At 47.0% G+C, this 60,948-nt stretch overlaps 2 non-coding genes and 1 pseudogene across 2 annotated transcripts; 2 read left to right on the forward strand and 1 right to left on the reverse strand.

Annotated features, from left to right (window-relative positions):
- The first annotated feature begins 33,109 nt into the window (after nt 1-33,109).
- Nucleotides 33,110-34,129, forward strand: LOC135887517 (olfactory receptor 6N1-like; annotated as a pseudogene).
- A 15,195-nt stretch (nt 34,130-49,324) lies between these two features.
- Nucleotides 49,325-49,396, reverse strand: TRNAE-CUC (transfer RNA glutamic acid (anticodon CUC)). Its single transcript has one exon. It is a non-coding gene; the product is annotated as a tRNA-Glu (tRNA).
- A 1,760-nt stretch (nt 49,397-51,156) lies between these two features.
- TRNAK-CUU (transfer RNA lysine (anticodon CUU)) lies at nt 51,157-51,229 on the forward strand. Its single transcript has one exon. It is a non-coding gene; the product is annotated as a tRNA-Lys (tRNA).
- Nucleotides 51,230-60,948: the final 9,719 nt, after the last annotated feature.

Raw genomic sequence — 60,948 nt, forward strand, 5'->3', positions numbered from 1 at the left:
CCGTGCCAGCTACCCTGAGGAGGACTGGCCAAGCTTGCCCTGGACCAGCTGCCCCGAGGAGGAGTCAAGCCTGCCCCTGCCAGCTACCCTGGGGGAGAGCTGCCGGACCGGCCCCCAAGCCCCGCACCCGAGGAACCGATGCTCCTGGACTGGCCCGAACCCGGCATCACCAAGGAGGTAGGCCCCGAGGGGGAACATGGAAGTAGCCCGGGCGTAGCCGACCCCGGTCAGGCTGCAGAGGCCTGTGAGCCGATGTCAGTGTATTTCGGTCAGGATACCCCACTGACCGGCAGCGACAGTAACCGCTGCTAGGGCCCCGGGCTGGAACGCAGTGGAGTGGGTGGGCCTGCGTTCCCCCCTGCCACCACGCACGGGTGGCAGGCTTCCCCCTCACCCGACGCTCAGGTGTGGGAGCCTGGGCTTACCTTAACTGCTGGATTGCTCAACCCCTGCCCCAAAGGGCTTGAGCTGTGACTGTTTGTGCCCCGCCCTGACCCAGGGCCTGGGCCCCTTAACCGCTTGTCTGCCCAGTCCCTGCACCAGAGGGCCTGAGCCCCTTAACTGCTTGTCTGCTCAGCCCCTGCATCCAAGGGCTTGAGCTGTGACTGTTTGTGCCCCGCCCTGACCCAGGGCCTGGGCCCCTGAACCGCTTGTCTGCTCAGTCCCTGCACCAGAGGGCCTGAGCCCCTTGACTGCTTGTCTGCTCAGCCCCTGCATCCAAGGGCTTGAGCTGTGACTGTTTGTGCTCCGCCCTGACCCAGGGCCTGGGCCCCTTAACCACTTGTCTGCTCAGCCCCTGCACCAGAGGGCCTGAGCCCCTTAACTGTTTGTTTGCTCAGCCCCTGCGCCAGAGGGCCTGAGCTCCTTGACTGCTTGTCTGCTCAGCCCCTGCATCCAAGGGCCTGAGCTGGGACTGTTTGTGCCCCGCCCTGACCCAGGGCCTCGGCGCCTTGACTGCTTGTCTGCTCAGCCCCTGCACCGGAGGGCCTGGGCTCCTTAACTGTTTGTTTGCTCAACCCCTGCCCCAAAAGGGCTTGAGCTGTGACTGTTTCTGCCCCGCCCTGATCCAGGGCCTGGGCCTGCTTAGACGGTTAGTTAGCGCTCAGCCCCTACCTAAGGGCCTGAGCTCCTGAACTGTGAGCCGCTCAGCCCTTGCGTAAAGGGACCTGAGGTTGGACTGTCTGCACTTTAGTGAGCCGGTGTGGCACCCCTCCATCTCGGAGGGTAGAGCTCAACCCTACTACAGAGCCTTATTGATTCCTTATAAAATGAAGGGAAAATCCCATGGGGGAAAATACTTCACATAGGAAATAACTAGTTTAAATTTTTCAGAGATACCTGTCCAAGGTGGTGGCCTGTTATAATGTACTGTCCCAATAATAATTAATAATAAGCCTATATCTGCTGCCATCTAGTGGTCATTTCAGAAAATAGCTGCCCATTTTTCCTGCTTAGAATATGCTGCCCTCTAGTGGACAACTTTGAAGCGTCACTGACCTTTCCACATTACTTTATCCTGTTCTGAAATCTATTGGTCAATATTCCTGACCCTTCCTCATTTCTTCCAATCTGCTGCTCTTAGTGTTGATTACGCAGCATGACAGTCTATTGCTCTGTTCTTACCTTCTCCTCTCTTCTAGAGTTAGCTCCAGTGGATGCTGCTAGCTGCCTCTCTCCATCCTTGACGCTCTTGTGTCCCCATTGGTCATCATTCAGTATAACAGTCCATTTCTCGTCCCTTAACATCTGCTACCATTTCACATTCCTTGTTCCACTGTGGTACACTTTTCCTGACTTTAGGTAATGTTGGTATCCTAGGAATGGCTTGGCTGTCTGCCTCTGATTCCCTTATTAACATGACTACAGAGTTCCTCAATATCTTCATTTATACATTGCTCACTCACATATTCCTCTCTTTGGTTTCTAAAGATTTTTTTCCAGTTCATTACGTAGCATAGAGGTCCATTGCTCCACAAAGTTCTTTCCTCACCATTTACACTGATGCCTTCTAGTCTGTATTATACAGCTTTACCTCTTTACACTGCCCTCTGCTGGTCATTTGGCAGTGTGACTGCCCCTTTCTTGCCCTTCCATTTCTGGTGCTATCCATTGGCCACTGAACAGCATCACCACACCTTTCCCATTCCTTACGTCCTCTGCCCTCTAGACGCCTAAGAACACAACCTCTCATTTCTTACTTTTGGCCATGTATGGTCTATTCCATATTATAGCTGCTAGGAAATGTTCTCAATTTTAATGGAATCAATGAGCCCACAGAGTCAAAGCTGTTAACATGACCTTGTCAGTGTACAACATTAAATAGTTAAATCTGGTTTGGGGTTTGGAATACAGAAACCTCAGCCTGCTTAGACTCATGACAAGCACACTAGAAAATTCATACAAAATATTGGAATTGTATTGATTAGTGTACAAGTTATAAAGCATTTTGAATCAGGAATTTGTTTTGTATAACCACTCATCTCGATTAAAACTTATCTAAGTGCCTCTTTCAGAGACCGGCTATTGGTTTGAAGCTCTTCTTTTGTCAGAGTCCTTAGTGGGGAAGACAGAGTTAGTTGTGTTCTTGGATTTTTTACTCAGCTGTGAGTTTTATGGTCACTTTTCCTGCTTGTCAGAAAACAGACAAAATGGGGGAGAAGAGAGAGAACAGCAAAGATGGGGGCAGGGATGTGAATTTTTATTGAATTTCTAAGGATTTGAGGCAGCTGGTCCATGGACAGATGCTCTGGGTTGGCAGGTTGGCCACGACTCTTGCTGCTCTGTGTGTGGGTTTAATTCCCCAGTCTGGGCCATGATCTTATTGGTCTGGGCAGGGTCTTCTCTTTCATTGGTTGTTCTGCGGCTGGGCAGGGCTGGATGGGCTGTCTCATTGCACTAATGCTTCGGGATGCAGTTGGACTCAGAATCCGGTCAAAAGAGATGGACAGGGCACAGGGTCATGCAGTAAGGTGCGTGGGGGGGAGGAAGAGGAGCAAGTGATGAAGGAAGCATACTGTGATTGTGGGGAATGAAATGAGTGAGAGGATGATGGAGAAAAAAGACAGGGTGCAAAGAACGTTTTTGTAAGTGCAAGAGGGAGTGAAAGAGACAGACACACACATTCTTATCAGAGACTCTCCATGGGAAATTTCAGCTGAATTAGTTAAAATTTGCAAAAGTTATAAGCAGCTGAAAATCTCATCTGGGAAGTGTCAAGCAACCTGAACTGTAGATGTTGCTATGTGCTATATACACTGCATGTTGTTAAAACCTTCTACACTTCTAATTAGAACACCCAGCTTTCCATTGCTTATGATTAAAATTATGATTTTGTCACAGCTATTTTTAGAAAAAGTCACAGGCAGGACGTAGGCAATAAACAATAAATCACAGAAGCCCGGGGCTGAAATTGCGGAGGTCATGTAAAAATACCAGAATCAGTGACCTCCAGGACCACTTTAACCATTTCAGCTGAAATTTTATATGCCTGTTCTCAGGTCTGATAATGTTGTGATCATGAAGGCTGTGCTACAGATTCCTTTTGATAGTGGAAAGCATTGTGATGGACTATCTACTACTGGTGTGTACATTAAAGAGAAACTAACCGTGTAAAAATAACAGGAGTACTTGTGGCACCTTAGAGACTAACAAATTTATTAGAGCATAAGCTTTCGTGGGCTACAACCCACTTCTTCGGATGCATATAGAGTGAACCATATATTGAGGAGATATATATACACACACATACAGAGAGCATGAACAGGTGGGAGTTGTCTTACCAACTCTGAGAGGCCAATTAAGTAAGAGAAAAAAAACTTTTGAAGTGATAATCAAGATGGTTCAGTACAGACAGTTTGATAAGAAGCAAGTGTGAAAATACTTACAAGGGGAGATAGATTCAATGTTTGTAATGGCTCAGCTATTCCCAATCCCTATTTAGCCCTGAGTTGATTGTGTAAAATCAGGTTTGGGAAAAGAAGGAATTTTGGTGGTTTTTTTTTATCATTTGAAGTGTGGGAATGTTTGCTAATAAAAGATCTAAAAATTGTTGCTTTCAAAACTTTTTTCTAGGGAGTATCTCACTTTTTTTCCAGACCCCCTCACCCCAGCAGAGAAGAAATGACCCAGAACGCTGATGTTACCAGCTGTGCTTAAATCTATGGCATTTTCAACCCAGTAGATTCCTTTCTGTTAACCAGGCATTTGACACTTTGACTGTAGGATTAGATTTAATTTCTCTCTCCTACTACTGGGACATCCTGCCCAAATAAATCCATTCCCCTCACTACCTTTAGCCCTTCCCAAACCCCTCATGATTCCACAAACCCTGCTGCACCAGCTTCCTGACCCCTTCCTTTCCTTTCCCACTCTGCCCCCAGCCCTCCTGGCTTCCCCGTACCCCGCAGCACCAGTTTACTAAAGTACAATGGTGACCTCAGGCACCCTTGTATCAACAGATCAGCACATCAGTCACATGATCCATGCAGTTGGAAATCGTTCTGCCATAATGCTGCCGAGGTCACCATTGGGGTGTTGGGTTGGAGGGCGAGTGTGATGAAGGTGGGGTATGTATTGCACTTCAGTGTGAGTTGGAGATGGAAGCAAAAGCCTCCCAGTGTGATGATGTATTTTACCCACAGCATTGCAGGCAATGTGTATGTAGCAAGGGACATCAGGGGGCTTTTCCTTGACCTTCTAATTTCCACACTTATAGAGTATGGGGTAGCAGGGGTGTTTTCTGACGCAACCTATACAAGATTTGTTTGTTCTAATCCGTTCTAGTCTAGTCATCTGTTTATACCACACCCATCACCATGGTATCTGAGTAGGCTTGGCAGAATTAAATTTTGATTTTTTTTCAATAATTACAATGGAGAATATCACTTTGTTTTTAAGCATTTTATTGTTTTTATTTTCATTGATTTAATGTTCACTGTTCCCCAAAATTATGGGGTGTGTGTCAGACTAGGGGTGTCAAACAATTATTTAATGACAGACACTGATATTCATGAAGTTAAAGCTTTATAATACTTAAAATACAAATTGTCAACATTACATGTCAAAATACACAAAGTAAATATCTGTAAATCAAACTCTAATATGTCCTCAAGAAGCATTTTTCTTACTTTGTCCATCTGTAAATTTTGATTGGTGTTGATAGAAATATTTTTTCAGCGGTTTGTGTGTACCGTGAAATCGATGTTTACCAATGCTTACCGAAAAAATCTAAATCCATCCAAGCCTATAAATGAGCAGCTTCTAGCAATACATTGAGCAATGTGATTAGTAAGGATGTGGTTCTTTCTCTCCATCTCCTCAGGGAAACCATTTCATGTGGATAATTTTTTACATATTTGTGTATCTAGTTCATGTTAACCTAAAAAAAACACAATTTTTGAACTCTGGAAAGTTATATATTTCTTAAGAGCTTTCCTCATGGCCTCCTTCACCTCTTTGTTTCTCAGGCTGTATATGAGAGGATTGACCATGGGAGTCAGGACTGTGAAGAAGTCAGAGAACACTTTGCTTAGGTCTTTCAGCCTATGGGTTGCTGGAAACATATAGACAACAGTTATGGTCCCATAGAAAAGTGTAACCACGATGAGGTGAGAGGAGCAGGTGGAAAATGCTTTTTTCCTCCCGGTGATGGAAGGGATGCTCAGGATGGTGAGGATGATATAAATGTAGGATGTCACAGTTAAAAGAAATGGGATCAGAGAGAAAATCAAGAATAGTGTAGAAGCCAAAACTTTCATCAGATGAATGTCACTGCATGTGAGCTTCATCATTGGGACAAAATCACAAAAGAAATGGTCAATTTCATTGGGACCGCAGAAAATTAACTGACACATTGATAATGTTGATATGATGCCAGATAGGAATCCGCTTATCCAAGACCCAGCTGTTAGCCAGAGACAGGATCTGCTGTTGATAAGGGCTGCATAGTCCAGAGCAGGGCCGGCTCCAGGCACCAGCCCACCAAGCTGGTGCTTGGGGCGGCACCTGGAAGGGGGCGGCGCGGCGCTCCGGCCCGAGAGCGGGGCCGCGACCGGGCTCGCCACCCTCCCCCCGGTGCTGCCTCTGGCCGCCGGGGAGAGCGGAGCCCCGGCCGGGCTCGCCGCCCTCCCTCCGGCGCTCTGGCCGCCGGGGAGAGCGGAGCCCCGGCGGGGCTCACCGCCCTCCCCTGCGGGGGGGGGGGGGGCGGCGGGAGGCTTTTTTGCCTGGGGCGGCAAAAAAGCCAGAACCAGCCCTGGTGCAGAGGTTTACATATCGCTAAACACCGATCATAAGACATTGCTGCTAGGAGATAGCATTCTGTAGATGCCAGAAAAACAAAAAAGTAATATTGTGTGATGCAGCCACTAAATGGGATGGCTCTGTCCCCAGTCAGGAAACTGCCCAGCATTCTGGGCAGGATGGTGGATGTGTAGCAGGTCTCCAAGCAGGACAAGTTTGCCAGGAAGAAGTACATGGGGGTATGAAAGTGCTGATCAGCTACAACTAGGACAACAATGAGGATGTTCCTGGACATGGTCATGATGTAGATCACCAGGAAGACCAGGAAGAGAAGGATCTGCAGTTCAAGGACATTCCCAAATCCCAGGAGGATGAAATTGGTGATGGATGTTTGATTTCTCCAGTCTGTGTTTGCCATTCGGTGTATCTAGGGGAAACTAAGCAAATTCTTCAATATAAAAATAATACTAAAGTGAAATTTGGGGACATAGTAATCAATATAACTTGATAATATTTAAAGCCAAGATTCTATGAGCCTCACAGTTGCATCTCCACAGACTAGGGAGATTTTTTGTCTGGGAAGTTCTTAGCTGTGCTATACTGGAGATCAGACTGGATGGTCATAATGGCCCCTTCTGGCCTTAGAATGTGTATCTGTGAATCTTAACAGCTGAAATAGATTATTGATATTCTATGATCCCACCACAATTTGGAGAAGATAAACTTAACAATTATTGTAGACTTGTCAATTAAATGCCATAACCTAATTCTGTTTACCTAATGGCCCCATAACCAGATCTTTGATGTTTCAATAGCATTTAAGTGCTGTGACAGACCCAGACCAGTTGGGTACAGGAGTCTGGTAGAAGGCAAATATACTGGCCACTGGATGAATAGTTTTCTGTTCCTGAGTGACCAGAGCAGGGGCTGCCCTAGAGCAATCAGGAACCTGCTAGAAACAATTAAGACAGACAAGTTAATTGAGACACCTGGAGCCAATTAAGAACTTACTAGGATCAATTATGGCAGGCAGGCTAATCAGGGCACCTGGTTTAAAAAGGACCTTCCATCAGTTAGTGGGGGGGCGTGCAAGGAGCAGGGAGTGAGAAGGTGTGCTGCTGGAGGACTGAAGAGTACAAGTGTGATCAGGCTTCAGGAGGAAGATCCTGCAGTGAGGATAAAGAAGGTGCTGGGGGAAGGCCTTGGGGAAGTAGCCGAGGGAGTTGTAGCTGTCACGCAGCTGATACAGGGGATATTGTAAACAGCTGCTATCCACAGGGCCCTGGGCTGGAACCCGGTGTAGAGGGTGGGCCCGGGTTCCCCCCATCCCCCAACTCCTGATCAGACACAGGAGGAGTTGACCTGGTCTGTGAGAAACACCAGAGGGCAGGTTTAATTTGCAAAGGGATCTGGCCTGTCCCCAACCCACTAGGTGGGACACAGCGACTGCGGGGATTGTTCTCCATTCCCCCCATGCTGGCCAGTGATGAGGTTAGCTGAGTGAACGGCAGGTTTGAGCCTCTAGCAGAAGCTGCCAAACTGAGGGCTGCTGTGAACCTCTGAGGTGAGCAAATCCGCCAAAAAGCGCAGGACCCACCAAGGCAGAGGAGGAACTTTGTCACAGTGCCTAAAACCCTTAGGTCCCTTTCAGATCTCAGCCTGATATTTCACTATCTCAATATCCAAAGAAAGTATCCATTAATGCAGAAACCAACCACCTGTGTGTTTTTTAAAAAAAAATATCTGGTCATTGTTTCATCTATTGAGGTATCCCACCTCTTAGGGCAGAAGTACAACCAGGGTCACCCAGAGGATTCAGGGGGCCTGGGGCAAAGCAGGGGAGCTGCGGTGACTGTACTCACCCGGCGGCGGTTCGGGTCTTCGGCTGCGGGGGGGCCCTTCAGTCGCTCCGCATCTTTGGCAGCACTAAAGGGCCCCTCGCTGCCGAAGACCCGGACCGCCCCAGGACCAGGGCTCGCGGCCCCCCCCCGCCGCTGAAGACCCGGACCACTGCCGGGCCAGGGCTCGCGGGGTCTCCGCCGCCAAAGACCCAGACTGCCGCTGGGCCAGGGCTCATGGGACCCCTGCAGGGCCCGTGCCTGGGGCAAATTGCCCCACTTGCCCCCCCCCCGGGCGGCCCTGAGTAGAACCCACCTACTCTGGGGTTATGCTGTGAGTAGTTGGTATCAGAGGGGATGATGAAGATTGATATTTATAGACCATTTTGCACATTCAAAACACTTTACTACAGATACCAAATCTGATTAAAAAATGCCTATTACTTTCATGGAAAATTTTAATTTTGTTTCCTTCCAAAATTTTCCATGAATTTTTTTCACATGTTTTTGCAAAAAGATGGAAAAAAAGGTTTTCCAAAAGAGAAAAATTTTAACTGAAAAAAAATTCCATTTCTACTCATTTGAAAATATCACAGGATGCTCAAAACCCACATTTTTATTTTATTTTGATGATAAATTGAAATGAGATTACCTACCTACCTAACATAACTTGTTCCCAAACCATTATTTTACAGAATATTAAAAAAAAAAATTGAAATGAAAGTCTGAAATGAAAACCAACCACCACACAACCAAACAAAATATAATTATCAAATACAATTGTAAAAAATAAATAAATAAATAAATATTCCAGCCAACTCTCCTCAATAATGCCATGATGGAAATTCAGCCAAGCAGTAGAAAAATCCTGAGTTGGGCTGGAGAAATGGAGAAGTTAATCTCCTAGTGGATTGAAACTAGGAGAGGAGCGATGGTGAAACGATGTCATTCTATGATGATGGACACCATGGAAGTAGATAATGATTCAAATTTTAATCTAAAGGACTGGGAAAGGTTTGTTTACCTGACGTAAAACAAAGTTGAGTCTCTGATGTGATCTCTGGAGTCAGGAGTTTGGAGACCAGGCTATGGGATTCTTAGTCTGTCATCTAACCATACCTCTTTCATATACTTCACTTCATTCAATAAGATAGCTGCAGATACTTGAAGGAACTCTCTAGTTCTGGTGAGATCCTTGGTATGTTTAGTTTTGTATCTCTTACCAGACAATGAATGTGTCTTCTGATTTTTTGTTCACCCTTCATATGAGAAGATGAAGTTTCCCTTGATATGTCTAATAATGAGCATCATAGTCGGAAAAAATATATGGTCATTACATTTTTCTTCAACAGTGGAAACCTCGTTAATGGAGTGATATCTCCAATCTCAAAGGGAAAGCAAACTCAAAGGATGTTTTCAGACCACTCTAGTACTGTGGAAAAAAACACCCCATCGGTTGAAGCAGGAGAATTTTAAAGGCCCAGTGCATCATTCCTTGTGCACCTCATCCACTAGAGGAACGATGAGGATTATTAATGGCCAGAAGTTAGAACATTCACATCCAGCCTGAGAGTTTTCAAAGCTGCCTAAGAGATCTGAAGCCCAAATCCCATTACATTTTAATGAGAATTGGACGTCCTATTCCTTGAGATAGCTTTGAACATCCAACTCCATCCTGTCTCCCACTTCCTCCTCACGGGACAGAGGGATGCACCAGCTGCCACCTGAAATGAGCTCAAGTCTCCATCCACATGGCCACCTTACAACCCTGTGAAGTACCCTAAAGGGACTCAGGTGGTATGCCCAAATGAAGATTTATTAGGAAACCAGAGACATGAGAGTTGAAAGAGGTCTACGGCTGCCGTGAGCTGTATCACATCACTCCCAGGGGCAGGGTATGGACTGAGGACAGAGTTTTATCTGTGTCTCTTGCCTTCCTTGCAATCTTGAAGACTGATAGATGAGCAGCGAGGCCAGGATCCTCAGGCCAGGATGGAGACAGACCAGGGCAGAAAAGGAAATGATCCTTCTGGATCAAATGTGAAGAGAGGACAGAACCCTGAGATGCAAGAGGAATTTTCGATAAACAGGTCCAATAGGCCAAGGTGCAAGCAGTGAGGCAGACCACAAAAAATGAAACAAAACAAAGGTGCACAGGGTCTGAGAGCTAGGCAAGAACCCTGACCTGGCAGAAAAGCGAGAGCACAAGACGGGGAGCTGAGCCCAAAGTGTAACTCAAGACAGCCCCGGACAGGACGCCTGGCTCCCATTGAAAACTAGCAGCCCAGACAGTAACACCAGCAAAATGTAGGTAGGGAATGGATGACACACAGTCCAGATCGATGGTTTGAGCCAGTGAACTGGGACCCACCAGTCATTTAGTGAGGACAACACCAGGGCCAACCAGGGCCAATCAGCAATCTCCAGTTTGGGTCATCACCAGTGGATGGGAGCTGAGCAGGGTGTTTGTTAGACCCCTGAGTGTCTCTCTTCACCTTGATCACTGCTGCGTTTCTTAACTGGACACACATTTCATCCCCTGCTGGTCACTATTGTGATAGCCTCTTGCTACAGGAGAAGTACAAGTGTCATTTGCTGGAACTCATTCTACAAAAAGTGTTTGACCACATCTGCCTGTTGAGATTCTCATTCCCAAAATGCTCCTACCTCTCCCAAATGCACAGGAGAAGTCTGAAAGGTCCTTAGGCTTGAGTCCTGTTGATCATTCATGGTCTCCTCTTACAAGGATAGCCTACAGTCTTTAATGGACTTGTTAACGATCTCTTTGACTGGGCCTATATTCTTCCACAGTGTCATTCAGGATTTCTCAAAGCTGGGCCTGAAAACATTCAGGAGACATTTTGGTCAGGAAATTAGAGAAGGGACTTTTATAACTGGGGCCTTTATTGTCCAGCTGGGTTTGAAGTGTCTTTGCATGGTTGGAAAATGAAATGTGGACATTAAACTTTGGTGCCTTAGATGTTTCTGAGATATTTGAGTTCCCTCTCAGTATTTCCTACACACACACACACACACACTATCAGCTCCTCCTCCCCACCTTTACCTGCACAGAGCACCTTCCAATAAAGCAGAACACTCAGAAAAAGCTTTGTGCATGACCAAGTATTCATGGTTGGAGGGAGGGTAAGGCAACTATGAAGAAGTTTGTACTGAGTCCCACCTCTCAATCCTAAATATCTTGGCACTGCACAGGAACTAATCCTTGACCACCTTAAATTTGGCTGAAATTTTCAAAGGAGCCCAATGGAGTTAGGCACCCATATCCAACTGGGATTTGGGTGTGTAATTACCTTAGGCTCCTTTGGAAATCTCAGCCTTCCTGTTTGCCATTCAAGGTTATCCTGCTGGCTATCACTTGAACTCAAGAGAACTTGCTCTACGAGGTGTAGAAAAGAGCAAACTTGAGGCTATCTAAAACCATACAGAAGAGGAGAGTGGTTTGTGCAAAGGCACAATTTACACATGTACAGATGTGTGTACACACATCAATCAATGTAAATATTGTGGTATAGTCTGTGTAACCACTGTATTTGTGCATCACAGTGTATTGTCCATATTCCCCAAAGTTGGCATTTCTATCAGTAAGTTTTCTTTCAGATGACAGCTGTTCTATTTTGACCTGAATTAAACTTGTGTTTTGGTGCATGAATAAGACCATCCACTTATTTCTGATTACAGATCTCTGTGGGAGATTGTTGTTTCTTATCCAATTCCAAATTTTTAAATAAGTACAATTTGGTTCCAAAACTTTTTAATAACGTCTCTCTTCAACTCATCACCATAATGGATAATTTTGTGTCTCCTGGTGTGTCTTGACTTGTTTTTCCCCAAATGTAATTGCATTTAGAGAAACTGCCTAATGAGTCTCTGGGGGGGAAATGCTTCACATCATCATGAAGCGCTAGTTTACCTTTTTGAGCAATGACTGTGCAGTATGATGGTGCATTACAATCAACTGCTTTTTGCTATTATTCATCCTCTGCTGCCTTGTAATGGTTATTTCATGGAATAGCTGTCCATTATTAATTCCTGACAGTACTGTCATCTACCGAACACCTCAAAGAATAAATCTCTTTTCCATTAGGAATCCTGGACGGATATCTAGTGGCCAATATAGCTGACTATTTTTCTCCCTCCTTCCCCCTCATACACTTTTTTGCCACCTAGTGGTCATTGTGAAGTATAACATCCCTTTCTTTGTGCTCTCCAATAAAACATTACAGGCCATATTCTACTCTGGTGTAAACTGCCGTAGCTCTGATGGAGACAGTGGGCCAGATTCCCTGCTGGTGTACCTCGGTGTTGCCCCATTGAAATAAACAGAACTATTCAAGTTTTGCCAGAGCTGAGAGTCTTGCTCTATAGCTGACCCTTTTTTATCCTGCGGTTTCTGCAGCCATCTAGAGAGGTCTTTCTATAATATATCAGCCGCTTTCCCACCCCAGAGATTCTGCTGACATCTGACCTCCGTTATGCATATCACTCATCCAGAACAGTATCCATGCTAAGTTCTCATCAGTAATCCTATGCAGCAGCAGTTAGACAGTATAGCTCTCCCCTTCCTTCCCAGGCTAAGGGCACATTTGCTTCCTGGATCTGCCACTTATTTGCTGGGTGGCCTGTGGAAAGTCACATTGCTTCGCTGTTCATCTGTTTCTATTCCCACCTTATATCCGGTTTATGTATTTAGAATGTAAGGCCATCAAGTCAGGGATCTTCTTGTACAGTGTTGAAGCCATGCGAGCACAATAAGGCTGTGATCTTGGATAGGACATGAAAGCACAGCTGTCAGACATAAATACTACTACTACTAATTGTCCCTTTTGGCCTATTAATCTCTCAAACTGATAGGAAAGAAGTGGAAGGGATATGTCTGGTGTTTGCCATTCTGAAGCTAGTGAGCCTGGGATCACAAACAGCGCCCCCAAATAGTGAAACCCTAATTTTTCAGTTCACAGCTATGGTGACAATTTGAGGTGCAAGAGATTTGAGTCTCTGCACAAGTTTGTATCTATTTGAAGACTCCATGATGGAATATTTTTCTTGTTGTGCCCCTAAACCTGTACATCGCCTGGCCACCGCTGACAACCACCGAAGTTGTGACTGTCTCTGAAAATGCGTTTTTAATGGCACAAAGCAAGATTTATAGGCAGAAACTCCATGGAAATTCAGCCCTTTGTGTAAACTAGTTTTATTTTTTCATTAATTTGCTCTAAAGGTGTTGCACTCTGACACAGAGAAACATTAACATACAACAGGTGTGATGCACTGGGATTGTGTTCTTCAACTCCAGCTACACACACATTATCCCCTGCTGAGGTGAGGTTGTTGGGGTCCCCAGGGGGCAGTGGGTCCAACACTCCATTGAGATGAATGGTGCAGCTCCCCCCTCTGAGAGCTATAGTCTCAGGCTCTCTGCCCACTCAGGCAGATGTTGCTGTCTCAGTTGCACTTGGGAGACCTTTTCAAGCTTTTCTTCATAAACAAGAAACCTAGAAGCTTGATTTTTAAATGGAAGCTGAGATTCTGCTGTAACCACTTGAATCCAGGCCCTTTTGTGCTTGTGTCTTAATTCAAATTTATGTAAGCGGGGCAATGGTCCCGCTATTGTGGGGAACTTTCCTGGCTTCTGCACTACCCCGGTGAAGTAGGCTAGCGAAAGGATCTGAGTCCTTGCTCCCACTTCCTTTACCCAGAGGCCTCCCTGCCTTTGAGGACTCCCCTTCCACTCTCCTGGCTGGCAGAGTCCTCGTAAACCCCGACAAGGCTGGGCCCAGGATTCCTGGGGGGCTCGACCCCCAACCCTGCTGTGGTCACCCAGGACAAGGGCTAGGGTGTCCCCACTCCAGGGTACTCTCTCTGCACTGGGCACCTTCCTGACCCACTGATCATTTTATACAATTTAAAGCAAATACAAGTTGTTTAATTAACAATTAATTTTAAAAAAGAATAAGGAAAAATGGAAAAGGTTAAAGGAAAACACATCACCCTGCTCTGTGGCAGGGAACATCACAAACAGTGTCTCTGGAACGTCAGGGCAGTTCACAGTCTGTTCCTTGTAGGTCCCAGGCCTCCTTCTCAGGCCCTGGATGTGCTGCAGAGACGCTGTGGGTTGGACACTTGCTCTGGAGGTGGCCACACGCTCTCAGGCTCTAGGTGGCAGGACCCTTCTTCCCAGCGTCGCCCCCGCCCTGTCGGGGTTACGATCCCCCTCCAAGTCTGGCCTGCAGAGCCTCTTGGCTGAGGCGTCTCCCTGTGCTGGGCCCACTGCCCAGGGTCCCCCTCACTCTCCCCAGGTGCTCACCGCACCCAGCTCCGGACTGCTCCAGCCCCGGCTCCAGCCCCAGCTCCACTCTGCCTCAGCATGGCTGCTGCTGCTGCTCTGCCTTCAGCTCCCTGGGCTGCTTCTCTGGCCTCTCTGGCTCTGGTTGCTGCAGCTCTCCTCCCAGGGCAGGTCTGCTCAATCTGGGCTGTGCTCTGGCTTTGGGGCTGCAGCTCTGCTTCCAGCAGCTTAGCTCGGGCCCCCTCTCTCTCCTTAGCTCGGCCCCACTCTGTCTGACTCAGGCAATTCCAGTTCACAGGGAGGACGGGACCCCCCTGGCCTCCTGACTCTCTGATTAGCCTGCCTGTCCTGTCAATCAGGCTGATATGGAGCATTGGCCTCTCCCCATTGTTCCTGGGGACTGTGGCCTGGTCTACACTATGACTTTAATTCGGATTTAGCAGCGTTAAATCGAATTAACCCTGCACCCGTCCACACAACGAAGCCATTTATTTTGAAATAAAGGGCTCTTAAAATCGATTTCTGTACTCCACCCCGACGAGCGGAGTAGCGCCAAAATCGATTTTGTCATTTTGAATTAGGGTTAGTGTGGCCGCAATTCGATGGTATTGGCCTCCGGGAGCTATCCCACAGTGCACCATTGTGACCGCTCTGGACAGCAATCTGAACTCGGATGCACTGGCCAGGTAGACAGGAAAAGCCCCGCGAACATTTGAATTTCATTTCCTGTTTGCCCAGCGTGGCGAGCACAGGTGACCACAGATAGCTCATCAGCACAGGTAACCATGCAGGCCGATAATCGAAAAAGAGCACCAGCATGGACCGTACGGGACGTACTGGATCTGATCGCTATATGGGGAGAGGATTCAGTGCTAGCAGAACTTCGTTCAAAAAGACGAAATGCCAAAACTTTTGAAAAAATCTCCAAGGGCATGATGGAGAGAGGCCACAATAGGGACTCAGATCAGTGCCGCGTGAAAGTCAAGGAGCTCAGACAAGCCTATCAAAAAACAAAGGAGGCAAACGGTCGCTCCGGGTCAGAGCCGCGGACATGCCACTTCTACGCCGATCTGTATGCAGTTCTAGGGGGGGCCGCCACCACTACCCCACCTCTGACCGTGGATTCTGAGGCGGGGATAATCTCATCAGCTACACCTGAGGATTCTGCGGACGGGGAAGAGGAGGAGGAGGAGGATGAGCTTGCAGAGAGCACCCAGCACTCTGTTCTCCCCAACAGCCAGGATCTTTTTCTCAGCCTGACTGAAGTACCCTCCCAACCCAGTATCCAAGACCACGACCCCATGGAAGGGACCTCAGGTGAGTTTACCTTTTAAAATATAAAACTTGTTTTAAAAGCAAGGGTTTTTAATGATTACTTTGCCCTGAGGACTTGGGATGCATTCGCAGCCAGTACAGCTACTGGAAAAGTCTGTTAATGTGTCTGGGGATGGAGCGGAAATCCTCCAGGGACATCTCCATGAAGCTCTCCTGGAGGTACTCCAAAAGCCTTGCCACAAGGTTTCTGGGCAGTGCAGCCTTATTCCGTCCTCCAGGGTAGGACACTTGACCGCGCCATGCTTGCAGCAAGTAATCTGGTATCATTGCATGACAAAGCCTGGCAGCGTATGGTCCCAGTGTTTGCTGGCATTCAAGCAACATCCGTTCTTTATCTTGCTGTGTAATCCTCAGGAGAGTGATATCGCTCATGGTAACCTGGTTGAAATACGGGAATTTAATTAAGGGGACAGAGGTGGCCGTTCCTACTGGGCTGTTTGCCTGTGGCTGAAAAGAAATCCTTCCCTGCAGTTAGCCAAGCGCGGGGGGGGGGGGAATTGGCCCAGAGCTTTTCGCGTTTGGCTAGCAGGGATCTTCCCTGATACCAGCCACGTGGTGGGGGGAGGGGTAAAGCGATCATCCCAGAGAATTCATGGCGGGGTGGGGGGTGTTAGTTTGGTTCCTGCAGGGATCTTCCCTGATACCAGCCACGCGGTGGGGGGAGGGCTAAAGCGATCATCCAGAGAATTGGATGGGGGGGGTTAGTTTGTTTTCTGCTGCTGAACGTTAACAGGAAAACCGCAGCACTCAATGGGCTTTGCTTGGTATGTGGGAAAGGAGGGCGCAGAAGCCGAAAGACAATGGCTTACCATGGCCGCATGCAAGCTGAATTCTGTTGCCCAGACCTGCGTCTGTGATCTCTAGCAGCAAAGCCACAGGCACTCAATATTAAGAGGCAAAATGCGACCTTGCACAGAAATCACATGTGCTATGTAATGTGAATAGTATTTGTCACCGTGAAAGAGTATAAGCATTGTTCTGTAAAATGTATCTTTTAAAAAAATTATCTCCTTTTTTCACTCCCTCCAGCAGCTGTAAATTCTTCAAGCCTCCCTCCTCCGTCCTGAAGGCTATCACAGATAAGGCGTCGGAAAAAGAAGACGCGAGACGATATGTTCGCAGAAAACATGGAATCCACCCGCAGTGACAGAGCTCATCTGAATGAGTGGAAGGACACGGTTTCAAAGTATAGGAAAGAAGCCAGTGAACGTGAGGACAGGAGGGACCAGCGTGAGGACAGGAGGGACCAACGTGAGGATAGGAGAGACGCTCGAGATGAGAGGTGGCGGCAGGAAGATCAGAGGAGGCAGGATGCAACGCTGGGGCTGCTGCGTGAGCAAACAGACATGCTCCGGCATCTGGTGGAGCTTCAGGAACGGCAGCAGGATAACAGAGTGCCGCTACAGCCCCTGTATAACCCCCCTCCCCCCTCACCATGTTCCATAGCCTCCTCACCCAGACGTGTAAGAACGCGGGGGGGGGGAGGCTCCGTACACCTTCCCATTCCACCCCAGTGGACAGCCCAAGCAAAAGGCTGTCATTTTTTTTAACCATTTTTAGTGGCCTTTTCCTTCCCGCCGATCCTCCTCCCAAACCCCACCCGGGTTCCCTCCCTCTTTTTATAATCTATTAATAAAGAATAAATGATTTTTAAACAATAGTGACTTTATTTGGTCCTACCTTCATGCCTCCAGCTTCCACCCCGGACACACCACACGATCCATCGTCTACAGCCAAGCACTGAGGTACAATCACATCTGCTCCAACCCCTCAGACAGAGACCAATGCCTACAAGATCTTCACCAAGCATTCTCAAAACTACGATACCCACACAAGGAAATAAAGAAACAAATCAACAGAGCCAGACGTGTACCCAGAAGCCTCCTACTACAAGACAGGCCCAAAAAAGAAACCAACAGAACTCCACTGGCCATCACCTACAGTCCTCAGCTTAAACCTCTCCAACGCATCATCAGTGATCTACAACCCATCCTGGACAATGATCCCTCACTTTCACAGACCTTGGGAGGCAGGCCAGTCCTCGCCCACAGACAACCCGCCAACCTTAAGCATATTCTCACCAGCAACCACGCACCGCACCATAACAACTCTAACTCAGGAACCAACCCATGCAACAAACCTCGATGCCAACTCTGCCCACATATCTACACCAGCAACACCATCACAGGACCTAACCAGATCAGCTACAACATCACCGGCTCATTCACCTGCACGTCCACCAATGTTATATATGCCATCATGTGCCAGCAATGCCCCTCTGCTATGTACATTGGCCAAACTGGACAGTCACTACGCAAGAGGATAAATGGACATGTGTCAGATATCAGGAATGGCAATATACAAAAACCTGTAGGAGAACACTTCAACCTCCCTGGCCACACAATAGCAGATGTAAAGGTAGCCATCTTACAGCAAAAAAACTTCAGGACCAGACTCCAAAGAGAAACTGCTGAGCTCCAGTTCATTTGCAAATTTGACACCATCAGATCAGGATTAAACAAAGACTGTGAATGGCTATCCAACTACAGACGCAGTTTCTCCTCCCTTGGTGTTCACACCTCAACTGCTAGCAGAGCACCTCACCCTCCCTGACTGAACTAACCTCGTTATCTCCATACTGATTTATACCTGCCTCTGGAGATTTCCATTACTTGCATCTGAAGAAGTGAGGTTCTTACCCACGAAAGGTTATGCTCCCAATACTTCTGTTAGTCTTAAAGGTGCCACAGGACCCTCTGTTGCTTTTTACAGATTCAGACTAACACGGCTACCCCTCTGATACTTTATTTGGTTTGAAAGCAAGCTGGGGGAAGGGGGAGGGTGGGTTCCTTACAGAGAATGAGTCAATAAAGGCAGCGGGTTTTCATGAAGGAGAAACAAACAGATATTTCACACTGTAGCCTGGCCAGTCATGAAACTGGTTTTCAAAGCTTCTCTGATGCACAGCGCTTCCTGGTGTGCTCTTCTAATCGCCCTGGTGTCTGGCTGTGTGTAATCAGCAGCCAGGCGATTTGCCTCAGCCTCCCACCCCGCCATAAAGGTCTCCCCCTTACTTTCACAGAGATTGTGGAGCACACGGCAAGCAGAAATAACAATGGGGAGATTGGTTTGGCTGAGGTCTGAGCGAGTCAGTAACGATCGCCAGCAACCTTTTAAATGGCCAAATGCACATTCTACCACCATTCTGCACTTGCTCAACCTGTAGTTGAACAGCTCCTGACTCCTGTCCAGGCTGCCTGTGTATGGCTTCATGAGCCATGGCATTAAGGGGTAGGCTGGGTCCCCAAGAATAACTATTGGCATTTCAACATCCCCAACGGTTATTTTCTGGTCCGGGAAGTAAGTCCCTTGCTGCAGCCCTTTAAACAGAGTAGTGTCCCTGAAGACGCGAGCGTCATGAACCCTTCCCGGCCATCCCACGTTGATGTTGGTGAAACGTCCCTTGTGATCCACAAGTGCTTGCAGCACCATTGAAAAGTACCCCTTGTGGTTTATGTACTGGGTACCCTGGTGCTCCGGTGCCAAGATAGGGATATGGGTTCCATCTATCGCCCCACCACAGTTAGGGAATCCCATTGCAGCAAAGCCATCCACTATGACCTGCACATTTCCCAGAGTCACTACCTTTCGTAGCAGCACCTGAGTGATTGCTTTGGCTACTTGCATCACAGCAGCCCCCACAGTAGATTTGCCCACTCCAAATTGATTTCCGACTGACCGGTAGCTGTCTGGCGTTGCAAGCTTCCACAGGGCTATCGCCACTCGCTTCTCAACTGTGAGGGCTGCTCTCATCTTGGTATTCTGGCGTTTCAGGGCAGGGGACAGCAAGTCACAAAGTTCCATGAAAGTGCCCTTACGCATGGGAAAGTTCCGCAGCCACTGGGAATCATCCCACACCTGCAACACTATGCGGTCCCACCAGTCTGTGCTTGTTTCCCTTGCCCAGAATCGGCGTTCCATGGATAGAACCTGCCCCATTAACAACATGATCTCCAAAGCACCGGGGCCCGCCGTTTGAGAGAATTCTGTGTCCGTGTCCATGTCCATGTCCTCATCACGCTTGTCACTGCGCTGCCACCGCCTCCTCGCCTCGTTTTTCTGATCCTGGCTCAGCATAAACTCCACGAGAACGTGTGAGGTGTTTACAATGTTCATGACTGCTGTCTTGAGCTGAGCGGGCTCCATGCTTGCCGTGGTATGGCGTCTGCAGTGTTCACCCAGGAAAAAAGGTGCGAAATGGTTGTCTGCCGTCCGTTGCTTTCATGCAGGGAGGGAGGGAGGGAGGGGTGAGGCTGTGCCCAGAACCACCTGCGACAATGTTTTTTGTCCCATCAGGCACTGGGATCTCAACCCAGAATTCCAATGGGCGGGGGAGACTGCGGGAACTATGGGATAGCTACCCACAGTGCAATGCTCCAGAAATCGACGCTAGCCCTGATACATGGACGTACACCGCCGAATTAATGTGCTTAGTGTGGCCGCATACATTCGACTTTATACAATCTGTTTCCCAAATTCGAATTATATAAATTCAGATTAATCCTGTAGTGTAGACATACCCTGTCAGTCTCAGGCTCCTGATTTGCCATCGACCCTTCCCCTTTTAGTGCTGGGAGCTAGCCAACCAAAACATCCCCACTGAATGTTAGTAAGGGGGCAACAGTCCCCTTACATTTAGGTTAATCCCTCAGCAGAGAAGTAGCTTTCAGGTTCCAGTCTGAGGAAATAGGAGGAAAGGATGAGTGAGCCTTTCCCCAGCATTCCCAGAGAGACAAGGGATCTGGTGGGTGGGTAATCTGCACATTTAGGCCTGAACTCTCAGACCAGGATGGAGAGGCAGAGCAGAGGAAGAGAGTGGGAGAGCAGCCAGCTAGGTCCAGCAAACGGAGGGCAAAAATTAAGGGCTATATTTCCAAAACAGCTCAGCATGGGGGGTGATGAACGCTGTCAAAAATCTGACAGTAAGTGCCACCCAGAAGTTGCTGACTGATGGGCATTTTTGAAAACCTGGCACTTTTCATTTCCCAAATGGGAGCTGAGCTTTCTGGAAATTTCTGTCCTCAATTGTGGGTGCCAAGCTGTTGGAAATCTGGCCATCAGGGTGGGATTTTCAAAAGCACTTAAGTGATCTAGGCACATAATTCTCATTGCTAGCGTCATTGAGACTTGGTCTCCTCAACAGTTTAGTGGCTTTTGGAAAATCCCACTCTATTTAACCAGCTCAGTGCTGAAACCTCCCAGCCCGGGAGCTGTATCATGGAACACAATGGCGTACAGAGCTCTTTCTCTGTGTAGGTCCCTCATCACTGTGCCATCTGAGCACCTCACAAATGTTAATGGAGGGGGCAGCTCATAGGGAGCAGAGGGTGAGGGGCGGGGAAGGGACGGCTATACTGTACAATGAGCACTAGGGCAGCAGAGGGTGAGGGGTTGGGAAGAGGCAGATATACTGTAGAATGGGCACTAGGGGCAGCAGAGGATGAGGGGTGGGGAAGGGGCGGCAATACAGAGAAGCGTAGGGGTGGGGCCTAGCCAGAGGAGGGTGGGGTCTGTGTCTGAGGTGGGGCAAGAAGGGTAGAGTAGTGGAGGGGCAGAGCTGCGGGCAGGGCTATGTCTGAGTCAGGGAGCTGATGGGCTCAGGCCAGATGCAAAGCGCTGAGGCAGCTCCACTGATGCAGTGGGAAGCGCTGAGGTTGGGTGGGAAGCGAGGGGCTTAAGGGGAAAGTCAGAGGTGGGGGGGCTCTTGTTTAGGCTGGAGGGTGATAGGTTAGCTCGGGCTGAGGGGGAAGCGAGGGGCAGGAGGGCTTGGGCTGAGGCGGGAAGCGAGGGGCAGGGGGGCTTAGGCTGAGGCGGGAAGGGAGAGGCGGGGGGCTCTTGTTTAGGCGGGCGGGTGATAAGTTAGCTCAGGGTGAGGTGGGGGTGAGAGATGGGAACTCAGGCTGAGGTGGGAAGCGAGGGACATGGGGGCTCGGGCTGATGCGGGAAGTGAGAGGTGGGGGGGCTCAGGCAAAGGCAGGTAGCCCTGAGGCGGGTGGTGAGAGACAGGTCACACTGAAGTGGGAGGTTAGAGATGGGGGGGGGGGAGATGAGGTGAGGCACATGGGGCTGTGGCTGAGGTGGGAAGCCAGAGGCAGGAGCAGGAGGTGAGAGAGATGGGGGGATCTCTCTGAGGCAGGAAGTGCTGAGGAGGGGAGGGTGAGAGACAGATGGACTCTAGCAAAGGTGGGGGCACTGAGGAAAGGCCCCAGGGTGAATTACAGGAGATCAGACTGAGGCGGGGCACGCTGAGGAAGGGCCTGGAAATGAGAGATAGGAGCTCTGGGTGAGGTGGGGCAGGGGGGCTCTGGCTGAGGTGGGGTGCGCTCAGGCAGGGGACAACTATGGCTAAGGGAGCCGGGGTGAGCTGTCTTGGGGCTAGAATTTCAAGTTGTCTGCCAACCCGGGAAATACAATGCTGCATCACTGGTTCATGCTCAGTTTGAGTTGGGGACATGGAGTCTGCTCAGAACTGGCTTAAGGCTCCCTTAATGCTCACACACTCTTTCTCTATGATGCACCTTCCAGGACACTGGATATGAGAAGCTGGATATGAGTCAACAGTATGCCCTTGTTGCCAAGAAGGATAACTGTATTTTGGGCTGTATAAGTAGGGGCATTGCCAGCAGATCGAGGGACGTGATCATTCCCCTCTATTCAACATTGGTGAAGCCTCATCTGGAGTACTGTGTCCAGTTTTGGGCCCCCCACTACAGAAGGGATGTGGACAAATTGAAGAGAGTCCAGCAGAGGGCAACGAAAATTATTAGGGGCTGGGGCACATGACTTATGAGGAGAGGCTGAGGGAACTGGGATTATTTAGTCTGCAGAAGAGAAGAGTGAGGGGGATTTGATAGCAGCCTTCAACTACCTGAATGGGGGTTTCCAAAAAGGATGGAGCTAGGCTGTTCTCAGTGGTGGCAGATGACAGAATAAGAAACAATGGTCTCATTGTTTATGAGAAGGTCATGCGTGACAGTATCAAAAGCCTTACTAAAGTCAAGATATACCACATCCACCGCTTCCCCCCATCCACAAGGCTTGTTACCCTGTCAAAGAAAGCTATCAGGTTGGTTTAACACATTTGGAATGTCAGGGATTGGAAATTTACATGGATAATGTTCAGAGTTATCCTAATTAATGACAACCAACATTCTGGAAATGATACTAAACCTCATGCTTCAGGGCTTGAGCCAATCTCTAAGTATTAGAGATCCAGGTGAGAGCTATATGGGGGGCAGATTATCCCACCTCTGCCTCCTGTGGCGTTCTTACACCTTCCTCTTAAACATCTGGGTCTGGCCACTGTCAGGATATTGGACTAGATGGACCATGTGTCTGATCCAGTCTGGCAATTCCTATGTTCCTATGGAAACAGAACATTGTGCTTCCCACCTCTCTGGTGGCTTACCACTAGTTCTCCCAGTCTGGTACTTTCTGTTCCTTTGGGAGAGGCAGGAATCTCTCAGAAATGAGAATCCAACAAACAGAATGGTCAGGCAACCCACAGGGCACATCCCAGGAATGACACTGGAACTATAGAGAAGCTATTGCAATAGCTATTAGGATACAGACCTGAGGGCTGTTGCATGGAAAATATGTGAAGTTAGTTCATGATGCAACAGCATTAGAGAGAATCACAGCTACACTTGTCAGAGACGTCATACAGAGAAGTACCCTGCCCAGCCCAGCTCCCACGCACTGGCAATAACCCACCTTTCACCCTTAGGGTTCTGGGCTGAAAGTACTGTGTGGGGGAAGGTCCTTGCATGCTAGTCCTGCTCCTGACGTATGGGCTGAGATCCCTAAAAGGAGGATTCCGGCATGTTGTGTGTGGTCACCTCTGCTCCAGGACTGATGTATATAATGTAAAAACAAACAAGTTATGCTAAGAAATTACCCAGACTCCACATCACTGGTTTTCCAATGGGAAATCAAATCAATCTGCAAAACCCTGAATTCTGCTACCGCTCAGCAGAAGGGTGAGAATATTGTTAAATAAATCAACATTAGTAATGACTGATAACATCAAAGTTCCTTGGGAGAAATATTTCCATTGGGGGTGTGAGTAGCAGAGAGAGATTCTTTCATCCAAATCTTTCACTTGCAAACTATGGATTAAATTTACTTTACATTCAGTTTCCTGTGTGTCTGTTAAACTGTGGGGCTTCATCACCCAATCTGGCAGGCCTGAGTCATCTTAGCCATTGTTTCTTATGCAATTGTTCCACTGAAGGCAATGGGACAATTGACATGAGCAAAGATTGCTGAGTAGCCTCAGTCTCTGCATGGCCAAGCACTCCAGGGACGCTGCATTACATTTCAGCCATGCAGAGCAATGACCTCATACAGCTGGTAGCAGAAAGGCAATTCCTCTGGGCGTGGGAGGTTGGTTGCATCAGGACAGTTGTTTGTACTGTCTGCACAGAAAACACAGCGCTAACTCCCCAGGCTCAACCTCTTCAGAGGTGGAATCAAGGGAAATGCAGTCTTCCATGGAGAAGGATACAAATATGAGGACTCTGCGCTTTGTAAATGGAGGGGGAAGAGCATGTTCTAAGACAAATCGCAGCAGCTGCTCATCCATTCAGGTAAATGCAGGTGTCTTCACTGAACAGATCCAGTTTCTACTGAATGATGAGACCCAAAAACCTCAGTGGTGGAAACCGAGTCCTGGCCGCCAAACCCTGAGAAATAAGAGGTCATCACTCGAAGCTTGAGCTGTCCTGTGGTTACAGGTGAGCACCCTCTTCCTGATTGCGTTTCTATACCACCTTCCAAACAGGGGCACGAATGTGCTTTGTGAAAATTGTTGGCAGTGTTGTTGTAACCGTGTTGGTCCCAGGATATTAGAGAGACAAGGTGGGTGAGGTGATATCTTTTACTGGACCAAGTTCTGTTGGAGAGAGACACAAGTTTTCTAGCTCTCAAAAGCTTGTCCCTCTCACCAGCAGAAGTTGGTCCAATAAAAGATATTACCTCACTCACCTTGTCTCTGTGAATATTAGCAGTTTTAGCCTCACCTTCCCACACCAGTGCCAGTCGGTGTTAATAGCACCATTTAACAATAGGGAAATTGAGATATATGTCTTGTGAAAGGTTCTCAGCTAAGGATCTGGCTCAGGATAACTAGGGTGAAGCCTGAAATAGAATAATGGAAATCAAAACTAAGTGAAGCTGATAAAAAGGAACATTAAAATGGCATGTTAGGTGGGTAAAGTGTAAGAATGAAATTAGGAGGATGAGAGGGAATTTGAAGAACAAATGGTTTTAGTTAAAAGTAAATAACAAAAACTGTTTCACTATATCTCAGTCAGGCAGGTTGCAAGAGAATCCATCAGTCAGCTGAACCCCGGGAATAAACAAGATATAGACATTGCAGAGGTGCTATGGTTGAGATTTTTAAAGCCGCCTAGGAATTGGGTGTCCTAATCTCCTATTAGAATTAATGTCGCAATCCTATAGACAGTTTGACAACCTCTTCTCAAATGATTTGTTTGTATCGATCTTCACCAAAAAGTGTTACGAAGTAATCTGCGCCAGGTCAACTTTTTTCAGGAAACAGCCTGTCAGAGGCTGAAATATCAAAAGAGTAGATTCTTGAACTAACTGGAATTTGGGGTTTCTCTCTATCACTTTAGGAGAACGTAGTAATATAGGAATTGCCAGATTAGACCAGACCCAAGGGCCATCCTGTCCAGTATAATTCTCCGAGAGTGAGCAGGACTAGATGTTTCAGAGGCAAATGTAAGAACACTGCAATAGCAGTACTGGGATAATCTCCCCTCACATATGTCCTGTTGGTCTATAATAGTTAGTTTTGGAATGGATATTAAACCTCATGTTTTGGGGGTTAAGCCAATCTCTATTGTTGCCATTAATTATGATAACTCTGGATATTTATATGGCTATCAGGAACATCCAATCTCTTCTGGAATCTAGTTAAGTCCTTCATATCAAGGACTTCCTGTGGCAGTGAGTGTGATGCTCCCAATGGAGATGCAAGAGTATGAGTGCCAAACTCAGGACAGACAGTTACAAACCAGGGCACAAACCCCTCATTGGTTGTCAGGTCTAAACTTAGATTTCACCAACCAACTGCACCGAGTACAAACTCCTCAGGCACTTAAACAGCCTTGACAGAGTCTCCCCAGAAAGTCCCCTTGGTTGTGCCGGTCTGTCCTGCCCCCCAGGTGAGCGTATCTGTGGTACATGACCCCTTACGCCAAGAATCACAGCAATATTCAGGTTACTCCTGACTTCCCCCAGGTCAATTGCACTTTAGGTCTCACACCAAAGATGACACTTGGAGCCAATCCTATAGTGAACTACTGTATAGGAAGATTTATTAAATAGGAAAAGGAAATGAGAGTTATTTGCAAGGTTAAAGCAAGAAAACAGACCCATGAATGAGTCACAGTCTCAGGTTTCAAAAGGTAATACAGGCTTCTCTCAGCAGCAAGCTGTATTTGACCTTTAGGGCTAACCCAGGCTAAGCAGCTGGGGAGCTCTTGCAAATGCCTAGAAACGCCCTGCCCCGAGCATCCAAGCAGCCTAGAGATCCCTAGTTCCTTTTGTTTGGGGTTTTTATCCCTCTCCTGCCATCTGCTCTCAGCTGCAAACTCAATCCACTCGCATGACTCATCTTCATAGGGAGGAGAGCAGAACAATAAGTATCTAGTCCTTTTGTTGATTGTTTCTCAATCCAGTTGTAGGGAGATTCCAGTTGCAATATCCACCCATAGCCCACCCGGTATTAGGGTGACCAGATGTCCCAATTTTATAGGGACAGTCCTGATATTTGGGGCTTTGTCTTACCCCCCATTCCCTGTCCTGATTTTTCACACTTGCTATCTGGTCATCCTAACTGGTAATGATGGGTTTCCTTTTTCAGGAGAGGCTTAATGTCTGTGGAAGAGCAACTCTTCACACTCATTAACGTCCCTCTCCTGTGTGGAGGTTCATACTCACAGAAGCTCACTACAACCACTCAAATGTTAAATTACAATATGGAACAGACATTACAGGGGAGATTAATGCAAGCAGCTACTGAAAAGCATTCAACAGAGTCCAAACATTAAACACTTCCTTATAATTCTAGTACCCATTTTATCAATATTAACCCACAAGTGAGTGAGTCTGATTCCACCTTTGTATCTCTTAGTGTCCTGCTGAGACAGGGAGGACCTTGGCATGAGCTAGCCCTTGATCTGCCAGCATCACAGTGAGTGCCACAGTTTAATTACACATTGGATGAACAAGTACTTAGTTTTCTAGATTTTAAGTTGCCCACCTTTAAATTTTGTTGTATGTCCCCCTTATTCTTGGAGTAAGGGGCAGGGAAAACAGAAGTTCACCATTCTACCTCTCCCAGTTTCTGCAGAAAGAGGAGCGACAAGAACCTTAGCTGAGAATCCTGAGTCCTGGCCGCCGAACCCTGAGAAATAAGAGCTCATCACTTCAAGCTTGGGCTGTCCTGTGGTTACAGGTGAGCACCGTCTTCCTGACTGCATTTCTATATCACCTTCTAAACAGAGGCATGAATTTGCTTTGTGAATATTAGAGGGACAAGGTGGGTGAGGTAATATCTTTTATTGGACCAACTTGTCATGGTGAATGAGAGAAGCTTTTGAGCTACACAGAGCTCTTCTTCAGGTGAATATTAAGAGTTTTAGCCTCACCTTCCCACCGCAGTGTCAGTCAGCGTTCATAGCACCTTTTCACAGAGATGGAGCATGAGATCCATTTCTTGTTACAGGGTCCTCAGTTGAGGATCTGTCTCACTGACACAAATGGCACTACTTTGATTTACACCAGCTGAGGATCTGGCTCAGTGTGAGCCCCAATCATAGAATCATAGAATCGAAGAACTGGAAGGGACCTTGAGAGATCATCTAGTCCAGTCCTCTTCACTCAAGGCAGGACTAAGTATTATCTTCACCATCCCTGACAGGTGTTTGTCCAACCTGCTCTTAAAAATCTCCAATGATGGAGATTGCACAACCTCCCTAGACAATTTATTCCAGTGCTTAACCACTCTGACAGTTAGGAAGTTTTTCCTAATGTCCAACCTACACTATCCTTGCTGCAATTTAAGCCCATTGCTTCTTGTCCTATCCTCCGAGGTTAAGGAGAATATGTTTTCTCTCTCCTCCTTGTAACAACCTTTATTGTACTTGAAAACAGATATCATGTTCCCTCTCAGTCTTCTCTTCTCCAGACTGAAAAAATTGGGTTTGTTTAATCTTCCCTCATAGGTCATGTTTTCTAGACCTTTAATCATTTTTGTTGCTCTTCTCTGGACTTTCACCAATTTGTCCACATCTTTCCTGAAATGTGGCGCCCAGAACTGGACACAATACTCCAGTTGAGGCCTAATCAGCATGGAGTAGAGCGGAAGAATTACTTCTCCTGTCTTGCTTACAACACTCCTGCTAATAGATCCCAGAATTACGTTTGCTTTTTTTTGCAACAGTGTTACACTGTTGACTCATATTTAGCATGTGATCCACTATGACCCCCAGATCCGTTTCCGCAGTACTCCTTCCTTCCGCAGTCATTTCCCATTTTGTATGTGTGCAACTGATTGTTCCTTCCTAAGTGGAGTACTTTGCATTTGTCCTTATTGAATTTCATCCTATTTACTTCAGACCATTTCTCCAGTTTGTTCTGATCATTTTGAATTTTAATCCTATCCTTCAAAGCACTCGCAACCCCTCCGGGCTTGGTATCATCCGCAAACTTTATAAGCGTACTCTCTATGCCATTATCTAAATCATTGATGAAGATATGGAACAGAACTGGACCCAGAACCGATCCCTGCGGGACCCTACTCGTTATGCCCTTCAAGCATGACTGTGAACCACTGATAACTACTCTCTGGGAAAAGTTTTCCAATCAGTTATGCACCCACCTTATAATAGCTCCATCTAGGTTGTATTTCCCCAGTTTGTTTATGAGAAGGTCATGTGAGACAGTATCAAAAGCCTTACTAAAGTCAAGATATACCACATCTATCACTTACCCCCCCTATCCACAAGGCTTGTTACCCTGTCAAAGAAAACTATCAGGTTGGTTTGACACGATTTGTTCTTGACAAATCCATGCTGACTTTTGCTTATCACCTAATTATCTTCTAGGTGTTTGCAAATTGATTGCTTAATTATTTGCTCCATTATCTTTCTGGGTACAGAAGTTAAGCTGACTGGTCTGTAATTCCCCAGGTTGTCCTTATTTTCCTTTTTATAGATGGGCACTATATTAGCCATTTTCCAGTCTTCTGGAATGTCTCCTGTCCTCCATGACATTTCAATGGGGTGGCGAGTGGTGATAGAGTCTTACTAGCCCGGATCACACATGCCAGATTACTTCTAAATTCTGAGTTCAGGGACAGCATCTTCCTGATATTCCTAGTGATCTACATGGCAACCGTGGCCGGGAACACCCTCATCGTGGTGCTCGTTGTGCCTGATCAGCACCTTCATACCCCCATGTATTTCTTCCTGTGGAATTTGTCCTGCTTGGAGACCTGCTACACCTCAATCATCCTGCAAAGGATGCAGACCAGTCTCCTGACTGGGGACAAAACCATCTCAGTCAGTGGCTGCATCACACAACTGTATTTCTTTGGTTCTCTGGCATGTACAGAATGCTATCTCCTAGCAGCGATGTCTTATGATCAGTATTTAGCAATACATGAACCCCTGAACTATTCAACTCTTATGAATACCAGGTTTTACCTCCAATTGGCTTATGGCTCCAGTTAAATGTTGGGTTTTTTTGGCTATTACCATCTTTGTCTTATTGCTATCACAGTTAATATTCTGTGGCCCAAATGAAATTGACCATTTCTATTGTGATGTCATCCCACTGATGGAACTCTCCTACAGTGACACCCACTAAGTCATATTGGTGGATTTCATATTAGTCTCTGTATTCACCCTGCCTCCATTCCTACTAACCATGACATCCTACATGTGTATCATCACCACCATCCTGAGAATCCCTTCCACCACTGGAAGACAAAAGGCCTTTTCCACCTGCTCCTCTCACCTCATTGTGGTGACAATTTTCTATGGAACCATAATGATTGTCTACCTGCTACCGAAACGTGATACACTGAGAGACCTGAACAAAGTGTTCTCTCTTTGCTACACAGTTCTGACTCCCCTGGTAAACTCCCTCATCTACAGCCTGAGAAACAGAGAGGTCAAGGAAGCCTTTAGCAAAGCAGTCAGTAAATGTGGCTTTCACAAAAACTTGCAGATACACCTACATAATAATGTAACATGAGGTTTTCAAGACTGCCTGGGTGATTTGAGCAATCAGCCCCCATTAAAATTAAGTTGAAAACTCTCTTTGTAAATCTCAGCACTCAGTGTTGTCCATCTCAGTGGAAGGACCAGGGAGGGAGGTGGCCATAAGAAGGTTCCCATCATGGAGTTATTAATTGGGCACTAGGCAGAATGGAGACAAAATTTTAATGAATTTTTTAGATCTGTGAAAAAGCCATCTATGATCAAAATAAATGTTTGGAAAATAAAAATAGTAACTCCTGGTGCAGCATATGTGGGGACGTAAGCCTGGGAAATCTGCCACCCCTGAAATTGGACTCATTGCCAGTATAGCCCTCTGCAGATCAACCACCTTCACTGCGCTCCCAGGCCAGACGCAAACAACTAGGCCCCAGCAGTGACCTCTGGACACTTCACCAGGAACAGCTTTATAGCTCTTACCTGGGCTACGCCCAGCTGTGACCAGCTCCGGCAAAGCAACTGCTCCAGGCTCACTGGGCCCTTTGAGGCTGGGAGGTTGGGCAACCACAGAGAAGTAGATGCACACGCCAGGTCCACTGGGACTGTCCAGACCTACCTGGGGTTTTGCCAGGGCACACATAGAACTGAGGCCAATTCTGCAGTTGGGTCTGTCAAACGGTCCCTGACGAGGGACTCTTCCTGCAGCCCTTCAGGGCAGCAGCTGCTCTTCTGCCACCAACTGTACAGAGCAGTTCAAAGGGAGGGGACCTGTTTCAATGAGTGTCCCCAAAACTCACTGCAACAAGCACATGTCTCGAGAGGGCTAGTTCTCAGGGCCCAGTGTCTAGTCAGCCCCAGGTGCCTTACTCAGCTCTGCTACATGCAGGGCCCTCTCCTCGGGGCATGATGCAACCTATGGTGAGAGGAAGCAGCTGCCACCTACCAATGGGCAGAACCTCTGTGATGCCTAACATGGCAGTGCTGGCTCAGTCACTGGGAGCACGTCAGGGCTTGGCCAGAGGTAGGGGACCTGGGCAATGGTGAGAACGGTAGGGCTCCAACACTGTGGAAATGATTTTCCAAGGGACCTAATGGAGTTAGGCACCCAAATCACTTTGAAATGGGAGTTGGACTCTTAACTTCCTTAGACGCCTCTGAGAATCTCACCCTGGAGAGCAATGGGAATTCTGTCACTGTAGATTCAATCGATGCATTTCCATTGGAAGCAGACCCCACATCAACACAAATGCAGTGGATGGATAGGAAACCCCTGCTAATACTTTGAAAGCCACTGCTTTTGTACGTGCTCTCGTAGCCACTAATGTTGCAATCATGATGTTGTGTGATTTGGTTCCTAGCGGCTATAATTTGGAACAGTGCACACCTAGCAGTAGGTAAGAAATGAGGAGAGATGAGATTATGCTGTCTAGGGCCACTAGAGGGCAGAGGAATGGGAAAGGTGTAGTGGTGCTGCCCAATGGACAGCAGCCAAAGTGGAAGGGCAAGAAAGGAGATGTTATGTTGCCAAATGACCAACCGAGGGAAGTGGAAAGGGAGGTGAAGCTGTATCATGGTGTATAAGTGGTGAGTAAAGAGGACTGAAGAGAAAAGGACCTTGATGCCTTCTAATGAACTGTGGATAGTAGCAGATGTTAAGTAGTGAGAAATGGGCTGTTATACTAAATAATGGGCACCAGGTGACATAAGAGCTAAGAATGGGAAAGCAAAAAGAAGAATGCACTATAGGATAGCAGAGTAACAGGCTGTCATGCTGGGAAATGGACACTAGATGGCAGCAGAGTACAGGAAGTGAGGGAGGGGGGAGGTCAGAAATACTGACTAGTGACCAATAGATTTCAGCGGCCAATATACTAATGGGAAAGTTATACTGTAAAACTGCCACTAGGCAGCAGCATGGTGTAAGGGTGAGATATGAGCAACTATTTTCAGAAATACCCACTAGATGGCAGCATATCTTGAATACTAATAAAGGGGCGGTGCAAGTACAGGAGAACCTCAGAGTTACAAACACCCCAGGAACTGAGGTTGTCCGTAACTCTGAAATGTTTGTAACTGAACAAAATGTTATGGTGGTTCTTTCAAAAGTTTACAACTGAACATTGACTTAATACAGCTTTGAAATTTTACTATGCAGAAGAAAAATGCTGCTATTAACCATCTTAATTTAAATGAAACAAGAACAGAAATAGTTTCCTTACCTTGTCAAATCTTTTTTTTTTTTAACGTTCCCTTTATTTTTTTTAGTAGTTTACGTTTAACACAGTACTGTACTGTATTGGCTTTTAATTTTTTTTTTTTTTTTTTTTTTGGTCTTTACTGCTGCCTGATTGCGTAGTTCTGGTTCCAAATGAGGTGTGTGATTGACCGGTCAGTTCGTACCTCTGATGTTTGTAACTCTGAGGTTCTACTGTACATTATTACTGGCCATCACCTTGGACAGGCATCTTCCAAAACATGTAAGCTGGTGTTTGTCCATGATCTAAAATATTTTCCACAAAGGATCATTAGACTAAAAAATTATATACAATAGACTTGTATAATTACAAGTCACACAGAGCATTGTTAGCTACAAAGCTTTGAAGGCACAAAATGAACCAAGTGGGAGAAAGGTTGAAGTGGGATCATATTGAAAAGCATGAAGAAAGAATACAAATATGAGAGAGCATTTACATTTATTAAATCGAAGGGAAAGCCCATTTTCCAAAGGTAGATCACATGCACCAGCTCATCCCTTCAGGTAACTGCAGGTCTCTTTAATGAGAAAGTCCCGTTTCTGCAGAATGATGAAAGACAAGAACCTCAGTGGAACCGGAGTCCTGTCTCCCAAACCCTAAAGAGCTCTGTGTAATCGAAAACTTGTCTCTCACCATCAGAAGTTGGTCCAATAAAAGGTATTACCTCACCCACCTTGTCTCAAACCCTAAGAAATGAATTGAGACTTCTGGAACTTTGCTCTGAACTCTACAGGCTGAAATTTTAAGCCTAAATGTAATCAGGACAGGAAGGGGATTTTCCAAATATTTCTGGAATTAATTCATGAGACTTGATTAACTTTTAACTCTATGTTCTTCCAATTCAATTGCACAGCTTGTTTTATTGTTCCTGGACTCAAACCATGGCAGACAGAGACTGGGGAAACCAAATGGCAATCACAGAATTCATCATCCTGGGATTCGGGGATCTCCCTGACCTGCAAATTCTTCTCTTCCAAGTGATCTACATGGCAACCGTGGCTGGGAACACCCTCATCGTGGTGCTCATTGTGGCTGACCAGCACCTTCACACCCCCATGTACTTCTTCCTGGGGAATTTGTCCTGCCTGGAGACCTGTTACACCTCAACCATCCTGCCCAGGTTGCTGGCCAGTCTCCTGACTGGGGACAAAACCATCTCAGTCAGTGGCTGCTTCACGCAACTGTATTTCTGTGGTTCTCTGGCATGTACAGAATGCTATCTCCTAGCAGCGATGTCTTATGATCAGTATTTAGCGATATGTAAACCCCTGCACTATTCAACTCTTATGAATATCAGGTTTTGCCTCCAATTGGCTACTGGGTCATGGTTAAATGGTTGTTTGGTTTTAATTATCTTAATCTCATTCCTATCACAGTTATTATTCTGTGGCCCGAATGAAATTGACCATTTCTATTGTGACTCCATCCCACTCATGGAACTCTCCTGCAGTGACACCCACCAGGTCATATTGCTGGATTTCATAATAGTCTCTGTATTCACCCTGCCTCCATTCCTACTAACCCTGACTTCCTACATGTGTATCATTGCCACCATCCTGAGAATCCATTCCACCACTGGGAGACAAAAGGCCTTTTCCACCTGCTCCTCTCACCTCATTGTGGTGACAATTTTCTATGGAACCATAATGATTGTTTACATGCTACCAAAACGTGATACACTGAGAGACCTGAAGAAAGTGCTCTCTCTTTTCTACACTGTCCTGACTCCCTTGGTAAACCCCCTCATCTACAGCCTGAGAAACAGAGAGGTCAAGGAAGCCTTTAGCAAAGCAGTCAGTAAATGTGGCTTTCACAAAAATGTGCAGAGATTACAAGATAATAACTTAGCCTGAGGTTTTCAAAGCTGTCCGGGTGATTTAAGCAATCAGCCCCCATTAAAATTAAGTTGAAAAGTCCCAGTGAAAATCTCAGCACTCAGTGTTGTCTATCTCAGTGGAAGGACCAGGGAGGGAGGTGGCCATAACCAGGTTCCCATCATGGAGTTATTAATTGGGCACTAGGCAGAATGGAAACAAAATTTTAACCAATTTTTAGATCTGTAAAAAAGCCATTTTTGATCAAAATAAATGTTTGGACAATAAAAATAGTAACTCCTTGTGCAGCATAGATGGGGACATAAGCCTGGGAAATCTGCCACCCCTGAAATTGTGCTTATTACCATCATAGCCCTCTGCAAACCAACCACTTTCACTACACTCACACAGGCTGGATGCAAAGAACCAGGCCCTAGCAGAATAAAGACTGGGAGTTGATGGATCATTACACAAAGTAAAAACTATTTCCCCATGCTAATTTTTCCCCTATGGTTACTCACACCTACTTGTCAACTGTTGGAAATGGGCCATCCTGATTATCATTACAAAAGGTTTTTTTTCTCCTGCTGATAATAGCCCACCTTAATTGATTACTCTTGTTATAGTTGGTATGGCAACACCCATTTTTTCATGTTCTCTGTGTGTATATATATCTTGCTACTGTATTTTCCACTGCATGCATCAGATGAAGTGGGTTTTAGCCCATGAAAGCTAATGCCCAAATAAATTTGTTAGTCTCTAAGGTTACGTCTACACTACTCGCCGGATTGGCGGGTAGTGATCGATCTATTGGGGATCGATTTATCGCGTCTAGTGTAGACGCAGTTAAATCAATCCCCGATCGCTTTGCCATCGACTCCGGAACTCCACCACGGCGAGAGGCGTAAGCGGAGTCGGCTATTCTCGTAGCTGAAGTTGCATATCATAGATCGATCCCCCCCCACACACACCAGTGTAGACCACGCCTAAGGTGCCACAAGTACTCCTTGTTCTTTCTGTCTACACAGTGGCTGAGTGGGCTAAGGTGCCAGATCCAAGGGTCTGTCTTCCTTTCACTTGGGTGTTCTGGGAAGAGGGGGTTTAAATCCCACCCATGATACTTCCCTTTTTCTCTACCTGAGGAAATGGCCTCATTTCAATCTCCCTTGCTATCTGAAAGCATCTGCTTCAGCATGTTTAATTTTTAAAATATATATTGTTTCATGCTTTAAAAAAAAATTACATGGTTTTCTAGTTAGCACAAATGAAACAGAAGAGAGGAAAACTGCTGGCTGGGAGCTAAATCTGCAGAACTAAGGGTTGGTATTCTTCTACGCTCATATTTGTTATGTAGCTGGCAATCTTCCAAATGATGGTCATTCCTTCCCTCAACATGTAGGCTAATTGCTTCCTTTAGATCTTAGGTTTCAGAGTAGCAGCCGTGTTAGTCTGTATCCGCAAAAATAACAGGAGTACTTGTGGCACCTTAGAGACTAACAAATTTATTAGAGCATAAGCTTTCGTGGGCTACAACCCACTTCTTCGGATGCATCCGAAGAAGTGGGTTGTAGCCCACGAAAGCTTATGCTCTAATAAATTTGTTAGTCTCTAAGGTGCCACAAGTACTCCTGTTATTTTTTCTTTAGATCTTAAAGTCTCATGAAAGGAGAAACTAATGAGGAAGAAAACGTAATAGCTACAGTTGGAGTTAGAAACCAACACTGCTTCTGCTGGGTTTCAAGTCAGTGACCTTTTGCATATCAGGCAAACACATTAACCACTCTACTACAGAAACCAGCTACTGCCACTTTCTGGGCCCTTCTCTAAGGCTTTCTTAGTAGCCACTGCTCACATCCACTCCACTTTTCCATGGACAGTTCCCTGACAGCTCCTAGCAACCCATTACAAGACAAGAAACCCAAATGCAGTAAAATCAAGGGAAAGTTTTTCACCACAGGTTTCACTGACTGGGAAGAGACCTTTAAAAGAGAAAAGTTTGCCATTTAATGCCACAATACTAGGTTATAATATCCTTCTCTGAGCTTACATGGAAAGCAAGGAGATACTGTGAGAACACACCTCACTAACCAGAGTAGGGAGGGCACCCGATTTGGGGCTCTTCCAACTCACATACATGAGATTAAGCACTGGACTGACCTAGCCAATTTGCTACACTTATCTTGTTACATACTGTACTGTAGGTTTACCTATCTTCTTCTTTCTCACTAGTATCGCTTCTTCTTTACTGGTCCTTTTATTCACAAAATTGGCACGAACTAATAGGAACATTGCTCTATGTGCTACACCCTCATTTCTCATTTATTCCACCCCATCACCACCATCATCATCACCAACAATCACTGAGTTCATTCATTAAACTACCAAGTCACCCTTTTGTACCCCTAAAGATGAGCGAGCTCTCAAGACAATAGTGTCTCCAAGAACATTCTCAAGTCCTTATGGGCCTGGCAGGCCAAACACTTTTGGGAAAGTATTTAGGAAATACAACATCAGCCGCATTCTCAGCTGCTCCTAACTTTTTCACTCACACAACCCATGCAAATCATATCTCTCCTTTCTAACAAAAGCAATGATAAAGTCCCAGACAGCGCTCCGAGTGCTTTCTAAGACAGATAGACTCTCTCAGAGCCATGTCTCTGTTGTATTCATCTGCTTTTGGATCTGGTCTTGATTACATTTTGGGCTCCTTGAAATGCAAAGCCATTTAAACTCAGCTAGCAGAATCATCTTCATTTCACCTGTTGGACTAGGTCTTCACTTTAGACATTAAAAGATGTGATCTAGGCTGCCAAGGAAAGAATAAGACAATGACTCTTTTGTGGCACTGAGATTTGTTATTCACTCTTTCAAAGGATATCTAGTTACTCAACTTTTCCTCCACCGTCCCCTTCAGGTGCCCTTTTATGTCATCCAACGACAGAAATGTCTAGGAAGATAGACCCACACTAACTACCAAAGCAGCTGGAATTCTCAGGGGAAACAGAGTGTGACAACTAAGTGACAAGGAAAACACCCTCCACACTGGCACCAGACACTTTCGGGGTCCTCCCCTCAAACTTAGCAGCTACATCAAGTCAACCCTAAAAAATCACACACACAAAACTATCCTGATGTATTCTTGAGTGTGAAAGAAAGAGTGCTTGAGATTTAAAAGACAAGAACAAAACCAGCCCTTTCCTTCTCCTGACAACATCATGCCCTAGAATTAGCCGAACTCCTGGAGCAGGGGTGGGAAAACTTTTTGGCCCGAGGGCCACATCGGCATTGTGAAACTGTATGGAGGGCCGGGTAGGGAAGGCGCCTCCCAAAACAGCCTGGCCCCTGCCCCCTCCCACTTCCCGCCCCTTGACTGCCTCATGGCAGGCCATGAACGCTCACAAAATTAACAATTCAGAGATATTCAAATAAACTCTATTTAATAAAGATACATTTTAGTGGAAATAAACATAAAACCTTACTTATTATAATAAATATACCATCATAACAACGTATTACAATAATTAAACCAAACTTAACCCCTTTCCACACCCTCTTTGATTAATGTGAACAATGCAGCTGGTCACCCTTTTTTTACAATGGCATTAAAGTCCGGTGTCATTCTTGTTGTGGAAATCCGCAATACCGAGCTGAGATGCTGATCAGTTAACTGATCAGGTTTTTACCCACAAAAGCTTATGCCCAAATAAATCTGTTAGTCTTTAAGGTGCCACCAGACTCCTTGTTGTTTTTGTAGATACAGACTAACACGGCTACCCCCTGATACTTGATCAGTTAACTGGGATCTGTAGCGAGATTTGTTGTAATTCATCAGGAAAAATGTTTGTTCGCACACATAGGTGGAGCCAAACAAAACAAGGATTTTCTGTGCCACCTTGCAGATATTTGGGAACTTTGTTTCACTCAAGGAGACATAAAACTAATCCAGTTTTTCTGAATTGTACTTTTCCTTCAAGGTGGAATCGCACTGGAGATCAATGAGCTCCAGTTGTAATTCTTGTGGGGCTTTCTTGTAGTCAAATGACAGTGGGCATGACACCAGCTCCAGTGTCTTCTCTATCTTCTCAAAGTCAGAGAATCGACGAGAAAATTCTCCGTGCAAATCACTCAAAATTTTGCTCTACTTTTCTCTCTGCTCTGCACTTTGTCCTTAATTTGTTTTGAAAACAAGACTAACTTGGCTTTGAAAGCTGTCATACAGAATACAAAATGTGTACAAACACATTCTTTGCTTGCAGGTTTGCATTAAGTTCATTTAAATGTGCCAAGATATCCACACCAAAAGCGAGGTCGCACACCCAGTTTGAATTCTTTAATTCAGGGAAATCATTTTCTTTCTCCAGAAAAGTGCAGATTTCATCTCTGAGCTCCCACACTCGCTGCAATACTTTTCCTAGGCTGAGCCAGCAGACATTTGTATGATAAAGTAAGTCCTGGTGTTCGGCATCAGTGTCTTCAAGAAAGGAAATGAAATGCCAATGGTTAAGTCCCCTCACTCTTATGTCGTTCACTATTTTCACTACTGTGTGAACAACATGATCAATGTCCAGGACATTTTTGCAAAGGGCCTCCTGATGTATAATACAATGCAGAAAAATCACCTCTTTATCAGGGTCATCTTCTTTTACTTTTAAAAAGAATTCAGGACAAAGTTCTACGTTTTTCCCTGTTAAATTTGGTGATCCATCTGTGGTTACATTTGCCAGTTTACTCCAGGGGAGCTTCAGATGTTCAAGGCACCCAGACACCTTCTCGTATAAATCCGATCCCTTAGTTGTGCCTTTCATTGATTCCATTGATAAAAATTCCTCTGTGATTTCAAATTTGTCGTCAATTCCTCTGACAAAAATCAGTAACTGTGCTGTGTCCTTAATGTCAGTGCTGTCATCGAGAGCTAATGAAAACAATGTAAAGCCCTGTGCTTTCTTGTTCAACTCAGAAGCCAAATGTTCATCAATCACTTCTACACGGTGAGTAACAGTTCTTCGTGACAAACTAATGTTCTCAAATTTGTTTTGGTATTCCGGGCACAGCATGCCAGAAACATCAACCATGCATTCTTTCAAAAACTCCCCTTCAGCAAAAGGCTCATTTTGTTTAGCGATTTTAAACGCCAGAACGTAACTTGCCTTTGTAGTGGCTTCCTGAATTGCAGACCATCGCACATAAATATTTTGCTGAGTTTTTAAGTTTGTGGCAAGTTGCTCAGCTTTTCTTGCCCTTTCCTCAGTTGTTAAATTGCTGCCACAATTAGGATGTTTCCTTGAAAAATGGCGATTCAAATTGTCCTCCTTGAACACCGCGATGCTCTCTTGACAAATCAGGCATACAGCCTTCGAGTTCACGTTTGTGAAAAAATATTTTGTATTCCATTCTTTGTTGAAAACCCGACACTCATTGTCCACTTTTCTTTTCTTTTTTTGCAGCACTCATTTTTGAAAGGGAAAAGAAAATCCTAACTGCTGCCCTTATTTCGAACTGCTGTTTTACAAGATGGCAGCACTGGGGAAAAACTGGGCCCTCTCTCTAGCCTGGATTTGTCGGGTGTCAGTGCCCCTGACAATTTTGACCCATGGCGCTCTATCCCAGAATCCATGTAGAAAAGAAGAGGGAGGTGTAAACTCATCTGTAACTTTATGCCCCATCCTCCCCCCAAAAAAGTTCTTTGAATCCTGTTTGCACGTTGTGTTCATTAAAAGTTTGTATATAATAAGGGATATTACTGCGGTGTGGCGAGAGGACTCATGAGGGGTGGTGCACGGGGGGCTTCACGTAGTGGTACCAGGGACTCCTACAGGGTCTGCTGGCAGTGTGACACCAACGCAGCTGTGCCATGTGCAGAGGAACCCAGACAGGAGCAGCTGCTGCCCTGGGTGGTTTCCCTCCACTCGAGGGTGGGGCCATAGGAAACAGGGAGGGGATTTCGCACGCTGCTGCTGTGTAGGGGTGGAGAGGTCATACCTGAGGAATGTGGCCTTTTGCATACAGAATCTTCCCTGAAGATGGTGCTGAAAATGACCGCTCATCACTGAGGAGCGCCAGACGGAGCACGGCAAGCCCCTGGTCCCGCTCCATTGGAGCCCCAGGCGAAGAGCAGCAAACCCGCGGTTCCGCTCCCCGGGCCGGAGAGCTGGGCGGAGCGCAGCAAGCAGGGCTGGCTCTTGGTTTTTTGCCGCCCCAAGCAAAAAAAAAGCTGGAGTGCCGCCGCTGAAGCAAAGGTGCCGCCCCAAAGGGCCAGAATGCTGCCCCTTGAGAAGTGCCGCCCCAAGGCGGAGCGCGACCGGAGTGCCGGGCGAGTGTGGCAAGCCCCAGCCCCCGCTCCCCCGGCCGGAGCGCAGGGCGGAGCGTGGTGAAATCCCTGGCCCCGCTCCCCAGGTTGGCATCCCACTGGCAACCCCAGTGGCAATTTTGGACCCCCTGGGCATATCATCAGGCCCAGGGCGCCCCTTCCGTTGCCCGCCTGTCAACACGATCAGGCGCCCAGCCTCCTGAGGCAACCCTCAGCCGCCCTCCTCCAGACCTGGAGCAACCCTGTGGTAGAAGCTACCCCAGGCGCCCAGAAAGATCTGGCCACAGCAGACTAAGGGGCCACTTCCGATCTGGCTCTCCCGGTGGTGTCGTCCTCGTCTTCCCCTGACGAGGCCATGACCGGCACGTCCACATCTGGCCCACCCCCGATGGACTTTAGAGTCCTGCAAGAACTACTTAGGCGCATAGTCCTAAATATGAACCTCCAAGTTGAGGAGGTTGTGGAGGAGGAGGATCCTATGGTGGACATCTTAGGCCCAGAAGGGCCTTCCAGGGTGGACATTCCCATGAACAAAACCATCCAAACCAATGCCAAAGCTCTCTGGCAAACTCCGGCCTCCATCCCCCCCACAGCCAAAGGGGTGGAAAGAAAGTACTTTGTCCCCACCAGGGGATACAAATACCTTTTTACCCACCTAGCCCCATGTGTGCTTGTGGTAGACATAGTGAATGTAAAAGAGAGACAGGGCCAGCAAGGGCCCACCCCCAGATCAAAGGACGCTAAGTGGTTGGACCTTTTCGGCCTTTCACTACAGATCGCGAACCAACTTGCGATCCTCAGTAGATACAATTTCAACTCGTGATCTGCGGTCCTTAAATTCCAAGACTTTCTTCCAGCGGAGGCCCGTACGGAACTGGGGGCCATTGCTGAGGAGGGCAAGTTGGTAGCTCGAACCTCCCTTCAGGGTTCCCTCGATGCTGCGGACACGGCAGCATGCACTTTGGCATCCGGCATCACCATGCATTGAAATGCCTGGCTCCAGTCATCAGGTCTTCCTCCTGAAGTGCAGCACACCATACGGGATCTCCCCTTTGATGGCCAGGGCCTGAAGGACACAAGAAACACTATTAAACACTATTAAATCCTTGGGCATGCATACCCTGGCTACTCAAAGGAAGCCGTTTAAACCCCAGACCACCCAACAACACCCCTTCCCACCTAGACCAAGGCAGGACTTCTCCCGTAGGAGAAGCAGGTACCCTTGACGTAGACCATCACGTCCCGTCCCTCCCCGGGCAGGGTCAAGGGCAATCCAAGCCACCTCCGGGCCCTAAGCGTCCATTTTGAAGGTACGCTCGAGGACAGTCTACCAGCTCACATCCCGGACAGTTATCCCTTTCTGAACCATCTATCCCGTTTCTACCATGCTTGGTCCCTTATTACATCGGACCGTTGGGTCCTCCGCACGGTAGAGGCGGGATATTCTATCCATTTCCGTTCCACCCCGCCCTCTCACCCTCCTTCTCCGTCCCTTTTCAGGGACCCTTCTCACGAGCAACTCCTCATCCAGGAGGTACAAACCCTCCTCGCCCTAGGGGCAGTGGAGGAAGTGCCTCAAGAGCTCAGGGGCAAGGGGTTCTACTCCCGCTACTTCCTCGTCCTCAAGGCAAAAGGAGGTCTAAGGCCCATCTTGGACCTCAGGTTGCTCAACAAGCACATCGTCAACCTGAAGTTCTGCATGGTCTCCTTAGCCACAATTATCCCCACTGGATCCGGGAGACTGGTATGCCACCCTCGATATGAAAGACGCTTACTTTCACATTTCAATTACCCCGCCCCACAGACGTTTTCTCCGTTTCATGGTAAACAAGATGCACTATCAGTTCACAGCCCTCCCGTTTGGCTTGTGCACAGCCCCTCGCATCTTCACCAAGTGCATGGCGGTCGTGGCAGCTTTTCTTCATCGACATCATGTGCACGTCTTCCCGTACCTCAATGACTGGCTTATACGGGGCCGATCTCACCAACAAGTTCGTTGTCAAGTGCAACTGGTCATGGACATGTTCAGTTGCTTGGGCATCATGCTGAACGTCAGCAAATCTGTCCTCTCCCCTACTCAGACAATAGAGTTCATCGGGGCAGTCCTGGACGCAAACCAAGTGCAGGCTTTCCTCCTGGAGGCCCGGCTCCTGGCTCTAGCAAACATAATCACCAACCTCTGCAGGTTTCCCACAACCACAGCGAGGCAGTGTCTCAGGTTGCTGGGTCACATGGCATCCTGCACCTACATGGTGCAATACACCAGACTAAAACCCAGGCCTCTTCAGATGTGGCTAGCATCGGTATATCGACCAGGCTGTGACAATCTAGATATGGTGCTCACGGTCCCAAGCCACACGCTCCCTGTGCTGGTGGCTGGATCCCCATATGGTGTGTGCCGGGGTCCCGTTCCATCCCCCTCAACCCACCCTGACCCTGGTTACGGACACATCCGCGCTGGTATGGGGGGGGCGCACCTCGGAAGCCTGACAATGCAGGGCTCATGGCACAAAAATGAGCTAACCCTGCACATCAATATCAAGGAGCTCAGGGCGATTCACCTTGCGTGCCAAGCATTCCTTCCCCGTTTAAAGGCCACTGCATAGCAGTCCTAACAGACAACACCACGGCCATGTTCTATCTGAACAAACAAGGCGGAGCCCAGTCATCGCCGCTCTGCCAAAAAGCCCTTCTTCTGTGGGAATTCTGTTTAGCCCACTCCATCACCCTTCAAGCCTCGTACCTGCCGGGTATCCAGAACATACTGGCAGACAGCTTGAGCAGGCGTTTTCTCACGCACGAATGGTCAATTTGCCCGTACATCATTCACGCTGTTTTCCGCATCTGGGGGTTTCCCCGAATCGATTTGTTCGCTTTGCGGACCAACAGGAAGTGCCCAGCCTTCTGCTCCTTCCAGGGTCACAGCCCAGGCTCGATCGCAGACGCCTGCCTGATCATGTGCTCGGACCAACTACTTTACGCCTTCCCACCATTTCCGCTGGTCCACAAGGTGCTCCTCAAGATCCGCAGGGACAAGGCAAACGTCATACTGGTGACCCCTGCCTGGCTGCACCAGTGTCAATTCAGGCTCCCCTACGTCTACCTCTCAGCCCCGACCTCATCTTGCAGAACCACGGTCGTCTCCTACACCCGGACCTTCAGTCGCTTCACCTCACGGCCTGGAGGATCCATGGTTGAACCAGGCTGAGCATGCCTGTTTGGACTCGGTAAGGTGGGTGCTCCTGGAAAGTCGCAAGCCTTCGACTAGGCTTACTTACGAAGCTAAATGGAAAGGGTTTTCCAGCTGCTGCGCTCAGCGGCAGGTGCCCCTGCTCCAGGCTTCAATCCCAAGCATCCTGGACTACCTCATGTTCTTGAAGGACCAGCACCTAGCTTTTGGATCCCTTAAGGTTCACCTTGCAGCCATTTCTGCATTCCACCCAGGAGCGGCTAGGCACTCGGTGTTTGCACACCCGGTCGTGCAGCGTTTCCTCAAAGGCTTGGAAAAAATCCATCCTCCAACGAAGCCCCCTGTGCCTGCATGGGACCTTAACTTGGTTCTTTCCTGCCTTATAGGCCCTCCTTTCGAGCCGCTGGCTTCCTGCTCACTCCTCTATCTTTCCTGGAAGGTCACCTTCCTAGTGGCCATCACTTCAGGTGTCCGAGCTACAGGCTTTCACGTGTGAACCACCTTATACCATATTTCATAAAGATAAATTTCAGCTGAGACCTCATCCAGCTTTCCTGACAAAAGTGGTGTCCCGTTTCCATGTAGGTCAGGACATTTTCCTGCTGTTTTTTTACCCAAAACCACAGGCTGACCTTTGGGAACAATGCCTCCATTCGCTGGACGTTAGGAGGGTGCTTGCCTTCTATATAGACTGCACAAAGCCATTCTGTAAGACAACCCAGTTGTTCATTGCCATCGCGGAGCAGATGAAAGGTGCACCGGTCTCCTCCCAGCAGATATCTTCATGGATCACCACGTATATCTGTACCTGCTACAACTTGGCAAACGTCCCTCCACCTGCTGTCACGGCTCACTCCACAAGAGTTCAGGCATTTTGTCAGCAGCCTTTCTGGCAAACGTTCCCCTCCAGGAAATCTGCAGAGCTGCCACATGGGCCTTGGTGCACACCTTCACGTCCCACTACGCCATCGTCCAGCACTCTCGTGATGATGCGGACTTTGGCAGAGCGATTCTTCAGTTTGCGGTACCTTGACTCCGACCCCACCTCCAAGGTAAGGCTTGGGAGTTACCGAACTGGAATTGATATGAGCAATCACTCAAAGAAGAAAAAACGGTTACTCACCTTTCTGTAACTGTTTTTCTTCAAGATGTGTTGCTCATATCTATTCCATTCCCGCCACTTTCCCCTCTGTCGGAGTAGCCGGCAAGAAGGAACTGAAGCGGGGGGTCGGGCTGGCAGGGTCTTATATAGAGCGCCATATCGGCACCACTCCAGGGGGCTCCCCAGCCGGCCTGACAGGTAGCTGCTAGAGAAAAAGTTTCTGACATCCGTGCACGTTGCGTGTGCACACACCTAACTGGAATAGATATGAGCAACACATCTCGAAGAACAACAGTTACAGAAAGGTGAAGTGCGCAAAACCCCCGGCCCAGAGCCAGGCGGAGTGCGGCGAAACCCCTGGCCTCCTTCGCTCGGCCAGAGCACCAGGCGAAGCACGGGGAAACCCATGTCCCTGCTCCCCCGGCCAGAGTGCCAGGCGGAGTGCGGGGAAACCCCCGGCAGGGCCGGCTCCAGGCACCAGCTTAACAAGCAGGTGCTTGGGGCGGCCAAGGGAGAGGGGCGGCACCTGGGGCAATTCGGGGGCGGCAGGTCCCTCTCTCCCTCTAGGAGCGAAGGACCTGCCGCTGAACTGCCGCCGCCGATCTCGGCTTTTTTTTTTTTTTTTTCCCAATTGCCGCCGCCAATCGCGGCCTTTTTTTTTTTTTTTGCTTGGGGCGGCAGAAATGCTGGAGCCGGCCTTGGCCCCCTGCCCCGCTCCCCCAGCCGGAGTGCCAGGCGGAGCACAGTGAAACCCCCGGCCCCGCTCCCCTGGCCGGATAAAAACGGCCTGCGGGCCGTAGTTTGCTCACCCCTATCCTGGAGGGTGGAATTTAGTGTTCTCCCACCAGGGGGAGGTGCTGTTTGATTCATTTAGTGGGCAAAAGTCAGAGAAAGGTTTAGAGCTCTCAGAGAGGGGGCAGACAAGCCTTCCCACACCCCACCCCACCCCACCAGACACACATTTTCACAGAGAATCAGGTCTCCCTAGGGAAAAAACTCCTCAAAGGAAATGTGGCCCCAGAACTGTTAGAGAAGCGAATTCCTACCAGCTGAGTGTTCTTCCTGGATGAGCATCTAGCTAGGCAGAAGAAGAGGTGGAAAGAGTTGCACTGGGATAAAAGAAAGCAGAGGAGGATTGTTCCTCTTGAGTTTTCTTTGTGTTTCTCTAGTGATCCTGACTGCTGAATCTGGAGCATAATATGAGCTCTTTTAGTGCCTTTGGTTGGGCTCAGCTTGTGACCCTGAGTACAGGGGAATCCTCCACTATCTGGTCTTGTCTCCTCAGTGCAATGGAGACTGGATCAGCCTCCTGAAGTAGCCAGCAAACCTTAGGAAGCCCAGCATAGCTCCAAAAAACGGAGTCCTTGCTCTTACTTACCTAGTGGTTAGGCTTTGGCCATGCTAGGGTTCTATTCCTGGTCAGGGAGCACAGCTATTAAATTTCTTCAATTATCACTCTCAGTTGAAAGAAATATAGCTCCCCTCTCCCAAAATGTATTATTATATGGTTGTTTTCTGCTCTCTCTATGAACATGAAGAAAAAGTAAGGATTATAAGAAGGGGCAGAGCTGACTAACCGCCCCTGTCATGTCACTTGTGTGTAGAACTCAAGGAATCTTTCCGTTTCTGGGATGCCCAACAATACTACAGCATAAATCTAATTCCATGCATATACCTGAAGCAGTATTGTCTAACTAATAGGTGGCTTTTTTGGAAAACAGCCATCTCCGCAGAGGTCACAGATTTGTCAGAGATTGGTTGTTACTGACAAAGGGGCACTGTTCATTTTTCTGCTAGGAATTAAATGTCTTTGTTCCATTTTATCTGTTGCTTTGGTAGAGCATCTACCAAAGGCTAAGGTGGGTGAAGTAATAGCTTTTATTGGACCAGCTTCTGTTGGGGAGAGACACAAGCTTTCCTGGGAGCTACATGGCTACAATGACATCGCAAACGCCCATAAAACATGATCAAGTTCTTCTTTCACACTCACATGCATCACTTATTAGCCCACATACCATTTCTTCTCCACATTTTGAGGTTACCTTTTGAGTGTAATGTCATCATTGATTAAAATTCCAAATGGCCAATTAGCAAGCACCAACATAAAAAACAGCCGATTATTAATCTGCCCCATGGCTAACTCCCATCTCTGCCTTACTTTAGAAAATATTTGCACATAGACATTTGCATATAGGGAAAATTTTAATTGTGCCTGTTTCAGCCTAGAAAGAGAGAGTGGTAAGCTAAATTGCTCAAACACACATTTCCTCATCTCTATGAAAGAAAGGATTAGCAAGAAATGAAGAAAGTATATCCAACATAAATGATTCTGAACTTTCCTTTGAAATGTGAGGTGCAATAAATAAGTTAGTAGTCCCATAAGTGAACTGATGTAAGTGAGAGGAAGTAGGACATAGGAAAGGACTGTAAAAGCTGGTGGGGCCATGGAGTGGGCAGCCATGGCATTTCCCCATCTGCTGCTCCTGCCAGGGGTTATGGCTACTTCTCAGCTCCCAGTCCCCATTGACTGCTCACACAGCTGGTCAGAGCTACCGGGGCAGCTCTGGGCCCAACAGAGCTCTGACACAGCCCCAGATAGGTGGGTGGCCTGCTGAGGTGAGTCAGGGGGTGGAGGTGGCACTCCTTCCCTGGGCCCAGAGCTAGTCAGTCCGGCCAGGCCTTCCCCAGCACTCTTAAAATAGAAGTCAAACTATGCCTATGCCCAAGAGTTTCCACCTAGAGCCCCAAGTTGCCCCCCACCCACTGGGCCCTGGATTTTTCTAGCATGTTGAAGGATGCCTCAGAAGAAAAAAGGTTGAGAACTCCTGCACTAAACTGCTGAAAAACAGACTTTCCCATCTGTGTGAAATAAAAAATTATAAAGAAATCAAGAAAGTGTACCCGACATAAATGATTCTGAAATTTCCTTTGAAATGCGAAGTGCAATAAATCAGTGAATAGTCCCCTAAGAAAACTCATGTACGTGAGAGGAAGGAGGGCCTAGGAAAGGGCTGTAAAAGGCCATGTTTCACCATCATTCATGAGCAGAGTTGTGTGGCAATTAAATTAAGAATCTAAAGTTTCATAAAGGGAAAGAATAATGAACAAAATGTGTGGGAAATACAGGTGTATTTGAGAAAAGGGCTTGGAATGAAGGAAGACAAATATTGATCAGTAGAAACAAAAGGCACCGTGTGTGCCTGCTTTCAAACTTCTTTTACAACAACTCTATTAGAAATGCTGAGCAGTTGGTGTTGTAATGTTCCAAGGGAGATAGAAATGAGGCCATTTCTTCAGGTAGAAGAAAACAGTTCTGGGATTTGAACACAGGCCTCCATACAGAGACCAGAACACCCAACAGACAGAAAGGCAGAGCCTTAAGTCTGGCACCTCAGACCACTCAGCCCTCCTGACATTACAAGGAATGCACCTTATCCACCCTAGTTTTCTTTAGCATATTATGGGCTGTTCAGGGAGGCCAAGATGGTACATCTTACAACTCCTAGAGCCCTTCTACAGCACAGATGATTTGTAGACACATTCACCCTGAGCCAAATTTGCAGGTTTTCTGGAGCCTTGTGAGTTCTGAGGTGTTTTAGTCTCCCTGCTGACTTATTATGAGAATAAAAGATGGACACCAGAACTGAGGCAGAATACAGACACAGCATTATGAGAAAACAATGGTGAACCTCAAACTCCTGCAATGTGGGCTAGATAGTCAAGTAGTCAGCATCCACCAACTGTACCATTTTTTTTTTTCAAAATAGCTCAGCACTGAGTGTGTTGAGACCTTCTGAAAAACTGGCCAGAAATTTAGGTGCCTAACGGGGAGCTGAGTTTTTCTGAAAATCTGGCCCTAGTGGTGGGAGTGAGATCTTTTGAAAATTCTGGTCAATGTGTCTGGAAGCTCTAAGAACCATCACAGCTTTTAACATTTTCTGGAACATGATGAGAAAAGTAGAGATGTTGTCCTTGACTTACAATCACAATGTTTCACCTTGATCCCAGGTTTCAACAAAATTGATTTTGTTTTTATATGCAATGTGAAACAAACACCTCTCTGTAGACATTTGGACAAAGAAAAAGAAATATATATGACACTAACCCACATTGCCTTGCATGAGTAGCCCCCTGAGCAAGATGGTAGCCAGTATTCTACAGGTGGACGGCTATGCACTATTGTTCACCCTCAGAACCCTTCAGCAGTTAGACCTCAGGAATGGAAGAGGCCAATGATCCTGAATCTCTCCAGATGGTTAATTTTGAAGACTTGTCTATAGAGCTGTGTGAAAGGTTTTTGCATGAATATTTTATTTACTGAAATATTTTGATTGACAAAAATAACTTTTTGTTTTAGTTTTGTTTCAACAAGAAAACTGAAAAAAATTCATCTTGGGTCAACCTAGATTGTTATTATTATTGTTATTATAATTTTGGTTAGGCTAGCTAGCAAGCAAAAGAATAAGTGATTTGCACAGCTCTATTTGTATGAAAGGTCCTCAGTGGGAAGAGGCCTCCACATTCTGCTCTGAGGAACCTGGAAGGTTTGATTTTGAAATGGTCTCCAAAGACCTTCCCAGCATCATGAAGAATCCTGTTTTTCTTTCGATTGGAAGTTGAAAAAGTTTCCTTCCCTGACCGGGAATCGAACCCGGGCCGCGGCGGTGAGAGCGCCGAATCCTAACCACTAGACCACCAGGGAAGTTCTACAACAAGCTTTTGTTTCCTGTTCTAGGCCTACGCAGTCTACCTTATCTCCAAGTTCTGAAGTTGGTCCATTCTCCGTTGCCCAGAAGGGACAAGAAGAGGGAATGAAGGAACCTCAGGGTCACAGCCTGCCCTGAGCCCACCCAAAGGCTACTGAAACAAACTCCACTTAAGCTTCAGCCTCCTACACCAGGATTACAAGAACAACACAAACAAATCTCAAGAGGAACAAGCCTCGTCTGCTTTCATTTACCCCGGTGCAGCCCTCTCTGCTTCTTCTTCTGCCTACCTAGAGCCTCTTCCAGGAAGACACATGGGGCTGACAGTAATTCTGTCCTAAAAGCAAGGGAGGGGTTTTGATACCACCTCACAGAAGCTGACAGGAGTTTGATTCTGTGTAACAAAGCCCTGAGCTTTGTCTGCCCCCTAGCCCTGCTCCTAATTTGTCAATTCCATGCACTCAGGAAGCAGCCAAAGGGCTGAACACCCCTGCTCTTCGCTCCTTGGCCTCATCAGGTATCCCAGGCCCTTCCCCACAAATACCTTCATCAGAAGCTGGAGTGACCCAAGTACATGCAGGTTTCCCTCACCCACCTCCTAAGGCAAACAGTCACCCCCTTCTCTGACACTCCTGGGACCAGGTCTCCTTTGAGGAGTTTCTTCCCAAGGGGACCTGATGCCCTGCAAAAATGTGTGTGGAGTGGGGGGAACCGGCTTGTCTGCCCCCTCTCGGGAAGCGATGACTTTCCCACATTAGATCAGTCAAACAGCCTCTCCCACTGGTAGAAGAACACTAAATTCCCTTCTCCAGAAGTTCATCTATTTCTAGGTCATGATACTAACAGCACAGAACGAAGGGGTCATTTCACATTAAACTGCGTCTCAACAGGATGATGGGGGGGAAAGTTAAATGACTCGACACCACTTGAGCAAGTGAATAATGACTCTCAGTGGCCCAAAAGGTTGTCTTACTCTTTCCTTAGCAGCGGAGATCACGTCTTTTAATGTCTGCAGTGAAAAACAGGTGAAATGAAACTAATTCTGTTAGCTGTTTTGCATTATTAAAGTTTTATCCCATTGCATATAGTTCGAATCCAAAACCAGCCCATTTCCCCTGGGAAAGCACCAGGAGCGCTGGTCTGAGAGATTTCCGAATTGTTTTGGTTAGAGACGAGAGGGACGATTTCCCTGGGCGTGAGGGAGACGGAAAGGGGCAGCTCAGTGTTGAAGTTGTTTTTATTTCCTAAATCCTTTTGACAAAAAGTTTTATCTGCTACACCCGAAGGCCCCACAGCTGCTGCTTGGAGACGTTATTCCATTGAGAGATCTCTCGTGTTAACATAACCACAGGGAAAACTGTGCTAGTTTAATGAATGAACTGAGTTCTTCTTATTCTCTTTACTGTTCTTATAAGGTTGACTAAAGGAGGATAGAGGAATGTACCTTTTAGGGGGTGTCAGGTTTGTGAATGAAGAGAAGCAGAAAGTGAAACTGGCTTTCATTACATTGGCACCCCTATTTAAGGCGGGAGTTGGCTTGCGGTGTGTAAAGCAGAGAGGTGGGGGTGATCCAGCATGCTGTGGTTATCAGGTGGTGACCTCCCCCAGCATCTGGACCCTTGTAACACTCCGATTTCGTAGCTGGAGGGTGAAAGAACCAGAAGAAGGTTACTATCAGAAAAGGAACTTCAGAGTACAAACTTCCCTAGGGTTCCTTCCCGGTTGTCACGATGCATGGGACTTGTTTACAAGCACAGCCCGGCTAGCTCAGTTGGTAGAACATGAGACTCTTAATCTTAGGGTTGTGGGTTTGAGCCCCACGTTGGGTAGTGAGTTTTGCTGCTACAGTACCATTATTTTGGTTATTGTCTCGGCCTGAATTGAAATACATTCTCTGTTCTCACGATGATCTTAGGCAGGAAATGACGTGGCTGTGAAAAAAGCTAATGCGATTTGGGGATGCATTAGGCGAGGTATTTCTAGTAGGGACAAGGAGGTGCTGCTTCCGTTATACAAGACACTGGTGAGACCTCATTTGGAGTACTGTGTGCAGTTCTGGTCTCCTATGTTTAAAAAGGATGAACTCAAACTGGAACGGGTGCAGAGAAGGGCCACTAGGATGATCCGAGGAATGGAAAACCTTTCCTATGAAAGGAGACTCGAGGAGCTCGGTTTGTTTAGCCTAACCAAAAGAAGGCTGAGGGGAGATATGATTGCTCTCTTTAAATATATCAGAGGGATAAATACCAGGGAGGAAGAGGAATTATTTCAGCTCAGTACTAATGTGGACACGAGAACAAATGGATATAAACTGGCCGTGGGGAAGTTTAGGCTTGAAATTAGACGAAGGTTTCTAACCGTCAGAGGGGTGAAATTTTGGAACAGCCTTCCGAGGGAAACGGTGGGGGCAAAAGACCTCTCTGGCTTCAAGATTAGGCTAGATAAGTTTATGGAGGGAATGGTTTGATGGGATAACGTGATTTTAGTCAATTAGGCAATAACGTGCCATCGCTGGTAAAATGAGGGTCCAGCTGGAGAATCTTGCCTGTATGCTCGGGGTTCTACAGATCGCCATATTTGGGGTCGGGAAGGAATTTTCCTCCAGGGTAGATTGGCAGAGGCCCTGGAGGTTTTTCGCCTTCCTCCGCAGCATGGGGCAGGGGTCGCAGGCTGGAGGATTCTCTGCGACTTGAAGTCTTTAAATCACGATCTGGAGACTTCAACAGCTGAGTTAAGGGAAAGTGGGTGGGTCAGCTTTTGTGGCCTGCATCATGCGGGAGGTCAGACTAGATGACCATAATGGTCCCTTCTGACCTTAAAGTCTATGAGTCTATGACTTTTCCTGTCTCTGAACTTTAACACAACATGAAAAGAGGACAAATTCACAGTACCATATTCCTATGAGAGTGAGAGATGATTTTTCTCCTTTTCTGTTCAACCCCAGACAAGAGAGAGAGAAAAAATAACCCTTCAGCAGCTGATTGTCCCCGTTCAGCGATCAGTAGCGTCTCTACTTCTTTTTACATTGTCTTCAGCTCTGCACAGGGCTGCATATAACTACTTCCCTTTCATAGTCTCCACACAGCCCTATTTATTTTCATAGAGATTTTTTCAGGCTGAAGATTCCGACCACATTGTATTCATTCCTTGTACATTTCTGTAACTCCTTGTTACTTCATCAGTAATGATTTATAAAAACAGGCTTGAGAGTAAAACAAGAAGGTAATAAACGGATTGTTTTTTAAAAAAAGATGTGTCCTCAATTAATAATATTGAAAATTGTTTTAATTTGTTTTCTGTTTATCTTTTATGTCAATGTACTCTGCTAAAAATATTAAGGGAACAGTAAGGAAATTAGTAGCTCAGAGCTTGTGTTAACATCGTTTGAAGAAGAACACTGTGTTGAGTCTACAAAAGTGTTATAGAAAAAATGTTATTTTAAAAGGGGAAAGTGATGTTGTATGTTAAAAGGCTGGCTTAGAAATTTCCAATGATTATTTTCTGATTCCTCACACCCCGACACTGCCTAGACAGGAAAGCAGGGGAAATGTGATCATCGGTCAATAGATGTTTCTGACATGAAAAGGGGCCATGAGGCTGTTTGTAGTTAGCTCAAAAGAAACAGAAAAGGGGGAAACTGCCGGCTGGGAGCTAAATATGCAGGACTCAAGTGGACTCAAGTGGTTTAGCCCAGTGGTTCTCAACCAGGAGTTTGGGGACCCCTAGGGGGCCGCAAGCAGGTTTCAGGGGGGCCACAAAGCAGAGCCAATGTTAGACTTGCTGGGGCCCAGGGCAGAAAGCTGAAGCCTTGCAGTGTTGGGCTGAAACCCGGGGCCCTGCCACCTGGGGCTGAAGCTAAAGCCTGAGCAACTTAGCTTTGTGGGGACCCCTGTGGCATGGGGCCCTGGGCAATTGTCCTGCTTGCTACACCTAATGCTGGCCCCATCCCTGGTCTACATCCCCACTCCTCCCCTCCCACCCAGCTCCTCCTGCACACCACTGAACAACTGTTCCATGGTGTGCTGGGAGGGAGGGGGAAGAGGAGGGCAGCTTGGCTGCTGGTGGGTGCTAAGCACCCGCTCATTTTCCAACCCTGGAGCACCAACGGAGTTCTACTAACCCTGGGCTTACACGGCAGTGTAGACATACATTGAGTTAACTTATCTGTGTTCGGGAAGCACAGTGCTGGAAAGGAGGGTGAGGCGTCTGTTTACTCAGGTGCAGAGTGCGTGGGGGAAAGCATTGTTCCAGGGAAACAATATCCCCACCCCCACCCTGGGGACTGAACAACCTGTGACCATTGGTTCAAACAGAATTATTTTGCATGTGGAACTGAGGTGGATCTTGTGAGAAGGCAGGCGGAGACCTTGAGACGGCAGACCCTCGGACTTCAGTTTGCCAGCAGGCTGCTTGGCTGGATATCGCCTGGTAAGAGATCCCCCAATAAGATTTGAATTGCATTTGACTTTTCTACATAAAGTGTTCATCATCTTTCTTCTTCTTCTTCCTATGCTGGGCTTCAGCTAACACCTGTAGCTTTCATTAGACCTGTTTAAAGAATATTAACTGCACAAGATTCACCCTCTAAAATCAGTGAGAGCAGAACACGGGTCCGACTGTTCTGTGTTGCTTTTATAGGTCAAGACACACCTTTATTACAGAAGGTGATATTTCATAGGCAGCTATTTAAGTACAGGATCAGCTAGCGTGTTCTCTATGAGCCTGCTTAGCTCAGTTGGTAAAGCATAGAACTTTTAATATAAAGTTTGTAGCATTAAGTCCTGTGTTGGGTCAAAGGTGTTTAATCATTCCCAGCTCAATACAAATTTTCCAGTGGGCTGCGCCCCCAATATTCTGCACATTCATGCACTCGCCTGTCTTTGGTCTTATAAATGTGCCCTGGTGACAGCTCATTTGTTGGCAGGTCCTGTCGTCCCCTCCAGTAGTGGAAGCTTAGACTCGTAATTTCAAGCGTAGTCAAAATCCCTTCTTTGGTAGCAGATCCAGAGAAAGAGGAAACCTGTGGTTCTAGCAAGTCCTTTGTCTTGCATGAAGTCCAGTAACTCATAAGAGAACATTGTTTTCTACTTGTAGCATGGAGGTCAGCAGCTACACTATTGGCATTGAACGTGGCTTTTGTGTTTGCTTCAGGGCTTGGAGCTCAGCCAAAGGGAGCAGGAGGGTGTTTATCATAAGAGATGACTGAATAGCAAAGTAAAGATGATTCAAGCCAGGGCACTCATGAGCCCCAGGAAGATGAATTACAAAACAAGGAGGGCCAGATCCTTAACTGACCTAAACAAATTTAGGACCATTGACTTCAAAGGAGCTACGCTGATTTACAGCACTGAGGATCTGAGCCAGAAGAGAGCACCCATCCGTGTACTTTCTGCCCTATGTGCCTGTGACCGTATTCGCTTTTCTTTTTCTTTCTTTCTTTCTTTCTTTCTTTCTTTCTTTCTTTCTTTCTTTCTTTCTTTCTTTCTTTCTTTCTTTCAAATGAAACATACCAGCAAACTTTCCAGTATGGAAAATATGAAAAACAGATTTACTCCCAATCTAACTCCAGATCTTCTCGCTATCAGGCTAAAAAAATTCTAGTCCCTGAAATCTCTCATCATATTACTCTGACCAGTTTTGCTGACCTACTCTGGACCTTTTCCAAGCCAAGAATAAATCCCTCCAGTGAAGGAATCACTGGGTGAAACTCTACATCTTGTGCTATGCTGGAGGTCAGACTAGAATGATCACAAACATCCCTTCTCCCCTTAAAATCTGAATCTCAGCTACATCTTTCTTAAAGGGAGCTGATCAGAATGAGACACATGGCCCCAGATTATATTCGTCAGCAGCATTTTATCCTGCTTTGTTGGCTGATTTGCAATTGGGATAGAGCTGCAAAAGAAAAATAGCTGTTGTTGCAAAAATTGTCCACAGATCGTTAATTACATTCATGTGGTCAGAGCCTCAGCTTCATGCCTATTCGAAAAGATTGTTAATGAAAGAAAATATAAAGGCAGACAGGCCTGGCTATTGTGTGTGTTCCTTGGCGGCTTCCTTCACCACCTTTTTGGAAATGTGATGACTACTGAGTTTTTTCTTGGGGAAGTCAGAAGGTCCCTTGAGCAGGCAATTTGTACTCTTTACTGTAGAGCAATTTTCAAACTCATTTTTTCCACCCTACAGTAGGGAAGGCACCGCATAAACCGACAGGCTCAGAGAAACCAAGACTGAATCTCTGCTCCACCACAGCCAGTTCTGGAGATATCCCTGGTAGTGTTCTGCTGAAGCACGCTCAGGCTGTCCAGTTCATCTTACCTCTTTCTCTGCTGACATGAAGGTTTTTTTCGTGGGACTGGCCACTCTCTTGTGCTTTGCAGGAGGTAAGTCCAGGACAAAAGTTGAATTAAATTGAATTTTTAAAAGGACAACATCCAGATGCTAGAACAGAATTCAGATATGAATTTCCAATGGGCTGGTTGTTAGACACTGCAGAACAAGGGTTTGTTTAGCTTATAAAGAAAGGCTGGTCCATTGGCTTGGGTTCAATTCCATGTTCTCTCCATGCCTTAGCCCCAGTTCCTCAAAGGTATTTAGGTATCTTATTCCCATTGTTTTCATTTTATTTCTTTGATAGATTGATTCCAATACCTTTGAGCAGGGCATAAATTCTCACACAGTATTTCCCGGAGCCCCCATTTCCAAACCCCCCCCCCAATTTGGGGCTCTGGGTTTCAGTTGTGGGTCAGGGTCAGGGGCGACAGATTCTTCCTAAAAGTGTTGGGGGATCCACGATGCCTTGCCCACTCCAGGGCCCCGCACCTTTACCCCTGAGCCCTGCCAGGGAGCCCAGGCCCCTCCACCTGCCTGAGGTGGGGGGGCCCAAGAGCAGCCCCCAGCCCATGTCTCCACCCTCCGGACTCCCTGCCCAGGGCAGATGGAGAGTCCACAGCTCCCCACAGCTGCTCATGTGGTTCTTACCCCGACCCAGCTCTGGCTTCTGGCCTGGCCTAGGGGCTAGGCTTCAGGGAGAAGAGGAGGGGCAGGGGGCCAGGGCGAAAAGTGGATGGGCCATGGCCCGTTGGCCCACCCTGTTCTGGCACCCCTGAGCAGGTAACTTGGGGCTTTAGCCTCGTGGGTGTGCCAGGGTTTGGGGCTTCTATGGCGCTCCAGGGCTCAGGGCTTCAGCTCCACAGGAAGCACCAAGGCTCAGGCCTTGAAAATATTTACCAAAGCTCTGCTCCGAAGAGCTCTGGCAGAATCTAATCCCTGCCTTGGAGGCTCCGGGTCTTAGGGCTGGTCTACACTGAACAATACACAGCCCTCAGAGATGTAGTTAAGCCAACCGAAACTCCGGTTTAGACAGCGGAAGACACAGCTCTAGGGCTTGTCTACACTTAAAATGCTACACTGGTGCCATGGCAGCTGTGCCACTGTAGTACACTACCTATGCCAACAAGAGGGGTTCTCCCATTGGCAAAGGTAATCCACCTCCATGACAGGTGGTAGCTAGGTCGCCAGGAGAATTCTTCTGTTGACCCAGTGCTGCCTACCCGGGGACTTAGATCGTCTTAACTACGCTCCTCTGAGGTGTGGATATCCCACACCCCTGCTCAAAGATATTGGAATCACTCAAAGAAAGAAATTGAAAACAATGGGAATAAGACACCTAAAGTTTAATCTTTCAATAAAGATTATGTCCTGGGATGAAACCTCCAGGAATACATCCAACCAAAATTGGCAACCCTAGCTAGTGTAGACCAGGCCCTTGTCTCTCTAGGCTTGTTTCCCATTGGTAAAACAGCACTTCCCTGCCTTGTATGGGTGTTGTGAGGATAAATGAATTAAAGACTTGAGGTACTCAGACAGTATGGTAATGGGACCCATATAAATTCCTAAGATATCTAGAGAGAGAGCTGTATCTGCTCAACCTCCAGGAAGTATAAGATATATGACAGGGACCAACAAACTGATGACACTTTTAATGGGTCCCCCTAGTGGACAAAGTGTGAAATGCTGTCTACATCCCACCAAATATTGTTTTTCTTTGGAGCAGTACCAGGTCTTGTGCTGTGGGTCTGCTCCTACACCCACTGACTTCAATAGCCAGTGCTCCATTATGCCACCCAACTCATTGTCAGATGAAGCCCTGAGTTGTTTCTTCTGTTTATCTGACGTAGGGGAGGCTCTGCGCTGCAATGTCTGCAAACGCAAGTTTCTCCTCTTTGGATGCGTCCAGGGATCAGGTGAAACGACGTGTGGATGGAGGGAGAGATGTGTGAATATTAAAGCTTCTCTTGGTATGTATGGATTTCAAGGACTACCGACATCGAACTGTGTACTTATAGTGGGGTTATCCCTGAAGCAAAAGTTGTGCACCACAGACTTGATGGACGGGGAGCAACAGTCAGATTGGGATATGGGGAGGGGGCAAGTTGAAAGAAAGCAGCAATTGCTTTCTTCTTAAGTATTGCCCACAACTCCAAATTCAACCCACAATCTCAGACTCAACAGAAATACTCATGGCACACTGGTGTCCTGGTTAATGACTCGGCCTTCTAGGTGTGATGATAATAACAACATCAATTGTGCATGAAGTAGAGCCCATGGGTGTATTTTTTGCAGGCCTGGGGTCTTGCTCTGTCACTTAGAAGTCACTTGTCTTTCTGTGCTTTCTGCTACACACCGTTGTCTGGAACTGTGTGTAGCAGAGCTGGTCAAAATATTTATTTTCAACTGCAGAAGGTGATGCTGGTGTGGGAGTGTTCTAGACCAGTGGCTCTGAACCTTTCCAGACTACTGTACCCCTTTCAGGTGTCTGACTTGTCTTGCCTACCCCCAAGTTTCCCCTCACTTAAAAACTACTTGCTTGCAAAATCAGATGTAAAAATACAAACGTCACAGCCACTATTACTGAAAAATTGCTGACTTTCTCATTTTTACCATATAATTTTTAAATAAATCAATTGGAATATAAATATTGTACTTACATTTCAGTGTGTAATATATAGAGTAGTATAAATAAGTCATTGTCTGTATGAAATTTTAGTCTGTACTGACTTTGCCAGTGCTTTTTATGTATCCTGTTGTAAAACTGGGCAAATATTTAGATGAGTCAATGTATCCTCTGGGAGACCTCTGTTTACCCCCAGGGGTACGAGTACCCCTCGTTAAGATCCACTATTCTAGAGAGAGTTTGATGGATGGATGGTGGTTGTTGAAGTTGTTGAAACTTGAAAATTTGTGTCAGGGCCGTCCCTAGTCGTTTTGGTGCCCTACGCAGCCACCCCCCACCCCCAGGGGTGTGTGGCCCCAGGCCTCTGCGGGGCGGGGGGGGGGCTGGCCCCATGCCTCCGCGGGGAGGCAGGAGCAGGCTTGGGGGGCAGGGGGGAAACCATCCCCCAGCATGAGCCGGCAGAGCGGAGTGGGTTGAGGCTGGGTCACTCCACTTCCTGCCACCCAGTGAGTGCAGAGCAGGCCCGACCCCGTACTCACGGGGCGGCGGGAAGTGAATTGACCCGGCCCCAGCCCGCTCTGCTCTGCTCCCCTGGCTCCCAGCCTTGGGGCTTGGGGGGCAGGGGGAACCACCCCCCAGCATTCACCGGCGGCGCGGCTGGGAGCCGGTGGCACAGAGTGGGCTGGGGCCGGGTCGCTCCACTTATCGCTGCCTGGTGAGTGCAGGCCCAACCCCTGCTGCAGTCCTCAGGGGAAGGGGTGGAGTGGGGGCGGGGCTGGGGTGGAGCAGGGGTGGGGGCTTTGGGGAAGGGGTGGAGTGGGGCGGGGTTGGGGCGGAGCAGGGGTGGGAAGAGGCAGGGCTTGGGCAGAGCAGGGGCAGGGGTAAGGATGGGTAAGGATGGCCCAGGCTTGTGTCTTTCACCAACAGAAGTTGGTCCAATAAAAGATATTACCTCACCCACCTTCTTGCTCTAATATCCTTGGACCAACACAGGTATAACAATATCACAAATAACAATTTTTAATCTGTCTCTTTTCACGGCAGAATTTTCAAAGCTATTTATTTTTTTAAAAGATTAATTTCCTTTTCTCTTTCTCTCTCTAAATCCAGAGTTGTTCTGTTTTGTTTTGTTAAGGACTGAGAGATCATATATATTCACAATCCCAAAGTCGGTAAAATTACTCACAGCAAAATGAAACTACTCATACCATATATATAGGTATTTCATCAGTTGACTAAAATTGACAATACAGAAATACGTACAATGAAAACAACAAAAAAATGGGGAAAAATTACAGAACAACCAACAGACTTCCCCCCCACACACACACACATTTCTTTTCTTCTCTTTAGCTCTATCAGAAATCTTCAGAAAGTGAGAAAGTTAAATAAACACGTCCATGAAAAATTCATTTTTTTAATAACAGACCTAACATTTCAATGACATTTTGTTCTCTTGGAGAACTGTGGCTCAGCTCCGCTGTGTGGCATAAAGTGAGAAGAACAACATTTTGCTCCCTAAATCCTTTAGAGATTCTTGAATAGGAGATGCTACATAAGCTCCCAGTGGTATTTGCCAGTGAGGGGTGTGCACAAGGGGGGGCAAAGGGGTGCACTCCCCCAAATCTCCATGTGTTCCTGCAGCTCATGGAGGGAGGAAGTAGCAGGGTGGCTGGCTGCTAGCTGAGCTGTCCTCCCCACCCCCGCCATAGCTACTGCTTATCCTGCCCTGCGTTGGAGTCCCCGGTGTTGCCGCTGTACTATACACTGAAATGTAAGTACAATATTTATATTCCAACTACTTTATTTTATAATTATGTGGTAAAAATGAGAAAGGAAGCAATTTTTCAGTAGTAGTGTGGCTGTGACACTTTTGTATTTTCATGTCTGATTTTGTAAGCAAGTCGTTTTTAAGTGAGATGAAGCTTGGGAGTACGCAAGACAAATCAGACTCCTGAAAGGGGTACAGTACTCTGGAAAGGTTGAGAGCCGCTGCTTTAGACTTTTCTCTGCTAGATAGAAGAGCCCATTATCAAATATTTGTTCCCCACGTAAGTACTTATAGACTGTAATCAAGTTGAATGTATATTTTTCTAACCACGCCCCTTTTCTATCTCTCTCCTCAGGGAAATTACCTCTCTACTACCGGCTGAACTGCACCTCAGTGTTAAATTGCGGCAAAGTGAGGGCACCCGACGAATCTCACCTTACTTATGACTACACCTGCTGCAACACTGATTTCTGCAATTGAGTTGGAGGGGAGGAAGGTGTGTGTGTGTGTGTGGGGGGTCAGTGTCAGTGAATCAGTTCAGCTCTTACATTTGCTGTCTCTCTTCTTCTGCAGTGCAGGGAAGGAGAACGGATCATGAGCCTCTTTTTCTATGTTTCTTTTAAATTCAGGTGTTTTTTTTAAGATTCAGAGATATTTCCATTCTTCCAGGAAAACACCTGCTTTCCTGTTGTCTTTAAAGCAGGGATCATGTCTCATAGTGATGAGGCTTGGGGTAAAATGCTCTAAAGTGTCACTGTCAGAAGCCTAATGTGGAATATTGGAAACTGTGTTCAAAATGACATACTGTCACTTTATGTGTG

This window comes from Emys orbicularis, chromosome 13, assembly GCF_028017835.1.
Source record: "Emys orbicularis isolate rEmyOrb1 chromosome 13, rEmyOrb1.hap1, whole genome shotgun sequence".
In the NCBI taxonomy this organism is placed as follows: Eukaryota; Metazoa; Chordata; order Testudines; family Emydidae; genus Emys; species Emys orbicularis.